The 60,948-nt window shown below is 36.1% G+C and overlaps 3 protein-coding genes and 4 long non-coding RNA genes across 7 annotated transcripts; 5 read left to right on the top strand and 2 right to left on the bottom strand.

Moving 5' to 3' along the window:
- Nucleotides 1-1,545: 1,545 nt before the first annotated feature.
- On the bottom strand, nt 1,546-6,659 carry LOC114536742 (putative phytanoyl-CoA dioxygenase). Its single transcript, XM_028558090.1, has 3 exons — nt 6,258-6,659; nt 3,822-4,296; nt 1,546-2,662 (listed from the first exon to the last, which is right to left on the bottom strand). Exons 1-3 carry the CDS (start codon nt 6,419-6,421, stop codon nt 2,120-2,122), a joined length of 1,182 nt encoding a protein of 393 aa, XP_028413891.1. The 5' UTR covers nt 6,422-6,659; the 3' UTR covers nt 1,546-2,119.
- A 5,503-nt stretch (nt 6,660-12,162) lies between these two features.
- On the top strand, nt 12,163-16,002 carry LOC114536740 (carbonic anhydrase-like). The gene is made up of 7 exons (XM_028558089.1): nt 12,163-12,223; nt 13,000-13,038; nt 13,572-13,891; nt 14,137-14,229; nt 14,784-14,847; nt 14,966-15,123; nt 15,705-16,002. Exons 1-7 carry the CDS (start codon nt 12,166-12,168, stop codon nt 15,831-15,833), a joined length of 861 nt encoding a protein of 286 aa, XP_028413890.1. The 5' UTR covers nt 12,163-12,165; the 3' UTR covers nt 15,834-16,002.
- A 543-nt stretch (nt 16,003-16,545) lies between these two features.
- Nucleotides 16,546-19,240, bottom strand: LOC114536739. Its single transcript, XM_028558088.1, has 2 exons — nt 19,095-19,240; nt 16,546-18,803 (listed from the first exon to the last, which is right to left on the bottom strand). Exon 2 carries the CDS (start codon nt 18,773-18,775, stop codon nt 17,264-17,266), a length of 1,512 nt encoding a protein of 503 aa, XP_028413889.1. The 5' UTR covers nt 18,776-18,803; nt 19,095-19,240; the 3' UTR covers nt 16,546-17,263.
- Nucleotides 19,241-23,187: 3,947 nt separating this feature from the next.
- On the top strand, nt 23,188-26,676 carry LOC114536741. The gene is made up of 5 exons (XR_003688477.1): nt 23,188-23,343; nt 23,653-23,700; nt 24,740-24,774; nt 25,908-25,944; nt 26,624-26,676. It is a non-coding gene; the product is annotated as an uncharacterized LOC114536741 (long non-coding RNA).
- Nucleotides 26,677-28,242: 1,566 nt separating this feature from the next.
- On the top strand, nt 28,243-38,872 carry LOC114536749. The gene is made up of 5 exons (XR_003688478.1): nt 28,243-28,368; nt 29,014-29,076; nt 29,473-29,510; nt 38,366-38,402; nt 38,800-38,872. It is a non-coding gene; the product is annotated as an uncharacterized LOC114536749 (long non-coding RNA).
- Nucleotides 38,873-40,104: 1,232 nt separating this feature from the next.
- Nucleotides 40,105-43,421, top strand: LOC114536776. Its single transcript, XR_003688479.1, has 5 exons — nt 40,105-40,228; nt 40,579-40,665; nt 42,078-42,106; nt 42,480-42,507; nt 43,335-43,421. It is a non-coding gene; the product is annotated as an uncharacterized LOC114536776 (long non-coding RNA).
- An 11,051-nt stretch (nt 43,422-54,472) lies between these two features.
- LOC114536778 lies at nt 54,473-57,652 on the top strand. Its single transcript, XR_003688481.1, has 5 exons — nt 54,473-54,594; nt 55,127-55,183; nt 56,496-56,524; nt 56,888-56,915; nt 57,461-57,652. It is a non-coding gene; the product is annotated as an uncharacterized LOC114536778 (long non-coding RNA).
- Nucleotides 57,653-60,948: the final 3,296 nt, after the last annotated feature.

The raw sequence follows: 60,948 nt of genomic DNA, 5'->3' as shown, positions 1-60,948 counted from the left end.
AGTTTCTCTGAACTAATAACAAAACTTACTGATCAGGATCTTGAGAATACAGTCAAATAGCTCCCCAAACAAATTACAGGTTCATACAAAAGACAAAAGCAATGTTTATAGGATCTTTTTATAATTTGAAACACAAAGTTGGGAATGATCAAGTAATGATTAATGATAAACTTGTTACTCGCTACTCCTCTTTTCGTTGTTTGGGAGTAGAACTAGACGGAAAGATGAGCTGGAATGAGTATATAGATGCAACATTTAGAAAACTTGCCTCCGGCATTGGAATTATTAATAGAATAAAACAATTTGTACCGTACGAAACTTTACAAAATTTGTATAATTCTCTCGTGCTCCCATATTTTGATTATTGCTCTCCTTTATGGGATAATTGTGGAAGCTTACTCATTGAAAAATTGCAAAAACTACAAAACAGGGCGGCAAGAATTATGACAAGGGCCAACTACGATGTTAGATGAACAGATTTGCTCCATACTATGTCGTGGAAGAATCTGAATGATACTCACATAAAAAGAACAGGACGCCTGTCCTGCGTGCCGCGCACGTGCCAGTCTTCAATATATAGCTTCTGAACATAAACAATACACACGTAAAAACGCACAAGTTGTAACAAATCTGCAAACGAGTTGCTGCAAGTCTGCAAACAAGTTGTCAACAAGTTGTGTTCGCGCTTATTGCTACAATTTGTTGTAACAAGTTTGGTACAAGCTGGTAACAACATGTAGCAAGTCCGTTGACTTTACAGGCTTGTTACAAGATTGTTCTGACAAGTCTAATACAGATTTGATATAACAATGTTGCTACAAACTTAGCAAGTCAAGATTGTAGCAATATTGTTGTATCATGTTTGTACCAGACCACAGACCAGACTTGTTTGAACAGGTTTCTAACAAGTCTTTTGATTCAACAAGTTTGTTACAACTTGTTAACAGGTCTTCCGATACTTGTCGACAGCTTGGGACAAGCAGTGCGAACACAACTTGTTGACAACTTGTTTGCAGACTTGTTACAAAATGTGATATTTTTACGCGTGTACTGTTCATACTCATTTAGATGCCTTACGGAACCTAAATGTTGTTTGATCGCGACATTCAGAAGCACATCGTACTTTAAAAAGTATAGAAGTTCAATTGTTTAAATGTAAATAAACCGCATGATACACTCGCTATGTCTTACACTTTGGAACTCGTGCTTATATTAAATCTTCAATCCTGTGCATATTAACTGCGACTTAATTGTCAACGTGCCTGTAAACGACCACATTTTGGTAAACGGCGAAATAGCAGCGATATTATTAAAATAGGACGAGAATCTCTATGTATTAAATATATTAATTCTTACTCCAATTAAATCTAAACCTAATCAAACAGCTTCAAAAGAACGGTTTATTTTTCCTACAATGTTCTTGAGGTCTTGGGTAGTACTTCGAAGGGGAAATAGGGTATAGTTTTTTGAGGTCTAGAATTTCCGTGAAAGCCATACATATACATACATACATACGTTCGTACATACTTTAGTACCATATATATATAAATTTACTTTCGTTTACGATATAATATATTGTTATTGATTGTAGTTTACGATTTTACAATAAAAACCTTACTAACACTAATGTCTTCGTGCGTAAAAAGCCCCCATGTTCTCGTGCATAAACCCAGCAGCTAGCTTCGGTGCGTGTAATTAGGTGTAGGCTAACACTGGAACGTTTCACGATAAATACAGGCAAGTTGTTTTTCAACTTTTTCAATTTCTTTTTCAGCCTTTCATGATGAGTCAATATTTTCACTCGCGAAGCCCGAACGTCAAAATCTGCCTCTATTGGGGTCAAGTGAATCCCCTACGGTCGAATTCTCACAATTGAAAATCAGGCGAAAAATTTCGTTCGATCGAATAATTAGCCTAATGGAAAACTACAATTAGTCTATTCCAGGAGTCTAGTGTTTATTAATATATGGGTCTTACCACGAGTCATGATCTATTAGTTATCTCAGTTTCAAAAAGAGCAACCCCCCCTTTTGTGAATTCATTTCTACAGCACTGGAAAAATATTTCAGTTTTGGCAACTCAAACGTTGCTAATCGTACATAATATTGAAGATACGATTTCAAAGCGCTGGTCGGTCATGCGGCTTAAATCCACTTTCAGATTCGACCCCATCTTTTAAAACAAGTTTATTACCCCTATAATCCTTGAGACCAACTAATTTTTCTCCAACATCGCCCAGATCAAATTTCGGTAACATTGGAAAATCAGGATCATCAGGAAACAAGCCAAGGTGATGTGGCCAATGCGTTGTCATTTGCTGATTTCTGAACGCTTTAACTCGAGCCTGCAGAGTATTCTGGTCAGACCAAGCACGTGGTGTCATACAAATATACAATGTATACCGCCATCTTGGGTTCTGGCGGGGAACGTTGGCAGGAACATTGCAATGAAGTAGTCTGCTATCAAATACAACGAAGCTGCCTTTTGGTGCGGGGATTCGAGTCGGAACTAAACCTTTGTTGTGTTCCACCCATTCTAGGTCGTCCTTCGATATAATATTAAAATCCATTTCAGAATTGTATTCATTGTTACGCTGGAACAGTTCTTGATGTAAACTGTGGCTTCCTGGATAACAAGCAAATCCAGCGTCTTGAGTGGAAGCCTACAGAATTATGGACAAAGAAACGTTTAAGTAATTAAGTTTGTAAGTACACCACGTAAGTATATATTACTGCAAATTAAAGCTTTCGGTCCGTTAACCCGAGCCTTCATCTGTGCAATTACCATTCACACGTCACTTAAATATCACGTTAGTCGTGATTTGTTAGCTCGCGCCATTAATTACTTACTTACTTATCGATTGTCACTATGTAAACGTACAAGAATATTATTAAAGAAACGTTTATGCACAGATTAAAAAGACGTAATGGAGCGATGCTGTTGGCTCCTCGACTAACACAAATAATACTCTGACCATACTTAACGGAGATTAGTCAAAAAATCATGACAATTTCAAAGTAAAAAGACAAATTCCGAAAAGACAAAACATCTCGAGAGTCAATAATTATATGATTCAAACAAGGCAATTTCAATTTTATTCCAAATTCATGATCTCCAGAGAGAATAAAAAAAGGAGTATCACTACCTCAAAATCGCAGTACCTCAAAATAATTCGCGTCGAGTGTATTCCAAAGCGAGTTTATGAACAGCTCGTAACAAAGAAAACCGTCTGGAATTTTACTAATCTCCGCCATGACTGTAGATTACTAGCGAACACACTGCCACTTTTGGGCTCATGCAACGTTAACGTTTCCAGCGGGGTCTGGGGCTTAGCTTGTATTTAAATGGTAGCAATATGGTTATTATATATGTTTTAATATTGATATAGTTCTCATAATTTACTCGCTCCAGTTGAACTCATTAAGCTTTGAGACATTTAAATCGCCATTAAAATCACTTAGCCTTATAGGAAAGCAAACTTATCGTCTATTTTGACTGTAGAGTACCAGCAATTACAGTGCAACTCTTGACACTCTTGGGTTTCATGCAACGTTTATACATTCCAATGGGGTTTGGGGCTTAGCTCGTAATTAAATGGTGGCAATATGGTAATTATATCTCATGATTCTCATGATTCACTAACTCCTATACAGCATATAGGCTTTAATCACTTAGGAAAGCAAACTACAAATATTTTCAAGTGAGTTGAATGAGAGCAATTTTCATATGAGTTGAATGAGAGCAATGAGTTGAGCCTGATCATTTTTACGACAGACTATGGTTAAGAAAATATCAGCAGCATGCTAAGGGTTTTTACGCACCTCTTCCAAGTTAAGAACACCTTGAACGCAATGAAAGCCTTTCTTCTTCGGACTTTGATCAGTGTGGAACCAGCTTTGTGTGTACTCTAAATCTTCAACCATCTCAGCCGGTCGCAAGATGCACATTGCGTCAAAACTAGTCAACAGTTCTCCTGTTCCCCAGATCTCCTTGAATACCCCGATCACATTTGGGTTTGTCCGGGCCTTCCATATGAACGGCGCATGTCCGATACGATATCTTTGAATGATACCGTTGAAATTACTTGGCCACCGCTCATTTGTCCACGTTTTTGGGTCTCCGCGGTTGATACCAGTTCCCAGCTTGAAAAGCCACTCCCAGGCTTGCTCAATGATGTGATCACATTCCTGAGAGGAAAGAACATTTGGTACAACAGCGTAACCATGGGTATTAAGTTGATGAATCCAAGATGGGGAATTTGCCGTGACGTTCAATTCATTTCTCGGTTTCGTTTTCCTATGAACAAAAAAGTTTTTATTGGTCGATATGTGCAGGGCCGAAACATGAACGATAAATGGGCGGTGTTTATCCATGTATTCAGTCCTTCCCGACGGATTTCTTTCGTAGGTGCAATCGCTTACAAAAGAAACCCGTCGCCTCCTCCCAATTATCGTTATAGTTTAGGTCCCATCGATTTGGTCTCCGAAAACTTGCTAAAAAATTTTTCTTCCCTTTGTCAACAAACGTATGATTATGTGATTATGAAACGTATGACTGAAATTCCATCACCGTAACAAACTCAAAACGCCATATTACTGATAATAGGGTTAAGCCAAAAACCGGCAATAACTAACGTAAATTGTTAAATTCATTAAACATTATTTTAGAAACAGCTTATACTCTAATATATTCGACCTGATTGATCAGCTTGGTGGGGTGAGAACATCACTAATCATATAGTTCATAAATCAATTTTATTATTCTAATATTCAATGAAAAAAAAATTGGAATTGGCACGCTTCGCTGTACGTCAATCAGTTGCATTGATAACGCATGGCAGCCAATGTTTTAAATTCCGTATACATATTATTAAATTCAAACGAATGGAATATACATGTATTTTACTGGAATTTATTCCTTATGGGGGTCATATTCATGAATTTGTTTATACCCGATATGTCTCAGCGGTTGACAAAAGAAATCCATCGGGGAGAACTGAGTTTGAAAAACGCAACTCCAATTATTTTATCTTGTTACATTCACTATACAGGCGCCTTAGCTTAAAATTTATCAAACTGCCCTGTGAATATACCATCTTACAGCCAGTTAGTGAGAATGGTGCAAAATGGCTACATAAAACTAGGAATATATTGTAAGATAAAAGGAAACCTGAGGCTTTAAAGGAACGTATAACCGCTTATTTCTGTGATTTTTTTCTGTGATCGTGAAGTTATATTGTACTCCTCTTTCACTCAATCAAATTCTTGAGGTGTCAAAACGCACGTTCTGAGCTAATAATGGTCTGATTTCAACACAGGATACTTCTTCGGGGGCAACTCTGCATGTGTATGGAAGACCGTTTGTTTATAGGTCATCGTGGTCGGGCATGTTGCTGTGCATGAACGACGAAGCAGAGACGGGGAGAGCTAGATCTCACTTCCCGGCCCCCCATTTTTTTGTTGAACAAAGCAAAAAAGTATCTGATAAAGAGTGTGAATTTGACATCCAGTTCTAGTTCTGCCCCACCTGCTTTTCCAAAAAGCCCTTCGAAGCAAATGTGAATCTTTCTGATGAGAAAATAGCATGAATAATTCAACTGAACGAAAACCTGCATATATGTGCGGCGCTTTCCTTTCATTACTGTTATCTTGGAGTGTTTTAGGACATCTGCATTCAGATTTAATGTTATTTACATCTGATGAGCAGGAAAAACGCAGTCTCACGGCTATATTTTCAACGAAATTCAAAATACGACCGGTTTGAAAGTGCCCTAAGTGCTGTTGAATGTTCGCTTCACGGGCTCAGCCTCTGGGCTTTATTCAAGCTATATCTAGACCATGAAGGTCCTTATAATAAATCAGGTAGTGGGATACGAAGCTGAACACTTTCACCTCACCCCAATGGCCCAATCAACATCATGCGCACGTCCATGGCCCTATATATAATATAACCATGTAACGGTGGCAATGCGAATTTGCAATTATACCTTTAATAGCCACAGCATGCCAAGCACAAGGACCTACAGAGCAGCCCTGCAGTTGTATTTCCTAACGTTTTCTCCTGAGGATTTGATGAGAATTAATTCGATCAAACGAAGTTAGTCGAAGGAACTTAGCCTTAGCCTTAGGAGTTAGGTCGCAATGTGCAGAGCTGTTTTGCTGCATATCTGAAGCAGTCAATGAAACATTTCGACTATTCGATAAACATGAAATGCATAAGACAATGTTAACACGTAATAAGGTAGCAATAATATTTACCAAGACACGTCATTATTTCCCAGAGAATATTCGCCTCCAGATTTTACTTTGGCAGACGACGAGGTTGAGGCAGCTGTCCTTATCATCATAAAGGCTTTTACTCCTATAGTTGTGCCTCTGTCTCTGACGTTGCTAAACATTTTGTGAGCAAGAGTGGCCGCCATTTAGTTGTCAACTGCTAGATATCTTTGAGTCAAATGATAAGCAGTTTGAAATTGAATCGTTTTAAATAGCAAATCAAATGACAAATCGGATTTTACATAAATTACATCTTGTCACGTTTTGTTCGACTAAGTCATATGATGTGCACAGTGTAAGTAAAAATGTTATATTTATTCTTTTCACAATCCATTATAGTTGCTACAACAGTAAAACTTCTCTCAACTCGACTGTACAACATATATTTACACGTTTGTTTCTGTAAAGAGCATCAAATTTGCATATGACATTGCATAAGGGTCAGTGGAAACCCTGCTCTTGAACGTGTCAAATGCGTGCCCCGCACGTGCAACGTAAATGCCATTTGCATGATCAGAGATCAATTGCCTTGTAGAATATGCTTTAGTATTGGAAAATCCGGAGATTATTTTCACCGGTAATTTGGTGGTAAGCGTGTCTTATGCGTGCTCCGCATGTGCGATACGCGTGGGTATTGCGTGATCAGATTTTAGTTCGTTCGAATTTTCGGACTATTTCGTAATGTAAAAAATTAGGTAAATAATACTTACTGGTTTTCAACTCTATAGTGAAATGTCGTTTATGCATATAATTTATTTATAAACAGAATATAAATGAGTGTGATATATACTTGGTTTTGTAAAACTTCAGTATTACTCGCTTGTTTGAAGTAGTCATTGTCATCATTGGCTTCATTGCTGATTTGTGTGCAATGAATATGTTCTCTCTCACCGTCCGCTCATCGCGAAATTCTCGTTAGCCATTGTGACTTATGAAGTTTACGATTATTTGAAAATACTAATTATTTTGATAGATATTGTATATATTTATTCAGCTCTCTGACTTTTAAAATGTTCACTGCACATGCCTTTTATTAACTACGTAATTTGACCTGCTCCGATAGCACTGAATCAGGTATACCGTGTAAACGAGATCCCTGAAATTATATTGTATGTATACAATGTATTCAAAATATACATTCTTTTCCGATCAAACTGACAAAACTGAGCATCCAAACTAACTTGTTTACAAGAACACACAAGCAATATTAATCCAGTGTACGTGGAAGTATATTTCGCCAACATCGACGTTTTAAGTAATAGATTCAGCACAGCTTGCTAAAATTTGATTCTAGATCTCCCGATTAGTGGAACTAGGAGGGTGTGCAGGAGGATGCAACAACACAACGGCGTCAGCGAGACAGCAAGTCAGCATCTCTTATTCCCACTCGACAAAACATGGAACCAAAACAATCATTTCACTGATTTTGTTATGCCGATGAATGAAGTCTTATTAATGGGAGTGCCAATCATGTGATGTAAAATATCTGCATGTTGCTATGTATGGGCTATATTTCTTGAAATTCGCCCTTGCAAAAATAATTTGAATATCATTCGGTGTAAATTCCATATGCTAATCTATATTCATGCAAGCACTTTCGTCTGCAAATCTACTCCATTACTCCTTAAATTTACTTGCACCGACTGAAACAAAACAGAGGTTTGTAGTTTTTCACGATAACTACAGGCAAAAACACAACTTCCAGTCTTCTATAAGAGTGAGAAGACAGATTGCAAAAAACCTAAAGTATTTAGATTACACGATAAGTTGTATGCAATTATCATTCTGACGAATGCAAAAGAGGGCCTATATGCCGCAATCTTCATTCGTATTAAGTTCAGGGTGAAATTTAAGTCACGTTTGTACGTGTGTGCATAAGTTCACATACCCTAGGGTAAGAATTGTATACGGCAAATTGCATAGTGTAAATGTTCCTAAAGAAAAAGAGGATGAAAACCTGTAGTAGCTATAGGTTGCAACACACTGTAACCCCCCACACACACCTCTTTTGGTGTTAAGCGTCTATCTCCGTTACCGTTACTAAGAAGCTCTCGAGTTTACTTGCCGCTAGGAAAACTATCAAACTAGCACTTACTGTCGCTGGGTAACGCGGTTAGCAAATTACTGGTCTCAATATAAAATATAAACAAGAACAGTGCCAGTAAAAGACGTATACTTATGTCTGGGCATGAAGTGTTCGTACATAGATTTGCGCGTTGAATACGAACGCGAGCAATGGATATTCAGCAGAAATATTGGCTCATATTATAGCCATTATGTATCCCCACAACGAAGTAGATAAAAGTATTTCAACATATTGTAAACTTCTATTGCCATGTAGTTTTTCTCTGCGTAGGATCGGGAAGTTTCGAGCTGTTTGGATCTACGCAAACCTGCTTAACATCTAAAGGTATGCTTTAAACTTCCTAAAATGCGTTCATAAAACCGATTCACGTCGGCAGTGACGTGTGGCAATGTATCCGTGTAGCAATGGGAGGGATGGTACAGAGTTTTAAGCATTATTATTTCTTCATTTTACATCAGCAAATTAATTAGTGTCTTTTTCTGGTAAATCGATCGGCAAATAAGGCATGCATGTATAAGGGTGTTGGGAATGCATTCCTTTATAATTAATTCTGGAAAGATGCAGACATTAGCTGACACTAATTTTAAATGAAATCAGCTCAGTCAAAATTTCAAGGGTATATATCATATTATATTATATGCTTAATGCTTTTGCGGGAAGATCTTTGCGTCTCAATATTTAGTCATTTGCATCGAAAATGCAACATATTCGTGTAAGAGCAGTGCATGGTTTTAATGCAGTATAGTTCAAAAATAAATTAAAACAAACTTACACCTAAATTCACGTGCAGGCATTGCAAAACATAAATCAGTTGCGGATCCATGGTAAGGCTGAATAATTACTACAGCTCTAAATCACATTAGTTTATTTTTTTAAATCAAGCCTCCACCTTAAACATGATCAACCACTGACATCAATCAAAAACGTACGTCCGTTTTGATGGTTGTGTCGTGCGCATGCCTGCGTTTTCTGATTTGAATTTAATTTGCACTGAAATTGCGAACTGTCCAATGAACTGGTATGTGTTACAGAATGTGCAACCTATAGATATACTACAGGTTTTCATCCTCTTTTTCTTTAGGCACATTTATACTGTGCAATTCGCCGTATACAATTCTTACCCTAGGGTATGTGAACTTATGCACACACGTACAAACATGACTTAAATTTCACCCTGAACTTGATACGAATGAAGATTGCGGCATAGGCCATTTTTTGCATTCGTTGGAATGATAATTGCATACCTCTTAGCCGTGTGGATAACCATTTTGGTAAAAACTTGCTATGTCTTGCAATTACATGAATATTGTTGGCGTGCAATGCAGTTATAGTAGAAGTTGATTCAATATTAAAAAGGGTTTTTCAATGTATCATTCAGACAAATCAGTTCTAAAGCCCGCCGCACACGAGAGCTATCGACCTCGTTAGTCCCAGTTAGCTCGGCCCGAAAACTATCGGCACACGTGAGAAACTTGTCTCTCGAGGCGAATTCCTCACGAAAAACTATCCGCACTCGAGAGTATATAACTTGCTCAGCTAACAACCACGCGTGGTCTTTGTGCTCAGCTAATAGGACGATTTAGCATGAGGACGTGAACGTCAAAGACGACGTTGAAATGGCGAATAAATGGCGTGATGCGCCAAAATCATGGACATGCCACGCCATTTACTCGCCATTTTCACGTCGTCTTTGACGTTCACGTCTTCATGCTAAATCTCCCTAATAGCTCACATGTCCGGCGGGCTTAACAATGCAGGCAAATGCGTTTAGTCGATGATCGGAAAACGTTCAGAGGGTGATTATACTTATATTGCCTGTTTCAAACGCTATGCCTCTCATGTGCCGCGAACCGGTGCAATAACACATCATTAGTCATATTGTTATACCCTCACCTCATGCATAGTTGCACCCATACGCCGGCCAGATCTCCAAAACGGCACACTTGGAAGGGGATACAGTAAAAAATTTTGTTTCAAGATACTCATCCCTCTACACATATTTAAAATTACATCAGCTTCTGACTTTGGAGCAATTGTAAAATGTGTATTACGGACTCGTCAGTTTGTAGCTGCTGCATGCTGTTCTTGTATTGATTATAGCTATAAAAAAGACAATAAAGTAAAGTTAAGTAAAGCGCTTATTTATAATTAGTTAAAGTTGGTTGCGCTTTTTGTTTTGTTATATTTTCATGGAATTCGTGCAGACTGAAGGCTCCCACTTGGCTAAAGGCTCTCGCTTAAGGCTGTTTTCCACTCATCGCATAAACTAATTCGCAAATTCTCGGCCAGTAATTTCGTCCAATAACAATGACAGTGGACAGTTTATTTTAATTAGATGCAAACACTCGCAGCGAGCTTGCAAGTTGATTTTGCGATGAGTGAAAAAGACTTTAGGTGAGATTAGATGAGATTAATTAGAATAGTTCATAATCATCTTTCACCAATCCTGCAACTTTCCTCGTGATATTTCATTAAGGCTATGTCGTTTTCCAGCGTCGTTTTCCTCGTCCACACGAGCGTCGTTTTCCAGCGTCTTCAAAATCGTTTTTATCTGATTTATCGCTTTGACGCCTTGTCCACACGATCCCAGAAAAAATGCTCAATGAGTTGAATTAGCTTCAACTTCTGTAGTTTGAAATTCTCAAATAATGAATTGACACAAGACAAATCACCTTAGGGCCGGTTGTTATAAAAAGGGAGTTAACTTTTCACTATAGTTAGTGGCAGAATTGACCAATCAGAATAATGGATTTTATAGTTATAACTACGATTTAACTACTTAAAATGTAGTTAAAAGTTTTATAGCTACAACAGGCCCCTGTTTGTTAAAGAAGGCTTTATTATATTCGTGGCATCATAAAATTCTAGTTTCTGCAACATGCAATCTAATATGCAGTAATTGTAGTGCATTACTTATTCTAAGATATATTGTTCAAAAATAGTCATCTTGCATGAGTCTATAAATATTGAGTTGTATCATAACTTTGCTGTTGCTAAAATGTCTCCGAGAGTTAGGACTTCATTGTGAAATATTGAATCTTCCAGTAGGATGACCTTGTCGACCGCTTTGTACAACTAAATTTATAAGCCAGTATCTATACAAACATGAATCCTCATATAGTTACCATTGCATGTGGTTGCGCACAATACAACAACATGGCAACTATAGAGACAAGATCTTTCGCCGGTAGTGGGCGAATGCTGACTTCGGGGCATCCCCAATTTTTGATGGACTTATATTTAAAGGTTGACTCAGCAGTTCAACTGTAAGTGCTTAGGTGGTGAGGCAGCAGGCGAGTCGAGTATTTGGTCACATCTATAGCTTAATTTCATCGGAGATATCTCGTAGAACTTGTATTTCATTGTCAAGATGTGGTTTCCACAATGTTTACCGCAAAATACTGTTTCAATATTTACAATCAATATAGCCTAGTTTGGAATGAGTATATTATGAGAAAACGAATTTACTATTTTAGCTACGTTTGGAATTATATGACACTCAAGATTCGTTAAAATTAATATAGGACGTGATTGTAATTGTTAGCATGTTTCAAAATATTTACTTCAGTGTTTCAGATACATTTTTGAAATGCATATTCAATCAAAGACTACAATTTTTATTATTGCATGCAATAAGTAGGCTTCAATTTTTATTTCTGCAGATTCACTGTGTATGAGATCATTGAGATATATATAACTTTGATAATCCCTGCTTCGTAGTTTTGATATGTTTTGATATTATCGCAGTGTGGTCATTATCAAGGATAAGAATTTATGATATTTTCCTATTTATCAATGTAGGCAATGAGGAGCCCTTTACTCTTCAGCTATTTCTTGGCTGTCAGTTTGACCACTTTCACCGGTGAGTATTTTACATTTTGTACGGTAAAACATCAACGCTGCGACAGGCACGGCCACCATGGATGAACGCTCCACATGCAGCGCTAGCAGGGTGCCCCCTCAGTGGTAGATCTAGGGGTGTGCAGAATAAATTACTACAACTTAAAATCCGAATCGCATTGGTAGATTTTAATGTAAAAAAATATTTTTAAATCTATAACCAATAGCGTTGTTATTAAGGCGTTTTGAATTTAAAATTAAGCTGTGTAATTTATTCTACAAAACCCCCAGATCTGCCACTGGGGTGCCCTCGAACCCACCATTAATACTGCATAGTACAGAACAGGGTCCTTCGAGGTACAGAACGCTTTATTGGGAGAAGTGTGTATTCATATATTCGTGTTTGAATAAACGCGTAAACGCAGTAAAAAGAAATCGGACGTGTATAAAACGAATAATATTATATAAATTTATTATATACACAAGCGCAGGATATGAGCTAATGTGCACTCTGATTGGCTCGCTACTAGACAGATATTAGCTCGCATCGAACAACAGCAACCGACCCACGATCGAACCACAGCCTAAGCGTAGCCTAACGGCAACCGCAGTGTTTGGCAAAAATTCAATCACAAAACATCATGGTACTGTTGACTGTAGCCTAAGAGCTTTCCTCGTTGAGAGCTACTTCAAAAAAACAAAATTTGCTAATTGCCTCTTTTTTTGGACACCCACCCAGCCCTTGCATTTAATCCTGCAATCAGTTTCATTATACTGTCATTATTATTTTAATTTTAGAAAGCGCCAAAATTGACTGGAGTTTCCATGGAAAAAATGGTGAGTCTTGACCCCAATTTGACAACTCAAACATCGGTTCACTATTTCTGCACATTTATTTACACCTATATCCATCTTTTTTTAAAATATACTACATAATGATCTTTTGATTATTATATTTTATGAAGCTGATTCCATCTATATTCCCGTTACTGTTCATAAAGCTGATTCCCATGCATCGGGAGGTGGCATGCGGAATTTTGTCACTATATCGACGATTGCTTCAGGATTATACTTACACGACTATACCGTCATAGGCTATGCGTTACACTGGACAGGAGGAACTTGGGACCATGTTCGGGTTCGTCTAGTTTCCTCGTGTAAACACGTAGAACCGGTCAAACTTTCTTCTCTTTCGAGCACGGTTCCAAATTCATCCGGTGCCGTGTGAACGCCTTAAGGTGGCATTGAAAGACTGAAGACGCGTGTGTAAATAAAATTTTCAGCTGATTATTTGCATGATACTGCTTCCTCTTTCTCGATGGCACTCCTGATTCAATTTAAATTAAAATATTTTTCTATTTTTCTTTAAGGTCCTTCTCATTGGTCGAGATCCTTCCCTCTATGCAGCAACAAGCGTCAATCCCCCATCAACATCCCCCTCTACAAGAAAGACTTTAGACCTTCCCTCAGATCCTCTTTGAAGTTTTCCCATTACACATGCCCATGTCGCGGAGACTTCACAATGCAAAATGATGGCAAGACTTTCAAGATTGATCTAAGAAATGCATTGGCTTCGTTAACCTTGAACCGTGCGAGACGTTATTTGTTAGATCATCTGCACTTTCACTGGGGAAGTAGCAATGAGATTGGTTCTGAACACCAGTTTGAAGGAAGAAGCTTTCCCGCTGAGGTAAGGCAAGACCGCGAAAAAGTATAAATCCTTTCATTAATCAAGCAAATGATTTTGGAAACAATTCATATCCTGAAGCATGTCTAATACCTCGTATATTTCGTCAATTTGTCTGCTGTAAATTATATGAACGCTCATCCTTTATTTATAATTCACTCTCGTATAAATATAAGCTACACTTGACGCGTTTTTATCATTTTATCTTTGGTAATAATGTTTCATACTAGTACTTTGTGTTCCTACAGCTTCACTTTGTACACTATAACATAAAGTTTCAAAATTTATCTGTCGCTATTGATCAACCTAAAGCTCTCGCTGTTCTTGGAGTTATGATCGAGGTTTGTAATTTTTTTTAATTTACCTTGTTTACGACATTGATAAGTATAAACTAATTATTCAATATGGGTTGTCTTTCCAAAACCCTTGTTTGTTCTGTTTCTCCTCAATTGTTCGCTGGAATAAAACTGAGCAAAACTAGAGGGTTTCGCTCAAATATATATTGCCCGTGCCTCTAAAAGCTATATTTTAGCCTAACCAAGCATAACATGGCAATTAATTTATTCCTTAACTTCCACTTCGCGTTTCATTATTGGGGTTGTGAATAGAAGAAATGTCAACATATGATAATTATACGCGTTAACCTAAAGTATGACTGACTAACTGTAAACCCGACTAGAGGTACTAGGTTGGATATGATAAATCCTTATAATAAACAAGCACTCATCTTTTAATACTGCATATATTGGCCCAGCTGTTAAAGGGCTTTTAATTTTCCAAAGTCTTTTTTAGACGTAATGTCAAATTAAGGCATGCTATCATTACCCCTCGATTTGCTATACGCAATAAATAAAGGAAACTGCATTCATCTTTTTTGCCTTTTACCTTGGTTTAGGTTGGACGACGGAATCCAGTATTTGACAACTTTTTAAAGTACATTCACAGAGTAAAGAATATAGGTAAAAAGAATAACGTAAACTGAACCAAACCAATGATTATTCACCTCTAGTTTATCAGTTAAAAATGCATGCCCGCATTCATTCTTTCCGTATATCAAACTTCTTCCCTATACTATAGGTACAAAATTTAGGTTTCCGTCATTCGACGTAAAAAACCTGCTACCAAAGGACACTGAGAGGTTCTACCGTTATGAAGGTTCACTAACAACACCGCCATGTTTTGATAACGTTACCTGGACAGTTCTGTACACTCCTATTGAAATATCACAACAACAGGTAATACAATCATACTATTTGTACATTTTATACATATTTCTAGTTTATTCCGGTCACTTCCCGATTGTGCGAAACGCGTTTAATGATTCTCGTTATTTACACTTTAAAATTAAATAGCTCAGTTTGGGGTTTTTTCGCCAGATGTAAAATGCCAAAAAGATATAATATCCCTCGCGGTGGTATCATCTATTCTGACGAGGTTCTGACGAAAGGTCGAAGCGTCGAGAAGTTTTTAAGGCAGTTTTTAAACCACATTTGAAGTTGATCAGAAAAATAAATGAAAAATATGAAAGTATACGCTGTCTGCTACTCCAAATTTTGGGCTCCATGCATGCACAGGATCAGCGATCAAAATTCATTCATATAGTTGGTACGTGGTACGCAGGGTTCTTATTAATCAACCCATCCAGTTGTTATTTACTAAGATAACACCCAGCATTTCTCCGCATGTGAAGTCTACAAATTTCGAAGCTCTATATTTTATATAACTGTAACAAAATTTATTTTATTTATTTATTTATTTATTTTATTTATTATTTTTTATTTAATTTTTTATCTATTTATATTTTGATAACGTTTAGCTCAAGAGATTCCGAGCACTGAAAGATGGTCAGGGGAAGGCTTTAGTGAACAACTTCCGCCCAGTTCAGGATCTGCATGGGCGTAGTGTATCTAGTAGTTTTCGATTATGTAAAATACACGCGCACTAAAACTTAGTCTGGACAAGGCCTATACTGTAAGGAAAAGGTTTATGTGGCCGCTTTGTTATAGAATACCACAGGAAAGGCCCGTAATACAACTTGTGTCGTAACCGCGTAAATATCAGGTTTAGGGTATGCTCTTATACTGTACATACTATTTATAGTATGAGTGACCTCCCTCAATCGGATTCAAAATCAGATCAAGCCAACACAGAAAGGTGTAGTACAACTTGTAGTAGAAAGGAGTAACTCTATATCTTAATTTGATACGATATTTAGCAATTTGTTGACAAATTTATATATAAGACTATATTAAGTCTATCATAATTTGCTGATATAAAGTACCTCAAACATGAATAATGTAAAGCTAGATTACGCATTATACTATTTCTGGCACATAGTATCACAGACATAATTTTTTGACAATATATATTTGACTAAAATTTACTATAATGTCTACTATAATTTGCTGATTTAATGTAACTCAACTTATTACCCATAACAATAACAAAAAATAACATATAGTGACTGCTTGGGCTGCCTGTGGTATGAATTCGTCAAAATTTCTTAAGTTAAATGTACGCGAGCAGAAGGGCAGTATTTCCGGGAAATTATTGCTATATTACTATTGCAACAACGTGATGAAAAGCTTCGCTTGTTCGCTGTATCGCAGCGACAAATTTTCAAGACTCCTGCTCCCCAAGAAACAATTAAATATTGAAACATCCCTGGGAGGTAAGAATTTTGAATTGACCGATATACAAATTTGCATGCTTTAGTGAAGGAATAATTGTATATTCCAAGTGCATTATGACTTATGTAAACAGTGAAATAGTGCTTTGATCTTATGGCATTGTGATTTTAACTTAGGTTTTATGGCATTGTGATTTTAACTTAGGGAATTAAACACCCCATTCTAACTACTCCCCTGTCATTATAAAAAATAAACAAAAGTTCAAAATCAAGCTGGAATATGTCAGGGAAGGGGGAGGAGGCAGGCAATTGTGGTCACTCTCAGTCTGGTGAAGTAAAGGCTTCAGATAAAATGTGTTTCTTAATTGAGAAGTACCGGTACCCCTCAGCAATTATGGTCAGTTGTACAGGCCTAATGTCTGAATAATCAATCTAAGCTTTAAATGTCCTGTAATGTTGTTTTTGTGTAACAAATACCCTGTGAAATTCATCATATGATATAGGGAAATTAGTACCTTCCTCAGCCAAAACTAGATAGGATATGGGCCACCTGAATTTAAGGCCTTTATTTTTTTACTCTACTAATATAAGGCAGAGGGATAGCAAATTGCATGTGAAGTGAAGGCCTTTGTTAATGGACTGAAAGTCTCCAGTAATAAAAGTACATTTGGTATGCATATACGCACTAATAATAACATGCTGTTGATCACTATGCAGAATTTTAAGAATATAATTCAAATAATTTTTCAGGGAAGCTGGCTTAGAATATTCTTGACGATCCTCATTAGAATTGGTAAAAAAATAAGAGCAATAAATAAAAATGAAACTATAGAAAGAAAACCCATGCTACAATTCTGATAAATGATACAATAACTCTCAAGGGTAGGAATGTCTTCCTGCACTCTACTTGTATCTAACCTCCAAATCCATGGCTTGTGTGGTTCATGGGACCTACCACTAAGATGGGCTTGCCTCCAAGATGAACCAAAAGTTTTAGCGAGATACTGCTCAGGATTACTATGTGTTTTGTAATTCAGTCCATTGATAGTAATGTTTGTTGGCACAGTCCTACCCCCTTCATAAGCGTACATGTCAACATAACCTATTGAATTCCATTCAGGTTTACTGATAGGTATAAAACCTCTCATTTGATCCAGTACTTTTTGGCTAAATAGGTCATTATTCAACAGGTTAGGGATATGGGTTTTCAAAGGAAAAAGGGGCATTATTCTTCTAAGTTGATATATAAGAGGGGTAGCATAGCGTTTCTTTTGCATCACTTTTTGTAGCCTGTAAAAACCCAGAGAATCCGTATAGTCTGTAGGAGTTAGATCAATATCAACGTCTCTTGTCCATGGAATAATGTTTTTAGATCTCACAGCACCTAACAAGGTGCCACGACAAAGACGGTAGTCTATCCCAACTTCATTAAGCCCATTAACTCCATCAATTAAGTATTGATTTAGAGCAACATCACAACAGAATAGTGAAAGTTGCCTTGAAATGGGATTTTCAATTTCTTTCTGTGGCTTATTTGGGCAATAATATTCCCTTCTTGTACACATGGTCCAAGTAATAGAGTCCTTGCGAATAACCCTTAGTATGTTGTGATGGTATCCCAAAAGTCCATAGTCCAGATAAATCTCTTTTGTTTCCATGGCTCCTCTATCAGCAACTAATTGCTCATCAATAAAAGTACAATTCAATGAGGTAGCAAATTTGAGTGTGCCTTTAGATCTGAGAAAGAAGTCAACTAATGTAGCTTCCCCATGGGATGGTCTAAAACCAAGTTTATCAAACACATTTCGTCGAATCAGGAATGGTGCTTCCACAATATTGCATTTAAAGAACGATATATTTTGTGTAGCCATTTGCCTTGTTTGTATTTGACCCCCTTCGTTTATAACCATACTCCAGTGTTTGGTCAAAAACCCACATGATTCAATGGTGTTGTTTATAGAGTTTACAGAATGGCCAGCACAAGTAGCCCCATCAAAATCACTCCAAGATTCAAGAATATCTTCAAGATGGTTGACACTATAACAGGACTTTCTTCCACACGAGCTACAAGCGGTTTTTCTCGGTAAAACAAGAATGTATTTTTCTTTACCACGTGCTTGACTTTTTCGTTGGTGAATTCCTACAATTTCCACATTGGAATATAGATCTTTGTCCGCAAGATTCCTCTCCAAATGGCAATTGATTTGACACGAAAACGACTGAATCCCTTCTGTAATCGTAAAACCACACGGGTCCATAAACTCATTGAATAGAATTAGAAGTGTACTAAGAAGAGATGTCAAAATTAGAAAGAACTGCGAACATTTGCCTCGCTTTAAACAACATAAGCGAGACGCCATTTATATTTAAGGTTGTTTGTCTATGCTGCTATAGCCTTAATAGCAGTTTAATACTCATGATAGTAATCTCCATATATTGGGCCGATATATTAACTGTGCGGAATGAAAGCAGCTATTGAGCCAATTATCTCATCGTAGTGACTGAACTCAAGGACATCGCCTTGAATATCAAAGAAAAGATTAATCTAAAAACGCTGTTTATTTCACCACATCTTACATGATTTCATCCCAAATGTAGTAAACGGGCAGTAATGTTTGGTATGGCACTCGGAAGCTTCCACATTTGGCATATCCTTTTCGATATTACATTAACAGAAAATTGCGACACGACGAGTGTCCTATGTAAACTAATTTGCATTTTACCCATAAAGGCCATAAAGGCCATAATAGCCTTCACACATAATGGCCTCCAAGTAAAAGAACAAACTTAAAATCGCCTTCGCTATTGATCTTGCCCACTGTTTGCCGACCTTTTAATAAAGCTTTGATGATCGAAATACTTCAGTATCTTTACATTTTTTCGCATGGTTGAACTGCCCATAGTTATCATCCCACTGTATAACTATCAACTGCCTGGTGATAGCGGAAAAAATCCGGACCCTACAGGAAAATTTATATCAAGAATACGAAACAGAAAATATAGTAGATGTGCATAATTAGTAAGAAACGTTCTCTCGTTGAAACTTGCAATTATTTTTATTTATTACAAGCTTGCGGCTATCAACCCTTGTCAATGCGCTATTTGCTTGTAAATATTCTGCTTTATAGTTGGCACATCATATGTATGTAGTTTCATATTTCATTGTTGGCGTCTTTTCACATTTGCATTCTACCCGTTGAAGGCTATATAGACTGATATTGATAGCCGAAAGCTAGTAATAAATTAATATTTCAACCATGGAGAGAACGTTAACAATATCTTAATTGAACAAAATTTATTGGTATATTACACGTCAATTCATCAACTATCCGAATAGCGGTTTTTATCTATTCGTTGGGAGAACACGACCAAAATATATTTTTAGATTTTGCGAATTGCAGAAATATAACCAAGGTAAAAAATTCGATTGCTAGAGAACGTTTCTAAACTGCTGAGGCCGGTTGTTCGAAAGGCGTTTAGCTTAAGCGGTAGATAAGTTAAAGCTGGAAAGCAAAATTATCTATTTATTGAACAACTGAGTTGAAATATTTCGATGTAAATAGTTTAATTTTCAGATAAACGCCTTTGGGACAACCGGCCTCTGCTGCCTCTGTCGATCGAGAGAGGTCGGCAAATATTGGTCGAATCCCGACAAAGCATGTGCTTGTTTGGTTTCACAAAGACTTTTTTTTAAACTTCAAAATATCTTACGCTTCGTTGAATCCCGGGTAACCGGGCTCATGTAATCACACCGACACCATCAGTTTAAGTTGTTTTACGGTATCTCTGTTCCCATAACTTTTTCATTGGGCAGATCATATTAAACTGGTCATGCTATCATACTTTTGATGGTTAAACTCCCTCTGACATGGCTAGTTTTTATGTCATGATGTCACCTACACATGTTCCTAGTCTGCATGCCGGGGGGAATTTGGGATATTCTGTCATTGCTGTCGTAAAGACTGACAAGAACCACACTCAGACTAGAACCGCACTCAAACTACAGGGTGTCCCAAAAAAAAACGAAAAGTATTGAAATCACCCATAACAATGCAATTGTTAGAGTTTGAATGCCTAAGCACTCTGTTGGGACCCACAGGTGTATAAATGTTTACTATACTCATTTTTATGCATGCATATGATGCAGTAAAATTTGCTTGTTCGCAAAAATTATATTTATTAACAATATTTACAAATATGGATAACATTATTTAAATGTGCATCTCAAGGACCTTGACCTTCGACATGTCCCCTTTCTCTAGCAACACAAAGCATTTAGCATTTTAAAAGTTGCATTAAATCCCCACGGGCTGAAATTCGTGAACACGGCATTCAAATTTTAACAATGAATGACAAATAATTATACAGTGGGGATATTCATATAAATTATTCAGTTCTGCCCGACGGATTTGGAATTTCTTTTATAAGCGCAATACCTATGAATCGTCGGGGCCGTATGGGGAATAGCCCAGTAATATATATTAGATTAGAACCACAACAGTAACTTCTTCTTTCTTATAGAAATGTATTAAAACTGTGTCTCCGGCTCGTGCTGTTGCCACACTGACTTCAACTAATGACTAATCTCTTATCACCGTTTCCGAGTGTCAACTGTCCAATAATCAAGCAATGTTCATATTGTTTCAAAATGTTTCCTTGTTTAGCTGTGAAACGCCCGTGCATAATTGTTTGTATATAACATGTTTGATATCTAAATAAAGATTATGGACAACATTTCTAGTCTGAACGGTAAATTTGATTGTTCTGTACCGGAACTTCAATTTTTATGACTAGAATATCTATTTACATTTTGAATCTTATCGTAGTCAAAGGTAGGCAGACTGTGCTCGACCTTTTTTTTCAACGACAATGCGGCTTTTCTGATACTCGGCAGGTAATATAAACGATCTTCTATTAGTTGTATATGTAGTCCCACGCCGAAGTTCGTGTTAATAAGAAGACCGGTAAATTAATAAAATTATATGCATAATTGAGATGAGATATTCAGTGTCGTATTCTCGCCTGTCAGCCTTTCTTCAGTGAAGCACTCCTAATCAAACATAACAAACCTTTCTATTACATCTACGCTTTCTGTCTTTCTTTTTCTTTAATCAATACTCTAACTAACATGGCTGTAAATATAGCATATATATTTTATTACTAACATTGTCTAGTTTTTCCTTGCTTAGATTAACACACCTTCTGCCCACACTGGATTAACAGGCGCGCTTCCTCTCTGTGTTGCATATAGCATTGTAAAGTATTGCATTTCATTCTGTCTGAAGATGACTTTGAAATAAAGTCGAAAATTTCAGGCAGCTGCGTAATGTGTTGCGCTCATCGATTATCTTCTGCCCCAGCTCCTCGATATTCGCAGGTGGTCTGGAAAACACTTTATCCTTCAGATAACCCCACATAAAAAAATCGCAGGGTTTAAGGTGAGTTAGGGGGCCACGTACTCCACATTATGACCCAAACCCACGACACGATTCGCACCAAACGTTTCGTTTAGACGATCGATATCTGACCTCCAAAAGGCGATGTGAAGGAGCGCCGTCTTGCGCCCACCACAGGCCCCGAAACGTTCCCTCCCAATACTGGTTGTTGAAATGGTTTGCCAGTTGTGGAACGGCAAAGTCATTCAGCATACAAAGATAGGCGCAGCCGTCTACATTTGCATAAAAAAATAGGTCCCAATTAAATTAAACCCTCACCGCAAACTCCTGCTCAGTTCACTCGATCTGTCAAAGTTAAACGCCAAAAGGATTTCCTTTCGGTGCATACTCACGTACATTGTGCGTGTTTACTTGCCCGTTCATTTCAAATCCCGCTTCGTCTCCAAAAAAGAATCGCTGCAAAAAGTTTTCGTTTTGGCTGCACTCCGAACAGCGCAGGCGACGTGGCCAGTCGTTTTCCGTCAGCTCGTGTCGTGCATGCATGCGGTAAGGATGCCAGCGCAAGTCCAGTCTTGTTATCCTGTTGAATGTTGTTTGCGAAACTGCGATGGGATTCTGACGATAACTCACATGTGGGTTTTGCTCTAGCAGCTCTGTTACTCCGTCAATATTTTCCTCACTTCTTTCTGTTCTTCTTCTGCCTGAATTGCCCTCGTTTCTCTAAGGCTTGTTCCCGTGTTTTGATATTTTCTCACGTTATCCAAATTGTGTTTCGTGCCGGAGGATTCCGTTCGGCAAATTTTATTCTGAATGCGTTTTGCACTTCTCTTACATTTTGTGTCAGGATAAAATTTGTTACAACAAATACTCGTTATTCTGTTATCAGTTGCACCATTTTGTATTTGATGAAGTGACATGACTGATTAAAAAAACTCGTAGAGTTTCAGGCAAATTTCTACAGTTTTATTAATTCTCGATTAGAATGCATTTTAACTCCCAAAGGAAACAAACTTTATGTTTTAGGTTAATTAATAGTTCCACTTATTTAGATATGCTTCATGTACCCATGAGATATTTTAGGCAACTTCTATCACAAATTTGAATTTCAAAGGTCAAAGGTGTCAGTTTTTTTACTCACCCTGTATTGGAGTAATGTGAAACCTTCAAATACCAACTGGGCAAACTACAGTCGCATGGACACCAAGGTCACATCATTCCACCAATCAGCACGTTTCAAGAGTTGCTGACGAGAGACTTTTTTGGTATTAAAAGTATAGCATTTCAACTTATCATCATTCGTAGGTGCAAAGGTTGTACTGGTCAGAATTTAGACCAGACACCAAAATATGGCTTCGTTTTGGCTTACAACTGGTCTATTGTTGATTCTTTTAACCACCCTAACTACGGCTGATGTTCAGAAAACGTTTGTTGTAAGTATAGCTTGCGAGATTGTGATGTTGTCTGTATAAATATAACGATATTCGCTTCAGAATTAAAAAGGTGAAATGCGCAACCAAGTAATATTGCCCTGAATGATATGATCATGGAGTTATCAACTGCATGCAATGACTTGCATGATAATATATTTGCAACCGATATATATAAATATATATCTGGTATAACGTTATATCTCGTTAAATCTGGTATAACGTGTACATAAATCGAAAAAAGTGTATTAACGTGTAGATAAATCGGTCCAGCAAAGCTTGCAAAATAGCTAAGATAATTCTTTTATATAGTCCTGACAAAAAAGCGGTGATGCCAGCCTCTGACAGGAACTGCAACAGGTACATATATTTCTTTTTAATGCATGAAGAACTATATACATGCATTGGCCGCGTAGCCAGGTTAAGAGCGCCATCACTCAACTGCAGTTTATATATACAGGGTGAGTAAAAAAAAACTAACACCTTTGAAATTCAAATTAGCTGCAATGTGTCTGTAATCGGCTGTAATGTGACAGAAGTTGCCTAAAATATCTCGTGGGTATACGAAGCATATCAAAAAAGTGAACCCATCTAAGCTCTGTAATAAAAACGAACGTTGAATTAGTTCAATTGGTTTAAAGACTTTCGAATTAATTAACCACGTCTTGTTGATTGTACACAATGGGAATTGTCAAATTCCAGCCATAAGTTCCCTCCTAATTTGAATTTCAAAGGTGTCAGTTTTTTTTACTCACCCTGCATATTGAAAAGCCCACTTCAATTGACCGTGCTCACTGAGTGTGGCACAGAAATCACGTGCTCTCTGATCCATAAGGGAGTCAAGTCCAGCTCAATCGAACGTCTCTGTGTAAAACAATGAAAGTTGTACTCTCAGTCGAGAGGATATACAGTATCTGCGGTTGTCACGAGGTTCCAATTCAGTCTTGTCAAACGTTAAATGTAGGTTCGTGTGTAAAGGCAAATAGTATTGGTGGCAAAGGCGTAACTGAGAGGAAAATGTGCTGTAAATTTTTGTTTAATTTCTGGTCTTAATTGAGCAGTAAACAATGCATGCATGCAACAACACTATACGAATCGCGAACCACTGAGCATGGGAGCTATAGCACAACAGAAGTAGAAACCAATCAATCCTTTGTAGTGGAATACGTTTGTTTACCAAGCCGATTTTTAGTCCTCTTTTGCTCAATGGGAATAAGAAATGTAGGGGATTTGAAAAACACAACGATTTGCATTCAACTACCGAAACCAAATTTTAATTGCCCACGGGTTCATAGCTCACAATATCGCTAGATATTAAGGCTATAGATAGTACATAGACGTCCGAGACTATATTCCACGATGTGATTTAGAAAAATGCTTTACATGTTGACTTATTTAGGCTGGAGCAGTGGTCAAAGATGACGCTGAGAAAACGTATCCTTTTCATTAAAAGTCTTTGCTATAAATCTATTCATTATTTCATTAAATTGTATTCACGAAACATAATACGAAACTGTTAATATTAGGGGTAACTCAATAGGGGTCAGTGGTTGACATTGACTGAACTTTGCGCAAATTCGAAAGCCTGACTATATAGCAAAGGTCTGTTCACCGAAATATTTTGTCGGATCTAATTCACTTCTAACGTATGGAATGTGGTCTGTCATTGATAAAGCAGTATGTAGTCAGACAGAACCTCGAGCAGAATGAATATCATACTCTATATTCTGCTCCAATCTTAGTTTTTGCGCTGCCTTTGTCATTTTAACTTCGGTCGGAGGACAACTTTGATGCAATGGACTATTGAACTAAATGCTGAGGTAGAAATATTTGTCGGTTCTAAGATATACAGCTGGAAAGAGCATCCCAAAATTCGTAAAATCTAGTCAAAAGCGCACTACACATCGCACCGGGGGAGAGTTACATCATATCAATGAGTAGGCTACTTGATTCGGATTGCGTAAATTTAGCATGTTTCAAACCTCATTTAGATTTATGATCACATGCATGTAAGATCACAGTATGGTATAAGCCGTCAATAATTTTGAGATAGGATTACTCTTTGATTTAGTGATAAGAAAATATATCCCCAGGCGGTCTATATAGTTAATTAAGCGTATACATGTAGCTTTGAAGCAGTTTAAAAATTTAAAGTAATACATACAGCAACAATATAAAACCAGTTTTTATCCATGCAGAAATGAGTATGGGGTGTGTAGGTATAGGACGAGAGTCAAATTTCCAATGCAGCAAAAATCAGGCGATTCCCCATTTGCAACCATGGCAACGGTGGCGATTGCCACATTCGTACAAACGACCATTAGCAATTTGAAATTTTGAACTTTGGCAGCATAAAATCTGACAGTTGCATGTATAAGAAAGAATTTTTAATTTACTTGACCTGTAGTATGTAAGTACTGAATAATTTAAACAAGCTATGATCAAGTTTGCTTTAAGTTTACTGCGGCAAATTTAGCGCAAATCTAAGTTTTCATAAGCTCAGTAAATCTGATACCATGCATATCCCTCTATCAGCTTATAAAAAAACCTTTAACAATCTTGTTAAGTTCCGAGCTAAAGGTAAAATGGAAAAGAGATGCAGAGGTGAGTATATATAGAGAGATTTATGATTATATTTCTATTAAAGAAATCAAAACTGAATATACCAGCTTTTTAATGAAATATATAATAACACTTGAAATCTGCATAACAGTCGACTAGTCTCGGGCTTTTAGCTTAAACGATGGGTAAGCCAAAATTTTAAAATACTTTAAATTATACACCTTGTGAATAACTGAATCAACCTCTTATGCAATAAATTAATTTCAGCTATGCTGTTAAATAAATAGATTATTTTGAACCAATGCATCCGCCTGTTTCAGCTAAACGCCGTTTGCACAACTGGCGCCATATGCTCAACGCTGAGTCGTGCTCAGACTACAACTATTGGGTTTTTAAAGTCAGTGTACCTGAAAAGCGATGCTAATTAATGGATATGTACCCACGAAAAATTTTATTTAGCCGGATATAAACGTAAAAAAAATAATTGCTTTTCGTTGCGCGACCGTCGACCATACCGCCACTTTGTCGACCGTGTTAATGTGCTCCAGTTCACATATTGAGTTCATTAAATTATAGCCGTCGCGTGCATAGTGGTGCGGTATAAATGTCAAGAGGAAAACCCTGCAGTGTATCCGCTGTCCTAAACGGTCCAGGTTCAACCGTTCATATACCTGTTATATAATTCCCGATAATGTAGCATCAAATTTGCTTTTATATATAGAGGCGAGATGATATTATTGAACGGTTCGTTGCGATGAGAAAGAAGAGTTAAGAAAAACCGCGGTGAAGAGTGCAGAAGACATGGGGAATATTTTTAAATAATATCGTGATAAATTAATTTACATATGCATGTACTTAAAAGATCAGCAATACAAGAGATAAGGCCATTGATTTAAAAAAATTGGTAAAAATCTTAGATTGCGCATTTATATACTTCTTGTTTAATCATCACACGAGTGAACTTTGATCTTTCTCATCGAAATTGCTTAAAATGATTTTTTCTAGGTTCTAGCAGTTTCCTTAAAAAGTAAAAGTATAGCGTAGCAATTTTCTGCATTAAAACACCAGGTTGCCTTATCTCTTATAATGTTTTAAACTAAGGTTATTTTGATCGAAGGGAATTTTCTTGGGTATGAATTTTGATAGATTCAGCATTTTAATGACGGTGTTCTTAGTGATTATGACAGCATTTGGTTAAAACTTTGTGAAGCCATTTGCTGGAAGCTCTGTTCACACAAAGACATTTGAAATAAAATGAATATGATTTGCATTATTCACTGTTTCTCGACTGGCAAAAGTGTCCACAATACATTCAGTCATTCACCCTTTTCTAAGTCGATGAGATTCACCCTTTCCTTAGTCGATGACTTATACTAACAAGATAATGGGCCCGATACATCGATATTATAATAAGCCTGAATTGAATTTGCATTTCTATTCAAATATCAACCTTTAGAAAGGCTCAAATTCGAAAGAAAATATATAATATTGCATGAACCTATTCCAAAGAGAGCGAGAAGCCTGTTACGAGTTACGCGAAAACGAGGCAATTAAAATTTCAAAATCATCTGTATATTTCAAAATTTTGACCGGAATAACTTCGCTCTTGTGTAGCTTGTAACAGGTCCAGCATGAAAGTGTGAGAATAAACACAAATAACTTTAAAATGCAGCAAAGAAAATCTGGCAAGCCTCGTTTTCTCGTAACTCGAAACAGACCTCCTGCTCTTTTTCGAATAGGTCTATGCAATTGAATTAAATTTGTAACAGTCGATACAGATTTTGCCGGATTTTCATAAACTTTTCACTAACTCTTTAACAAAGTCGGCTCTCGTATTGCTTAATTTAAATTCATCGCCGTCTTGCACGGAACCTCCTCTCCCTGCTTTCATACTGAATTTTTGAGCTTTTAAACCATGCAATTTACCGATTGGTAGAGTTTATCTGTTCTATAATCTGTTAAATTATCTGTTTATTTATAAAAGTGAAGAGTTTCGAAGAATTAAGCCACTTAATTGAAACTCGATATTTGAATTGAAACAAGAAAGGCTTTGTGGCCATGTGGCATGTGTCAAATTTCAGCTGTAATTGAAATACTGCATCTAGACAAATGCATTCGCCCATCTGCCCCATCATGTGAACATTTTGTCATTTTTAACATTTTCTCTACCGCTTTCTTTCCTCACGTAATGTATATATTCACTGGCTCACTTTTGCGTATTTATGCTGTTGTGTGATATTATTCTGCCAGTCGTGACGTCAATTAAGAATTCTTGGAAAACAAAGACATTATTTAGTAATAAGGGGCGATACTATTTCAAGGAGCGTCATTCTAAAGTAGTACTCCGCAAATTGCACAAGCTGTAAGTATAACATCAAGCACCAAAGCATGGCTTCGTTTCGCCTGAACGCAGTTTTATTGTTGTTGATCTTCACCTATCTTACTTTGACACATGCCAATACTAATGTAAGTGACAATTATATGCTTTCTCTGAACAAAGATTATTTGATAAATCCGGAAAGGTCGTTTGACGCGATGATACATTAATAATTGAATGCAAAATATCCAACTCTTCGCTTGTTGTTATATGTTATTTGAAGCCAACGCCAACGACTGTATTTTTAAGGCTGGTTTTCTATAGACGGCTAATTTTTACCAAATGGCCGCAGAATACAACCGATTATTGTCTTGATTTTAATTGCGCAGACATGTACAGCTAGCGCACACTCATAAATAATTGTCGAAATGACTATATCACAGCTGCTTTCTATACTGCCGCGTTTTTTGACACGCGTATACGCACGTAAAAGTTTAAAATAATCTAAATCACGGATACTTACGACATGAACAATTGAATACATACATTGGGTTGGCAATTCTGTATGTATGTATGTATGTATAACGTGCGTCTGAACCCGCAAGATTTGTATAATAAATAATGCGTGGCTATCAACTTGTATGTCCGTTTGTTTGGCCCATTTCGTCTGCTTGATCCAAGACGGTTTACCTGAGAATGTATATTTCCGGACGGCAACACGACAGGTTCCGTCTTTAAAATGACTAGGAAACTAAACCATATGATAGTCGCGATGTTGATTTTTTTATGTATAGTGAAAAGGCCTGAAAGGTGGCTCTCTGCAAAGCCCGTGCCGCACACGATTGAACAAACGGCAGGTATTTATGAAAAACATTTGTCCGAACTCGTCACGAGTTTATAAACCTAGTCAATATTTTAAATAATTATTTATCTTCGTTCGCTTATCGGATATGCCCGGGTAAAAACGAGGTGAAGAAATGCCAATAAATATAATTGGAAAAAACTCACTTAAAATTTGACAGAGCGTCTGTCTACGTGTGATGTGGAAAGAACTGGGGCGAGTACAATTTTGAAGAAGATTTGAAAAAAAATTGTTGTTTAGTTCGTTACAGTCAATAATTTCTCCGTCATCTCAGATCAGCCATACCGTTTAATTGTTTAAACTTGCTAGGTTGTTGTTATTGTCTGCGAGATAAGTGATAACAGCTGACAACCATGATTCACTAAAATGCTTTGCTTTTTTAACTTTTTAGGCCAGAGCAGTTTTCAACGATGTTGTTGATGAATCGCGGTATCCTTTATGAAACCCTATAATTAAATTATACAGATCAGACGGATCAACTAATATTGCACCAGTCAACATCTAATTATGTCAAAGGACCACTTGCGTAATGGGCCAACTTATGATCTAGCGATACTTTTTTTATTACGGGCGAAAGCGTGCAACTAATTTAGTTACACACTTCCAGGCATAATACAGCAGTATACAAAATTTACCATCTTCGGTACTTTACAATATGTTGCTGCCAAACTTGGCAGTTTTACTAAGTTTTGAGTATAAATAGTATGCTCTTTTCGGAAATTCCCTTCTTGTCGCCTAAATCAAAAGTTGGTCTACTATGCATGGCCATTAGTATGCCTTCCTCCTGGGGTTCACAGTGCAAAAGTATTTTTGACGTAATAATGATCATCGAAAAGTGTATTAAGTGGCAATTAAGTGGATAAAATTAATGGCATAAGTTGATTCACAGAAGTCATCGTTGAACTGAGCTAAAAAACACAGCATAAATATGATTTGATTTTCAAACTAGTAAGTCTTCTGCCACCGTTTTGGCAAACGGTATATTAACAAAATATAAACAGTCTATACAGTCTGTCCTTTATCCGGAATCAAATGACGTGGTTCGAATGAATTCATTTCTGTTAAGAGCGTCTATATACAATCATTTCCAAAAGTAGTTGGGACAGTACTTACTATTTTGAACTATAAAATCTACTATATGCATGATCAGTGCCTTTTTTAAGAAATTTTCACTGGGGGGGGCAATGCAGGAAAAAGGCGAAACGAAAAATGAGCCGACGAGGTTTGGCGAACGCGCGAGACAGAGGGAAACCTATGTTTAAATGCAAACAATAATTTTAACTCTTTGCAGTTATACAGGGTGTATAAAAAAAAAGTAGACAATTTTGAAATGTTAAGAAAACTATAAATTTATCAAAATATCTCATAGATTTATGCTAGTATGGGTACTTTACCATCTTCAGGTCATTCTAACACTAAAAACAAACAGAAAAATTAACCTCGAAAAATGGAAGAGCAGTTTGTGGAAGCATCATTTTGAATGGCTTGTGCAAACATGAATGAGAGGTTTAAAATCCAATTTGAATTCAAGGGCTGAACGTTTGGGTATTTGTTTACAAAGAATCGAAATTTCAGAAATTTTGATGAAAATTAAGTCAGCCGCGCAACTGCGTAAACGTGGGCTTTTTTCCGTTTAACTCGCAGCTTGAGTAACTTTTTTCATGCACGAATGATTTCATGCATGAATGATTGCTCGGGTGATTAAACTAACAATGGTGTTGTGAAAAAAGTTACTCAAGCTGCGAGTTAAACGGAAAAAAGCCCACGTTTACGCAGTTGCGCGGCTGACTTAATTTTCATCAAAATTTCTGAAATTTCGATTCTTTGTAAACAAATACCCAAACGTTCAGCCCTTGAATTCAAATTGGATTTTAAACCTCTCATTCATGTTTGCACAAGCCATTCAAAATGACGCTTCCACAAACTGCTCTTCCATTTTTCGAGGTTAATTTTTCTGTTTGTTTTTAGTGTTAGAATGACCTGAAGATACCAAAGTACCCATACTAGCACAAATCAATGAGATATTTTGATAAATTTATAGTTTTCTAAACATTTCAAAATTGTCTACTTTTTTTTGATACACCCTGTAGTTGTACAGCATTTAGGAAAAAAATTTGGCCACAAAATCTCTTTGTTTATATGTTTCAAGACATGGCCTTGCATTGCGTCGGTCTTTTTTGCTGCATGAAAAAGGATACAACGGCTGGCCTTGGGTCATATAAAGCAGTAGGGACACCGTTCCAGGCTATAATCATTGTATCATTTAATGTTTTCTTTGTGACGAGGTTTAGAAAGCTAGCATACTATTCAATTAATTCTATGAAATCTATCGCTACTGTGAAATATTTGTCGAAGAACATTATGCATTACATGCAAGATGGTTGTGGAAAAAAGCCGTATGGAAGGGCATAATCTCTTTATCATGCAAGTAAATAAACAGGCAATTCTCAGAGCAATCATGAGCAATACGGTGTCGTAAACGGGGGCAGAAATTTAGTTACTGGGGGGGCAAATGCATTCTCTGGGGGGGCAATTGCCCCCCCAGATATATAGTTAAAAAAGGCACTGTGCATGATGATTCATTATTGACATACATCCCCCTATAAAAAATCTTTGACAATTTTGTCCAGTCAGGAACTAAAGGTTGAAAGAAAAAGAGACGTAGGGGTGAGTAGGATTATGTTTCCTCGACATATATATGCTTCTTCATATGCAAGTAAATTAGGTTGATTGTGTGAACATTACATTAGATACACTGTTAATTCAAAAGAGTAATTTTGACTCCTTCAAAGGAGTCGTTTTCTTGACCCCAGGACGACTCCTTGAAGAGAGTCATTTTGACTCATTTTGGGTTGACACCTGTAAAGAGTCATTTTAACCCTTTAACTAGAGTCAAATTAACTCCTCAAAAGTGTCGTTTTAAAAGAGTCATTTTGATTTTTGACTCTACTTTGGCATCAATTTTACTCTTATTTGGAGTCATTTCGACTCCTTTTTGTCATCGATTTTACTCTTATTTGGGGTCATTACGACTATTCTGTGGCATCAATATTACTCTTATTTGGAGTCATTCGACTCTTCTTTAGCATCGATTTTACTCTTATTTGGGGTCATTACGGCTATTCTGTGGCATCAATATTACTCTTATTTGGAGTCATTCGACTCTTCTTTTAGCATCAATATTACTCTTTTTTGGAGTCATTCGACTCTTCTTTAGCATCGATTTTACTCTCATTTGGAGTCATTTGAGTCATTCTCCTTTTTGGCATCGATTTTTCTCTTATTTGGAGTCATTTCAACTCTTCCTTGGCATCAATGTACTCTTATTTCGGGTCATTTGAGATCTTCTTTAGCATCGTTTTTGCTCTTATTTGGAGTCATTTCCACTCCTTTTTGACATCGATTTTACTCTTATTTGAGGTCATTACGACTATTCTGTTGCATCAATTTTACTATAGTACTGTACACCAATATTAGTTTCATGAAGCTTGCATATAATACAAAAGCAGAGTTTGAGTAAACGATGTTTAATAATGTATATGCAGTGAGTATTACAGCATACCATACATGCATCCCGCAAATATGTTGCTTTGAAGAGAAATTATATATAATAACTATATATAAGCATGCAGGCTTTAAAATATCGGCCAACAGGCCATCTGTCAAATGTCCGGTGTCTTTAAAAAATGGGTTGGATATACATTTTTAAAATTAAAATATGGTAAATGGCCATATGTTAGCAGCAATTAATTAAGTAATGGTTTAAAATCGAAGTTTCAAACGATTAAAACAGTAGAAAACTTCAGAGACAAAGAAAAAGCCTCAAATGTTATTTTATTCTGTAATTACAGTCGAAGGCTAAACGTTTTATACTTCATAGACATAGTGTGTATTTTTTATATCAAAATTCAAATTACACTTTCAAAAACACTTTTTGAAGTTATAGCAAAGGTGTAATAGCCTTTCACAGGTTTATCCGTTTGCATAAAAAGCTGAAAATTAAACAAATAAACGGCATACAAAGCTGAAAATTATACAAATACAGCTCATCCTTACTGCGAAGCAAATACGAAAGAAACAAAGTAAACACGCACCCTTTGAAAACAACAATAAGCTTGCAGATTATGAATTATTTCTCTTACACGGCTTTCGGTCTTGATTGTATCCCTGTTCATCTTTGGTATCTGTCATGCTTCACATATCTTGTTTCTTCCCGTTTTACTTTGCACAAAGTTTATGAAACGCTTTTACAAAAAGGTTTACGAAATGACAGTTAAATTGCTGACGTTCTCGTTGAAATTCAAACTTTCTGTCTTAGCCAATCAGAACGTTTGTTGATTATTTGTCATTTTTGATATCAGCATATACTTATCAATGAGTCAGAACTATTAAAATGGATTTATGTATAATATATTTTTATGTGTGCATATCCTGTTCCAGCTGACATTTTCCAGAAATATAAAACCTATATACATGCAGTGTAATATATTTTTTTATATTTATTTTATTTTATAAATTTGCCATGTTAAAAAGTTAGAATGAACTACACATAAACTACAAATGAACTACACACATGCAATGGTTGGAATCACCACACAGAGATATGTCTCCAATAACGGGGTTCCACAACTAACTTACAAATAGACAGTTATAAGACTTTCTCGATACATGAAGAAACGATAACAACTAATATCAAGTGTGTTTGTGTCAAAATAATTGAGTATTTTTTTAATGTGTTGACTGGTTATTTGTTTCAAATACAAAGGATTTGGAATACATATAACATGCCTAATGACTTCAATTTAATATTTTAAACATGCAAGTTATTTGTTTTGTATATAAGTGGCTGTTATAAAAGCCAGAATGACTCTAAGAAAGAGTTCCACCACTCCTACAAAGAATCATATGGCTCCAAGAACGAGTCACATGACTCCATGTGAACTCTACTTAAGAGTCTATTGACTCTTGCGAGAGTCTTGTGACCCTTCAAAAGAACTAAACGAGTCCTCCGAATTGTCATTTTAACCCAATGTCGGAGTTAAAACGACTATTAGAGTCGAAACGACACATTAGAGGAGTAAAAATGACATTTTGAATAAAGGTGTTGAAATGACTCGCCCTGGCCAAAACGACTCTTTTGAATTTACAGTGTAGAAGAGCTTTTCTGAACATTTATATGAAAAATGAGAAAGGGCGACTGGGTGCTCGTGAAACTCGCATGTTCTCAAACTTGCGAATTATACATCCTCGAGATAATTTGCTTCCAATCAAAATTTAGTAGTTACTGCAATGATGACCGATCATAAAATATTGTCCTGCATGCATGGATATGGTAGCATCATTATTATTCGAACCGTTACCAGAAATCCTTAAAACTTTAATTAAAAGTGGGTGACCAGTCTGCTATCTCCCAGGCTATACACTCGGAAATAATTATACTATTAATGTACTTGTCTAGAGTCAAGATGAAATTATTGAACGGTTCGTTGCAATGAAGAAATAGAAGCCACCTCAACAAGAGACTGTAGAAGTGAAATAATTTGAAAGAAAATCGTAGAAGCGTATATGATTACCGAATTATAATTCTCGAAATTTTCGAGAGATAATGCAATTGATTTACAAAAATTAGATCGTGATGTTAGATCGTGCATGCTTTTCAATGTTATCTGAATGTTCATACCTACATACGAGTAATGTCATCAATTAAGCAGTTGTAAGTAGCAATTGCAATTTAGCTTTTCTGGACAAAAGCTTAGCTTTTTTGCCTTGTCTCTTCAAATGTGAAAAATGTCAACATTTTTCCGCAAGCTTTCATCAGTTTCCTTATTTATGGTATAAATAGCGAAGCATATTTCTGAACAAAAAACGAAATTGCCTTGTCCCATGAAATGTTTCCGACTCTAAAATTATCGTAATTATTCTGTAGGCATATAATCCTGATATGTAGCATTTTAATGACGTGTGTTCTTAGTGATTATGACAGCATTTGGTCAAATCTTTGTGCAACCATTTGCTGGAAGGTTTTGTTCACACAAAGACATTTGAATTAAAATGATTTGATTCTCAGTAGTCATTATTTCCTGATTTCGTGAAGAGGGTCAGAGTTGCCACAGTACAACCAGGGTCATACCAAAGGAGTCGTTAGGTGGTTTCGTCTCCTCCGAATATGTCTCTGCCATGTTGCATTGTTTCGAAAATAATTTATATTCGTATATAGTTGGTTTTTTAAATCTTTTATTCTTGAAGGGGCCCTAAAGACTTCAGGTTTGAAGTTAAAGTTAATGGAGACTTCAACCCCCGAAACATACACGGAATGTGCAGTGATCTGTAGAAAATCCATCCTCCAAAGAATAGCAATTATAACAAAGCTTTATATTAGGATTAAGATAAAATTAATGTTGAATAGAAAATATTGCTATATAATAATTTCGAAGGTCACAGGGCAGCCTCCGTTTCTCCTCTGGTTTCTTCCCCTTTAAATTCGACCCTCGACCTACCAGGGTCGTTAAAATAAGTTTTCAAAAGTTAAATTTTCAATTAATTATTTCAGTGGCAGAAAGATTTCAACCATTTCGTTTTAGACCTATCCACAAGTTTGTTTATATTTGTTTATAAAACGCATAAATTTTGACTACTTCTGTTTAGAAGGGTGCATTTTTACCATGAAGTATTAATCAGCCGAAACATGCAAAAATAGGCAATATTCAACTTCGCGGGCTTTGCGTTGTTATGAAAAGAACCGAAGCGCAATGAAGTCACTTCTTTTTTTGGAGATTTGGAGATTTTATTGCTAATTACTGGCAGGATTGACGCATGTTTTTCCTGCTGTGTTGGACATTATTTTATATTGACCTATTGAACTTCGAATTCTGTGACACAATTTTTGCAAATTTCAGCCTGATGTTGCGCGGCTGTTTATTCCCCTACCACAGTGTCAAAATTAGTTGTACTTAAATTTACGGTTTCCTTTTGTCCTCAGAGGAGTGCTTTTGCTTATGCCTGAAAGAAATTAAAAAAAGATTTCGTGAGCGAATCTTTACATAAACACAGTACATTTTTTACATAATTCCGCATTTGTTTCATACGTAAACGATCACTTTAAGTAACATGATACTAACGTACACTATCCTCCTTATATATGCTAGCTGGTTTTTTTTAAATTACCTCAATACTGTATTTTCATACACACAATCTGTTGTGCTTGGCTGCTGTCTCGTCATGTGATGACTGCATGATGACGTAGGTTGTTACTTATACGATATATATTTCAAGAGATCATTATTCAACATTAGTACACCATAGTGACTATACGTTGCGATTTTGGAACCAAATTACCAGAACATGGCGTCGTTTTGCGTGAAGACAGTTTTACTTTTGATGTTCTTTACCTACCTAACTTCTACAAATGCACAAATCGTAAGTGACACATCAGGTTTTCTCAGAAGGTTATTTGTGGAATGTAGAAAGAACGTGTGGCAAGGCGATATCGGCTACGAAGTGGAATGTTCCAAATTTTCGCTTATTTACATATCGCTTGCTAACTCCATAATGGCTAGATAGTACATTTTCAAGTCGGGTCTTTAAAACTGGCTAAATTTCACCAAATAGCGACAGTAGTTAATTAATAAGGTTTTCAAACATTCCGTGCATGCACATTCAAATTTGATAATAGGATTTTCAAGACGACCATGAACTTTAAGCTTTTTGCGTTGTAGTGTAGCTATATACATATATAAGGTACATTTGAAGTCTAAAAGTTGTTGTGTGTAGTGTAGTGATACGTGACTGCTAATTAGCCAAATCTCGTCTTTGTTTAAATGAGGACGTTTACTTGGAAACATATTAATTATTTCACTGAAAGGAGGTCATTGCCAACTCTTGGCAGGTTGTCTGTTTAAAATAGAATCTTAACCGTACGATAGTCGATGTCAATTTTTCTTTATAGTGAGGACCTAAGAGTCCACATGGCACTGGTTTAAGTATTTGGTGCCTCGCAAAATCAAAGAAACGGCAGGTAAGATCTATTTTCTCATATATATATGTACCACCTTATTTATTTCATGTCTTTTAATGGTTGTGTCTGATCACGTCGCTTTAAAAATGTTCATCAGTTTTAATGACAATTTCCATTATAGTTTTTCCATTGCGCTGTTGCATTAAAATCATGCACTACATTCAATCACACACTAGCTCGTTCTTATGAATGCATTTGATCACTAAACCGCGAATAATATAGGATGGGATATTCTTTCCGTCACACACTGTGTACGAAATCACTCACTATATAACTTATATGTTTTGAAGCTTTTTGGTGTTATATAAAACAAATATAGTTATAATGTTTTCATTCAGCCAATGTCGATACGAGAAAGATACAATGCCCCATTCACAATGAAACATAATACTTTAAAACTGATACACAGATGTGCCATACATGCGTGTTTAATTGATGTTATTTTGACGTGCACGTAAATGCGAAGCAAAGAATTGCCAATAAAATTATTTGAAAAGAAAACTGATTTACAATTTGTGAATGTGATGGAAAACAGCGCTAGCCTTTATAAAAATGCATGCAGTTCAAATGCGCTAGCCGTTAGTTCAGTTAATTTAATCATGATAATTTTTTTTTTATACCAACTTGTATAGGTCAGGGCAGTTTCTGGCGTTGATGAATTGTATCCTTATAAAAGTTAATGAATTAAACCCTATAAAGATACCATAAAACGTGTTCGTAACGTAGTGATATTACCATTTAGTCTCAGTTTACCAAGTATTATAAAAATGTTAGCCGTCAAAGCTAGGAATTGAAAAAATAAAAATATAAATTTTGAAAGAAAAAGTTGCTTATTATAAAAAAGGAAAAGCATGCAGATAAAACAGCTCATGTCTAAATTGTATCGCCCTTTATCGCACCAAGTAATTAAAGACGTATTTGAAAAAAGAAACGTAAATAAGATCGGATGTCCGGCTACAGCATTCATTTCTTAAGCTACTCTGTTTTGAGGACGGGTAAGGGTAAAACGCGGAAGCGGAATGCCGGAACCGGAATGACGGAAGCGGAAAAAGGGGTAAAACGCGGGAGCGGAAGAAAGGGTAAAACACGGAAAAGAGGGTAAAACGCGGAAAAGAGGGTAAAACGTGGAAAAAAGGGTAAAACGCGGAAAAAAGGGTAAAACGCGGAAAAGAGGGTAAAACGCGAAAAAAAGAGTAAAACGCGGAAAAGAGGGTGAAAATTATTGTATTTCGGTGTAAGCCTATAAAAAATCTTTGACAATTTTGTCCAGTCAGGAACTAAAGGTTGAAAGAAAGAGAGACGTAGGGGTGAGTAGGATTATGTTTCCTCGACATATATATGCTTCTTCATATGTTGCAAGTAAATTAGGTTGATTGTGTGAACATTACATTAGATAGAAGAGCTTTTCTGAACATTTATAGGAAAAATGAGAAAGGACGAGTGGGTGCTCGTGAAACTCGCATGTTCTCAAACTTGCGAATTATACATCCTCGAGATAATTTGCTTCCAATCAAAATTTAGTAGTTACTGCAATGATGACCGATCATAAAATATTGTCCTGCATGCATGGCCATGGGTAGCATCATTATTATTCGAACCGTTATCAGAAATCCTTAAAACTTTAATTAAAAGTGGTTGACCAGTCTCCTATCTCCCAGACTATACACTCTCGGAAATAATTATAGTATTAATGTACTTGTCTAGAGTCAAGATGAAATTATTGAACGGTTCGTTGCAATGAAGAAATAGAAGCCACCTCAACAAGAGACTGTAGAAGTGAAATAATTTGAAAGAAAATCGTAGAAGCGTATATGAGTACCGAATTATAATTCTCAAAATTTTCGAGAGATAATGCAATTGATTTACAAAAATTAGATCGTGATGTTAGATCGTGCATGCTTTTCAATGTTATCGAATGTTCAAACCTACATACGAGTAATGTCATCAATTAAGCAGTTGTAAGTAGCAATTCCAATTTAACGTTTCTGCACAAAAGCTTAGCTTTTTTGCCTTGTATCTTCAAATGTGAAAAATGTCAACATTTTCCCGCAAGCTTTCATCAGTTTCCTCATTTATAGTATAAAAGCGAAGCATATTTCTGAACAAAAACGAAATTGCCTTGTCTCATGAAATGTTTCCGACTCTAAAATTATCGTAATTATTCTGTAGGCATATAATCCCGATATGTTAAGCATTTTAATGACATGTGTTCTTAGTGATTATGACAGCATTTGGTCAAATCTTTGTGCAACCATTTGCTGGAAGGTTTTGTTCACACAAAGACATTTGAATTAAAATGATTTGATTCTCAGTAATTATTGTTTCCTGATTTCGTGAATATAGGGTCACAGACTCACAGTACTAGTTGCCACACTACAACCAGAGTCATACCAAAGGATTCGTTAGGTGGTTTCCTCTCCTCCGAATATGCCTCTGTCATGTTGCAATGTTTCGAAAATAATATGATATCAAGTCGTGAACAAACTGTTTGCATTTTAACTTCTTTAGATTTTAAACTTTTTTGAGCGGTATATTTATCTCATGCATTATTGGTTCACTATGATTTTAGACGAATATTAGCCGAAAATGCGAAATTAGGCAATTTTCAACTTTGTGCGCATTGTTGTTATGAGAAGAACCGAAGCGCGATGAAGTCACTTCATTTTTTGGAAATTTTGAGCCGCCTTTCATTGCCTAATACACAGGGCCGTAGCTAGACCGCTTAATTGGGGGGGGGCGGGGAGTATATTCATATATTCATGTTCATATACCGTAGGAACAATAGCGTACAAACGAAATCAGTCGAGCATAGGAGGAATATATGAATATACACCCCCCCCCAATTAAGCTTCTAGCTACGGCCTTGATTGCACACAGGTTGGACTGTATTTTCATACACATAATCTGTTGTGCTTGGCTGCTGTCTCGTCATGTGTTGACTAATGACGTAGGCTGTTGCTTATAAATTACGATATACTAAGAGATAATCATTCAACATTAGTACACTATAGTGACTATATACCTTGCACAAGCTGTGATCTTGGAACCAAATTACCAAAATATGGTGTCGTTTTGCGTAAAGTCTGTTTTACTATTGATGTTCTTTTCCTACCTAACTTCTACAAACGGCCAAGTAAGTGACACATCATAATTATTTACTCGTAGAAAGTTATTTGCAGAATGTAGAAAGGTCGTGTGGCAAAACGATATCGATTACGCAGTTGAATGTTCCAAATTTTCTTATTTACATGTACTTTGCTAACTCTATATATAACGACTATAGATAGTACATTTTTAATGCGGGTTTCTCAAACCGACTAAATTTCACCAAATAGGGACAGTGGTTAATTAATACAATTTTCAAACATTGCCCGCACATTGGAAACATGAATTATAAAGAAGGTCAATGCCAACTCTTGCCAGGTTATCTGTTTAAAATAGAAACTTAACCGTACGATAGTTGAAGTCGATTTTTCTTTATAGTGAGGACCACCAGCCACTAAGGGCACTACTAAGGGTGGTGGCGGTGGTTTAAGTATTTCGTGCCTCGCAACATTGAAGAAACGGCAGGTATGATCTATTTTCTCATATGTATACAGCGCATGAGAAATAACCTAACATTGCGGTCGCGTCGCTTTAAAAATTTCCATCGTTTTTTTAATGGCAGTTTCCATTGCTCGGTCTAAGCGTAAAAAGCGTTTTGGCATTGCGCTGTTGCATTAAAATCAGCACATTCAATCGTGCACTCGTTCATAGGCATTTGATCACTAATCCGTGAATAATATAGGATGAGATGTTTACGAATTGTCACGGTATGGTGTTACATATGAAAAATAATTAATGTTTTCATTATTCATGCAATAAGAATATTTACAAAAATTTTTACCTCCCGAGAAAGATAGAATGTTCCATTCGCAATGAAACATAATACTTTAAAATTTCTGATACCAAGATGTTTCAGATGTGCCCATACGTGCATATGCATGTTTAATTTATGTTATTTTGACGCGCACGTAAATGCGAACGAAATAATTGCCAATAAAATTATTTAAAAAGAAAACTCATTTACAATTGTGCATCTGACGTCTCGTCTAAAGCATGCTACATTGACGTATGCGTAAATAAAACACGGAATCTTTATCACATAAATCTTTATGAAACAAAGCAAGCACATTCTATTGTCGAAATGACTGCACCACTGCCAGGATCATGTTATATACTGATTTGAGTGATTTCAATACCTCAAAGTCATCTCATGCTTCGTTTTTCAGGCCTGTTACAGTCGCATGAGCCGAATTTTGAAGTGACACGAATGTCATGGAAAACAGGGCTGGCAGTTTATAAAAATGTGGTTTAAATGCGCTACCTTAGTTTGGCTAATTTAACCATGTAGCATCAACTGTGGAATAACAACTGCCTAAAATAGACAAGACACTTCTCGACGTTTCGACCAGCATGCATGAGGGCCTTCGTCAGGAGAGTTAGTGTGAAAATAAATAGGGGAGAATACATGTTTTGTATGAGGACAAAACACGTGATAAAAATGGGCCAATAGAAAAAAAAATCAATACAAATTGGAATACTTAATTGCGCTGCCAAAGAGATGCCTGCAATGAGGGAAGCCTGATCAGTAACGAAAATATATTAAACCATGCAGCTTTGATGTAAATAAAGAAATTGAAGTCATATTACTCGCATGAATTGAAAGAGAGTCTTTCATTTATGCCGGAGGGATGAAGAGTGCCAAGACTGTAGATGAGTCGCATTTCTTGTCGTTTACGGCTATCGTTAGTACCGGAAATGGGACAGAGGGCACTAATTCTCATGCCTTGTACACAATGATTACCAGAGGTAAAGTGTCTGGCAACAGACACTATCGTTATACCACAGTTGATGCTAAGTTGTTTGAAGACGCTCCCTCGCCGCTCGCTTGTTATAATTTAACCATAATAAAAATTTTTTGATTATACCAACTTGTCTAGGTCAGGGCAGTTTCTGGTGTTGATGAATTGTATCCTTTATGAAAGTTAATGAATTAAACCCTATAAAGATACCCTATAACGTATTAGTGACGTACCGGTATTAACATTTAGTCTTACTGTCTTAGTTTACCAATAAAAGTGTTAGCCGTCAAAGCTAGGAATTGAAAAAATTAATAAAAAATTTTGAAAGAAAAAGTTGCTTATTACAAAAGGAAAAGCAGATTAAACAGCTGATGTCTAAATGGTATCGCCCTTTATCGCACAAAAAAACTAAAGAAGTATTTAAAAAAAAGTATTTAAAAAAAAGAAACGTAAATAAGTTTATGTCCGGCCACAGCATCCGTTTCTTAGGCTACTCTGTTTGTGGACTAATTACGAAAAATCTTTAACAATCTTGTTCAGCCAAGAACGAAGAAGGGGAGAAACCGAGGTTAGTAAAACTATTTTACCATTTAATACGTTATCTACATGCACCGGGCGTTTTTAAGAGAGTGCTTTTAACCCTGCGAGCTTGTTGGGAGTAATTAATATTGTGTGAGTGGTAAAAATCTTAAGATGCATCGCCATTTTGAACAATTTTAGTTTTATTACATGGGGAAAAAACGAGCACGGACGATGCTGACATTTCCACTATATTTTTGCGTTTATGAACTATTAAAAATAAACCCTTTTTTATTAGTGTCGTCAATTTTTTTTCTTCGGTCGAACATTTTATTTGAGCACCAATATCATAATTGACCATAACAAAAAAGATGGCGGATGTACATTTTACCAGAATCCATTGCGGTCGGAAATTGTTAAAAAAAGCGAACTGACGTCTTTTAAAGGACAGGCATAAAACAGGAAGTTATTTTCTTCGCTGTGTTAAAATTTCACGTCATTAGGAGTTTTTCTTGCTATCTTTTTTCAGTCAATCATTCTTAATGCCCACAATGCATTCTGGTAAAATGTACATGCCGCTATCTTTTTCCTTACGGTCAATTGATGATGACGCATCACAAAAATACTCCTCGAACATGTGCCTTTTATTCAACTAATTACTACAACTTGGAACTTTAAAAGTCCCCGGAAATCATATCGAACTGTTGCAAAGATTAGCTTTAACGTAAGCTTGCAGTACGTTACAGCCTCAAACAACTAAAAGTTGATTGGATACACTTGGAAACAGGACCTATTTCAGTCTTTTATCGCAGATTGCGCGGATCCGAAGTACTCCGTAAACCGTAATAATATAGTATTTAATGTGTTTCTGTATAGAGTGAAGATGAAATTATTGAACGGTTGGTTGACGCTGGAATGAATAATTAGCAGTTAGCACGTGGATAAAAGACTGTAGAAAACAAGTAAAATAACATAGGAAGAATAGAAAGAAATTAGAAAGAATATCGTTGCATGTAATGGAGGGTATGTGAAGCAATATTTTCAAGAGATAAGGCAATTGATTTATACAAAATAAAGTCAGATCAATCATGCATATACATGATGTTTCATCAAATTTATGATGAAAAATAATCAAAAATAAATTTCTAGTGTTATCGTACACATTTCAAAATTTCCGCAATGTCAAATTTTTTCCGCAAGCTTTCATCAGTTTTCTAATCTATATCAGTATAAATAGCGAAGCATTTTTTTGGGCAAGAAACGAAATTGCCTTGTCTCACGAAAGGTTTCCGACTCTAAAATTATCGTAATTCTGTAGGCATATAAATTCTGTAATTCTGTGGGCATATGATCTTTATACGTTAAGCATTTTAATGACAATGTTCTTAGTGATTATGACAGCGATTTGGTCAAATCTTTGTGAAACCATTTGCTGGAAGCTTTGTTCACACAAAAGGCATTTTAATTAAAATTTTAATTTTGGTTTCAACGTTGTTCCAGAATTTCGTAAGCAGTTCCACATACAATTAACCAGGGCCATTCCATACCGGATTTGTTTTTCAAGGGCGGTTTTCCCTGATTAAGTTCATCCCGTGATGCATTGTTAGAAATTGTCGATTTCAAATATTCGGATGCAAATCTATCTTTTAGAAATTTTGGCTCCACATCCGTGGTAGTTTATAGGCATGGCCCAAAGGTACCCAACATACGCCCAAAGAATCTGCCATACCTTGGGTAAAAAAGTTCATTGCTTTCTTTGAATGAGAAATCCCGAGCAAGTAATAATATTCCAGTTGCGATTCCAGTAAACACATTACATAGAATTTCCAATGAAATTTATACCAGAGATGTATAAGATATTACTCTGAGCGCCAAATTATGAAAATCTGGCGGGAAATTTCAATCTCAACCTTTGCCGGAAACAAAGCATGCGTACATTACCTTTAAACAGATGAGAAAGTATACGTTAGCTATAGCTAGAACAACCACATCAAATTAGTCGTTAAGGGGCTTCGTTTCCTCCGGCGAATATGTATCTGCCATGTTGCATTGTTTCGAAAATAATTTATATTCGGATAAAGGTTGGTTTTTTAAATCTTTCATTCGGGAATTTACATAATTACATTCTTAAAAGTCTAGCTCTAAAGACTTTGGGTTTGAAGTTGAAGTTAATGGAGACTTCAAACCCACAAGCATACACGGAATGTGCATGATCACGAGAAGAGCCGTCTTCCCATGCAAGAATCGTAATTATAAGAAAGCTTTATTACTCGTGCTCTAGTAGAGCATGAGTCTAGGTTTCGTCGTGTGTAAGTCGCGTTTTGGACCTCGGTGACCCAGAATGCATTATTGCGCACTTGACCCAATAATGTATGACGAAATGTAATTATCCGACAATACAAGCCACATTTTACAAACCATACGAAGGATGCAAAATATATATGCACATAAGACATTACTACGATACAACATTTACATGCATATTGATTGGTGCGATGTATATTACGAGATATAATTATCCTACAATTAATACAAGCCACATTTTACACACAATACGAAGGATGCAAAATGTTTTCGCAGTTTTAGACGTACAGATGCTTACAAATTATACTTATTAATACCTAAATGTTTGAAGCGTCGACTGACATTAGGAACGATACGAATCAATACTATTACAACTAGTTTTTTGAAACCTCTCGTCGGAACTAAAAAACTGCAGTCAATATAGAATTATTGACACAGTAATATGTCACGCCGTGCGGATTGTTAGGTTACATATAATCGGTATTTGTGAATTGTGACAATAATGTAAATGTATTATTTTACTTCGTTCCACACAATTAGAAATTCTGTAGTACACGCTCATTATTCTGATCATTATGTTGTTGTCACCTCGATACAATATAATTGCAAAGGTGACACCGTGACAGGGCTGCCTCCGTTTTCCCCCTGGATTCTTTAGCCTGAAAAATTCGACCGTCGATCCTGGTGATGCCTGGGTCGTTAAAATAAAATTAATTACCAAAATTCACATTTTCAATTAATTATTTCAGTGGCAGAAAGATTTTAACCATTATGCATATGCATTACACAGGTTGGACGCAAGTGCAGACGTTTTTTCTTGGGGCGTTGGACACTATTCATTGACCTATTGAATTTCTCTGACGCATTTCAGTTTGCAAGTTTCAGCATGTTGCGGCTGTTTATTACCGTATACCACATGCAGCTGTGTTTAAATTTACTTCAGTTAACATCGATGCCTTAGCGAGCGGTTTCCTTTTGTCCTCAGCGAGCCGAACGGTTTCCTTTTGTCATGTTATAGCATTTAAAAAAAAATACCTCAATACTGCAGTATAAATACATGTATTTTCGTGCACATAATCTGTTGTGCTTAAATGTTGGATCGCGTGACGTGATGACTTGATGACGTGGGCTGTTGCTTATAAAATGAGATCATCATTCAACATTAGTACACTATAGTGACTATACGCTGCATAATTACGTTGTGATTTTGGAACTAAATTACCAAAATATGGTGTCGTTTTGCGTGAAGACAGTTTTACTTTTGATTCTCTTTACCTACCTAACTTCAACAAATGGCCAAGTAAGTGATACATCATGTTTACTCGTATAGAAGGTCTACGAATACTCAAATTTATGCAGAATGTAGAAAGGTCGTGTGGCAAGACGATATCGGGTACGCAATGTTCGAAATTTCACTTATTGTACATGTTATAATTCGCTAACTCTATAACGACTATAGATAGTACATTTTCAAGGTGGGTTTCTCAAACAGGCTAAATTTCACCAAACAGAGACAGTAGTTATTAGTTTATTAATATGGGTTTCAAACATTGCGCGCACAATTAGATTTTCAAGACGACCATCCACTTTAATTAGAGTTTGGCGTTGTAATTAATGGAGCTATGCCTATATACAAGGTACATCTCAAGTATAAAATTTGTTGTGTGTAGTGTAGTCATACGTGACTGCCAACTAGTCAAATCTCGTCTTTGTTTAAAACAAGAATGTTTCTTGGGAACATATGAATTATTTCACTGAAAGGAGGTCACTGCCAACCCATGCCTGGTTGTCTGTTTAAAATTAGTCGATGTCGATTTTTCTTTATAAGCGTGGTGACTGCCGTGGTTTAAGTATTTCGTGCCTCGCAAGATTGAAGAAACGGCAGGTATGTTGTCATACAGGGTGTACCAAAAAATGTCCCAAATGTAAAATTTCCGTTTATCAGGAAATGTTGCAGAATTTGGGAAATTTTTGTGTTCGTAGGGATAGTTAAGACTTATCTGGTATACCTATATAGGGCACGCTTTGTTAAGATTTATCTGGTATACCTAGGGCAAGTGTTTTTTCATCAACAAAATTTTGTTACGGGGGGGGGGTCATATCCACTGATATTGAGAGGGCTTGCTCGCGAAAATATGAAACTGAAAATGACATACTTATTGAGCTGACTAAAAGTAGGAAAGGTTTTTGATAAACTGTCAAAGTTTCTAAGCATGGTAAACACTGAACGGCGAACCATTTGTCTGTCCTGCCTCAAATTCTCCATTTCGTTCGAAATTTTTCCTTCCAAATCGCCTAGATTTGCCGGTGGTGTGGACAAATGGTTCGAAATGGTAAATGTAGCGATAGAAACTATCGTGATGACAGAAACTAACACATACATAATCGTCGGCATAGAGTGCTGAATGTTTGCGCAGAACGGTAAAACCCAGAATGAACTTGACAAACGAAGTGATATAATGAGAATTTGTAATTGAATCGAATCATAGTATTTGTACAAATCTTTTTAAAGAGTTATATTATAAAATAAATAGAAAACTTTTTTTGTGTTTCTATACAGTCATAGAAACGCTATATAAACACTATAACTGTATGTATAAAACACGGAAAATATTTCTTTTTCTTAATAAAATAATATTTACCTTCCAAGAAAGATAGAATGTTCCATTCGCTATGAAAATAATACTTTAAAATTTCTGATACACAGATGTTTCAGATGTGCCCATACGTGCATATGCATGTTTAATTGTGCTATTTTGACGCGCACGTAAATGCGAACGAAATAATTGCCAATAAATTTATTCAGTGAAAACTCATTTCCAATTTGTGCATCTGTCGTCTCGTCTAAAGCATGCATTAATGACGCACGTGTAAATAAAACACGGAATCTTTATCACATAAATCTTTATGAAACAAAGCAACACATTCTATTGTGGAAATGACTGTACCACTGCCAGGTTAAAGTGACGCGAATGTGATGGAAAACAGCCTTTATAACAGTTTAAATGCGCTTAGTTTAGCTCATTTAACCATGATGAAAAATCTTTGCTTATTCCAACTTGTCTAGGTCAGGGCAGTTTCTGGTGTTGATGAATTGTATCCTTTATGAAAGTTAATGATACCCTGTGACGTCTAAGTGACGTACCGCGGTATTACCATTCAGTCTCTTTACCAAGTATTATAAAAATGTTAGCCGTCAAAGCTAGGAATTGAAAAAATTAATAAAAAATTTTGAAAGAAAAAGTTGCTTATTACAAAAGGAAAAGCAGATTAAACAGCTGATGTCTAAATGGTATCGCCCTTTATCGCACAAAGTAACTAAAGAAGTATTTAAAAAAAAGAAACGTAAATAAGTTTATGTCCGGCCACAGCATTAATTTCTTAGGCTACTCTGTTTGTGGACTAATTACGGAAAATCTTTAACAATCTTGTTCAGCCAAGAACGAAGAAGGCGAGAAACAGAGGTTAGTAGAAATATTTTACCATTTAATACGTTATGTACATGCACAGGGTGTTTTAAAGAGAGTCCTTATATAACCCTGCGAGTTGTTGGGAGTAATTTAGCCTATAATTGTTCAGTTGTGTATAAAGAAATTTAAGATGGTTCAGCTATTTTTGAACAATTTTAGTTTAATAATGTGGGGAAAAAACGAGCACGGACGATGACATACGCATATATCAGTTTCGCATTTATATGAACTGATTAAAAATAAACAATTTTTATCAGTGCTGTCAATATATTTTCTTCGTTGCAACATTTTCTTTGAGCGCCATCGTATCATAATTGATGAAAACGTATCGCAAAAACACTTCGCCAACATGTGCCTTTTATTCAACCGATTACTATAACTTGGAACTTTGAAAGTCCTCGGAAATCATAATTTTATGGAACTATAGCAAAGATTAGTTTTAACGTGCGCTTGCAGTACGTTACAGCCTCAAACAACTAAGAAGTTGATTGGATACATTTGGAAACAGGGCCTCTTTCAGTCTTCTATCGCAGATTGCGCGGATCCGAAGTGTAGTAGTTACGTCATCGTGTAACTTGATAGAGACATACATATACACTGGCGGTCAAAAAGAACTGCTCAAATGTTGCTATTGTCGTTTTTAACAGGAATCGTGACAATCAATCTTTTATTATACACTAGCGGTCAAAAAGAACTGTTTAGACACAAATTCATAAAGAAGAAGCGGATATAGGAGAGAGCTTTATAGGCATTTTGGATAATTCTTTTATTCCAAGCAATATTTCAGTAATGTAATGCAACCTGCCACACTTCCAAGATAGTCAAACAATGGTTTCAGGAAGAGGGAGTGACAGAAATGGATTGGCCTGCACAGTCAAAATACCTTAACCCTATTGAAAATCTGTGGGACAATGTCAAGAGGATAGTACAAGAAAGGAATTAATTCAGGAAGCGTTCATGATTTATGGGCTGCTGTAAAGACTGTCCATAGGATGAATTTCTTTTTAACGCTCAAGATTACCACCTTAACAAAAAGTATGCCACGTCGGTGTAAGGCCGTCATCAATTATAAGGCTAAAGGAGGGTCAACAAAATATTAATTAAGAATTAAAAAACGAGTCGCGTGCCTTTATGGTGTAATAATGCACGATGGGGGAATGTTGGGAGAATACGAGAGAAGCTTGTAAAACACGAGGCGTAGCCGAGTGTTTTACAAGCTTCTCGAGTATTCTTCCAACATTTCCCCGAGTGCATTATTACACCATAAAAGCACGCGACGAGCTTTTTTAATTCTTTTATAATATAAGAAGAAATTATAGGGCAACAACAAAATTTATTTATTTGATCAATAATGAAATTCTCCTTACATGTTATTTAAGATGTTGCTTAGCAACAAAAGCTTCAAAAGCCAGAAGCGTGCATTATGGCCTCACAATGCACGCGCGGTAGCCAATCAAATTGCTCGTTATATCATACTTATATTATAATATTTCATATAGCTTAGCATGTAATCTAGTCTATATTTACTCGTATATATGGTTAGAGGGACAATTACGTTCATTTGAGAGCATTTTCACTTGTTTTGAGCAGTTCTTTTTTACCGCTAGCTCGGTAATATAGTGAGAGCATTGATATATATAGAAAAGGAGCACATAACACATAGACTGGGATTTTGTTAATTTCGTATTATTGATTATTACTAAATAAAAGAATATTATACGAAGTACTCCATAAACCGTAATAATTATAGTATTTAATGTGCTTCTCATTATAGAGTGAAGATGAAATTATTGAACGGTTGGTTGGCGCCGGAATGAATAATTTGCAGTTAGCACGTCAATAAAAGACCGTAGAAGACAAGTAAAATAATATATGGGAAGAATAGAAAGAAATTAGAAAGAATATCAATGCATGTAATGGAGGGTATGTGAAGCAATATTTTCAGGAGATAAGGCAATCGATGCATGACGTTTCATCAAATTTATGATGAAAAGCAACCAAGAATAAATTTACAATGTCAAAATTTTTCCGCAAGCTTTCATCAGTTTTCTCATCCATATCAGTATAAATAGCGAAGCATTTTTCTGGGCAGGAAACGAAATTGCCTTGTCTCATGAAATGTTTCCGACTCTAAAATTATCGTAATTTTGTAGGCATATAAATTCTGTAACTCTGTAGGCATGAAATCTTTATACGTTAAGCATTTTAATAACAATGTTCTTAGTGATTATGGCATCGATTTGGTCAAATCTCTGTAATTATAAAACCATTTGCTGGAAGCTTTGTTCACACAAAGGCATTTGAATTAAAATTTTAATTTTGGTTTCATCGTTGTTCCACAATTTCGTGGTCCACAGTACAACCATGGCCATTCCATAGTGGATTTGTTTTTGAAGGGCAGTCTCCCCCGATTTAGTTCATCGCGTGATGCATTGTTAGAAATTGTCGATTTTAAAAATTCGGATGCAAATCCATCATTTAGAAATTTTGGCTCCACATCCGTGGACCGTGGTAGTTTAGGTATGGCCCAAAGGTACCCAATTTACGCCCAAAGAATCTGCCATACCTTGAGTAAAAAAGTTCATTGCTTTCTTTGGATGAGAAATCCCGAGCAAGTAATAATATTCAAGTTGCGATTCCATGCAGTAAACGCATTACATAGAATTTCTAATGAAATTTATACCAGAGATATATAAGATATTACTCTGAGCGCCAAATTATGAAATCCTGGCGGGAAATTTCAATATCAATCTTTGCCGGAAACAAAATATGCGTATACATTACCTTTAAACCGATGAGAAAGTATACGTTAGCTATAGACATAATAATTGAAGCCAATTATACATAAAGCACTGAAACAGGAGAATGCAGTTTATTTCGGAATAATTTCCATTTTTTATGCCTTTTTGCAAAGGCATAACCAACTGTAAAAGTCTATTACACCTTCGCTTTAACTTCAAAAAGTGTTTTTGAAAGTGTAATTTGAATTTTGATATGACAAAATAATGTCACTACATACTAAAAGTAGTAAAACTTTTAGCCCTCGACTGCAATCACAGAATAAAATAACATTTGAGGTTTTCTGTTTGTCTCTGAAGATTTTGTACTTTTTAATCGTTTGAAGATTTTAAACCATTAATAATTAATTGCTGCCATGGCCGCATAATGCAGTAAATATTGTATACTACCAAAGACAAAGTTTAGACTAGCTTTATATGATTACTTTTGTACCCGCGAATGATATAGAAATATTAGCTATACCTATAATATATACTCCATAAAATTTAATATTGCCAGATATGATAAAATATGACACACCTATATTGAGTTTTGTGTCATTTCATATTATAAGTTTAGGTCAGATAAGCACAGGAAATTGTGTACTTGGTTTAAAAAAGCGAGGGGTTGCTGCATGCATATAATTATTTTTAGTTAACAATCATACCACAAGCTCGAGTCGTATGAGCTGATAGCCGATGAGTTGCGTAGCACCGAGCCGGCTAAATCACTATCAGCCATATACCACGAGAGCGAGTTTTATAATATAGCCGAATTCCATTTGTTGAGCGACAAAAGTATACCAGAATTCTGTCAATTTCTTCTTTATTTACCTCAGCTAACTGGTCAGCCATTTTGCTTTTTCTACGGCTTTGCTACCCGCCGTATAGCCATATAGGAGCTGATATACGGTGGTTAGCTCGATCAAACAGATTTCGGAATAGCTCATAATATACAGTGAGTAGCTATAATATTAATTCAAATTATGTTTTAAAGAAATCAAAACTGAATATACCAGCTTTGTAAAGAAATATATAATAACAATTGAAATCTTCATCACAGTTAGTACTGTTTCCAAAAATTCAGTTGTTCGAAAAGCTTTTAGATTAAACAGTGAGTGGTTCGTGAGGTACTCAGGAAACAATTATAGATTAATTAAATAAGGTACATTAGTTATGTTAGAGTCTAGGTAATTGTCGAGAGTCGAGAGTCGAGAGTAAAATGTCAAGAGTCGATTTCGCGCACAAAATGATGTTTCTATTTATGTGTTAGGTTTACTTTTACTTATATTCATAGCACGTTACCTATGCCAAGAGACTATGGTGACACTGTTTTTTTATCAATTGACGCTTTATGTTTCAACTTCCGACATGGATGCGTCAAGTGACAGAACTCGACGCACACCTTGCGCTTTTTGTCTCGTTTATGAAACGATCGATTCTGTCTTTAAAAGTGTTGCATAAATATAAAAAAATGTTGAAACGGTTATATTCCGATATTTTGAGCGGTAACTCGGGAAACTCGGGCGAGGAAAATGAATACCAAATGAGTCCGAAGACGTGGCTCTGGCGAAAGCCCTAGAAGCGAGCAACGTAACGTAAATGAAATATACTGCGACTTGTTCATCAAACAAACACGCCCTTTTCACACTAGTTTCTTTTATAGACTTTTACTTTTAGACTTTTACCTGCTGTGATTGACCTTTATCTGAAGGGTCAGATAAAGGAAGGCAAGATCTATATAACACTTACAAACATCGCTGTCTGTGGCGTATTCAATGCAGGCATTTTATTTCGTGGAGGTCTACATGCGTGTGTGTCAGAAATGCTAAAACGCTCAGAAATATGAGTATATAATCTTTAACAGAATCGATCGCGCTTGATAAACGAGACAAAAAGCGCAAGGTGTGCGTCGAGTTCTGTCACTTGACGCATCCAGGTCGGAAGGTGAATAGTCTCTTAGCATAGGTAACGTGCAGTGAATATAAGTAAAAGTAAACTTAATACAAAAATAAAAACATCATTTTGTGCGCGAAATCGACTCTCGACATTTTACTCTCGACTCTCGACCTTTTACTCTCGACTCTCGACCTTTTACTCTCGACTCTCGACTCTCGACAATTACCTAGACTCGTTATGTTATATTAGTTCTGTTTATATTAGTTTGTGACAATGACATGTGTCAGTTGACACGAAAAGTAGATTGCATGTTAAAGTTAAAGCCAATTAGGAACTCCTATCAAAAGGATCTAAAAGTAAAGCTAACCTGTATTGTCGACACCTGTATTGCTAACCTGTATTGTATTGCTAACCAGATAAATATTGAATGTAGCCCTGAGGACACGCCAAAGAAATAAGTAGCAACGATTAATTTCTTAACTCATTTACATTATTACTTTACTTATAATTCTTAATATTGTATATATATAGATCGAATGGTATCAGTATCAGTGTTAATAAACAATCACAGGTCAAAACTCTACTACATTCATCGAAATAAAGCGCATAACTTCAACGGACCAGTGGGTAAGAGCTGATATACTTTTATACATTTTCTGAATAACTGAACCAACATCTTGTGCGTTAAATATGTATATACTTCCAATGAAAATTGGAAACTGAATATATTTACACCGAAATGTTTCAGCTCCGGGATCCGTTGTTAAATAAATAAATTATATTTTTCATTTTGAACCCATCCGCCCGTTTAAGATAAACGCTTTTCGCACAGCTGGTCTCAGGTGCTCAACGGAAAGATTTTATGAAGTCGATATATTTGAAAAGCGATGCTACTGAACTAATGGATATGTACATACAAAGAATTTAATTTAGGATACAAATTAATCTAAAAAATTATTGCTTTTCTTGGCGCGACAGTAAACAATATTGTCGAATACCGCCGATCAATTTATTCATCAATTGGAGTTTCCCCTTCAATTCGGGTCAAAATTAGCTTCAAAGTTCAAAGAAGGCGATAGCACATTTTATCCATTTAAGAATCGTAATTATATATAAGAAAGCTTTATATTAAGATTAAGATCAAATGTTGAATGGAAAATATTGCTATATAATTGCAAAGGTGACAGGGCTGCCAGACGTTTTTTCCTGCGACGTTGGACATTATTTCTTGACCTATTGAACTTCTCTGACGCATTTCAGTTGGCAAGTTTCAGCATGTTGTGGCTGTTTTTTACCCTATACCACATGCAGCTGTGTCAAAATTTACTTCAGTTAACATCGATGCTTTAGCGAGCGGTTTCCTTTTGTCTTCAGCGAGCGGTTTCCTTATGCCCAGTTACAGCATTTTAAAAAAAACTCAGTAATGTATTTTCGTACACATAATCTGTTGTGCTTAAATGATGGATCGCGTGACGTGATGACTTGATGACGTAGGCTCTTGCTTATAAATTACAATATATATATTTCAAGAGATCATCATTCAACATTAGTACACTATATTGACTATACGTTGCATAATTACGCTGTGATTTTGGAACCAATTACTAAAATATGGTGTCGTTTTGCGTGAAGACAGTTTTACTTTTGATGCTCTTTACCTACCTAACTTTTACAAATGCATAAGACGTAAGTGAGACATCAGGTTTACTCGTAGAAGGTTATTTGCAGAATGTAGAAAGGTCGTGTGGTAAGACGATATCGTGTACGCAGTGGAATGTTCCAAATTTTCGCTTATTTATATGTTATAATTTGTTAAGTCTATAACGGCTACATAGTACATTTTCAAGGTGGGTTTCTCAAACAGGCTAAATTTCACCAAACAGGGAGAGTATTTATTAGTTATAATTAATATGGGTTTCAAACATTGCACGCACATTCACATTTGATAATTAGATTTCAAGACGACCATCCAATTTAATGGCCTTTAATTAGGGTTTGGCGTTGTTATGCATGGAGCTATGCCTATACAAGGTACATCTGAAGTATAAACATTGTTTTGTGTAGTGTAGTGATACGTGACTGCCAAGTGCCAACTAGTCAAATCTCGTCTTATATGAATTATTTCACTGAAAGAAGGTCATCGCCAAACCATGCCAGGTTGTCTGTTTAAAATAGAACCTTAACCGCACAATAGTCGATCTCGATATTTCTTTATAAGGGTGGTGGCAGCCGTGGTTTAAGTATCTCGTACCTCGCAAGATTAAAGAAACGGCAGGTATGATGTATATATACAGGGTGTACCAAAAAATGTCCAAAATGTAAAATTTCCGTTTATCAAGAAATGTTGCAGAATTTGGGAAATGTTTGTGTTCGTAGAGATTGACTTATCTGGTATACCTAGGGCAAGTTTGCTTTTTCATTAACAAAATTATGTTACAAGAAAAATAATGCGTATACTAGGATCAATGCGCGACGAATGCAAACGAATATTTCACTGCGCGCAATGGATTAAATGCATCATTGATTTTAGCGTGACGGATCTCATGCAAGGGTTGGGAAATCAATAAATTAAAGCGAGAAACTGAACACAAAGATTAAACGATTTATTAACAAGATTTTTTATTCGTGATGTTAATCCTCAACATGTCCACCATTTCGTTATAAGAAAACTGCGGCTCGTCTGAGCATGACGAACCATTTGTCTGTCCTGGCTCAAAATCAAATTTTCCATTTCTATCGAAAATTTTTCTTGTTGTGTGGTCAAATATATATATATATGCAAAAACGTTGTATAGATGTACCTTGTATAGGCATAGCTCCATTTGCAAAAACGTTGGCCGCAGATAGATAATTAGATACATACTCAAAATCTAATTAGAATTGCATATGTTGTGTAATATGATAATATCAAAAACCCGTGTTGGCCATGTAGCTCAGTTGGCAGAGCATCGGACTAGTATAACGAAGGCCGTGGGTTCAAATCCTGCCGTGGTCAAGTACATTTTTTTGCTTGCCATGGCAGGCTGCCATTCGGTGACATATCCTACTAAAATCCTTCCCGAGTACCATCTACAAAATAAATGCGAAGCAAAGAATTGCGAAATGATATAAATGTAGTGATAGAAACTATCGTGATGAGAGAAACTAACGCATATTAAATCGTCCGCCGGGATAGAGTGCTCAATGCTTGCGCAGAGCGATATAACCCAGGATGAACTTGACAAACGAAGTAATCAGTGTAATCAGTATTTGTAATTGAATCGATTATAACATTTGTACAAAATCTTTTTATTGAGTTATATAAATAAATAGAAAACATTTTTTCCTGGGTTTCTATTCAGTCATAGAAATACTTGTGAGAGTTTTGAAGAACTCGAAAGAAGTGGAAAAACTCGCCATACGGGCTCGTTTTCCCATTGATTATTTCTCAGTATTTTAAAGTGACGCGCGGGAATGTGATGGGAAACAGCCTTTGTAGAAACGCAGTTTATATGCGCTTAGTTTTGCTAATTTTGCCGGTTTAAGTGCGCTTAGTTTAGCTCAGTAATATAAAATATCTTTGCTTATATACCACTGAACTTGTCTAGGTCAGGGCAGTTTCTGGTGTTGATGAATTGTATCCTTTATGAAAGTTAATGAATTAAACCCTAGATACCCTATAACGTATTAGTGACCTACCGCCGTACCGCGGTATTACGATTTAGTCTCTTTACCAAGTATTATAAAAATGTTAACCGTCAGAGCTAGGATTTGAAAAAATTAATATAAATTTTGAAAGAAACAGTTGCTTATAACAAAACAAAAAGCTGGTAAAACATCTGATGTCTAAATGGCATAAACCGCCCTTTATCACATCATGCAAGTAAGGATGAAGTTAAAAAAAGCGTAAATAAGTTTGCGTCCGTCCACAGCTTTTTTTTATATATAGGCTATTGCGTTTGTGGAATAAATACGGAAAATCTTTAACAATCTTGTCCAGTCAAGAACGAAGAAGGAGAGAAACAGAGGTTAGCAAAAAGATTTTACCATTGAATTTGTTATCTACATGCACAGGGTGTATGAAAGCTTCTAACCCTGCGAGCTGTTGGGAGTAACTTTGAACCATTTTATAGTTTTTTATATAGGGAAAAAACGAACACGAACGATGTTGACATTTCCACTACATTTTCGCGTTTATGAACTATTAAAAATAAAACCCTTTTTATCATGCAGTATTGTCAATTTGTCTTGCTCGGTCCAACATTTTCTTTGAGCACCAATCATATCATCATTGATAATAACGTATCGTAGAAACACTTCGCCAACATGTGCCTTAAGTTTATTCAACTGATTAACTTGGAACTTCTCGAAAAGTCCTCGGAAATCATATCGCACTGTAGCAAAGATTACTTTTAACGTGTGCTCGCAGTATGTTACAACCTCAAACAAATAAAAAGTTTATTGGATACACTTGGAAACAGGTCCTCGGTCAGTCTTCTATCGCATGCAGATTGCGCGGATCCGAAGTACTCCGTAAACCGTAATAATTATAGTATTTAATGTGCTTCTATAGAGTGAAGATGAAATTGTTGAACGGTTGGTTGACGCTGGAATGAATAATTAGCAGTTAGCACGTGGATAAAAGCAAGGGCGTAAATCCATGTTGGAAAGCGGGGGGGGGACGCCTCAGTTTCTCTTGAAACAATTAACATTAGTTATTTGCATAAGGTTACAAAAAGCCAGCTCAAAGTCGGTCCGCGGTCAATAAAATAGCAGCCAATTACTTCATTTATCAACTGTTTCAGTATATGGAATTGTCGAATGTTAATAGTTTGGACTTTCGAGTTCACATAATAATTTTGTGAAGACCATTTCTTGATTTTTTTATTTAATATACCTTAGATAAAATACTATGGTATAAAAAAGTGGCGGGGACAATTAAATATTCATCCTCTCCTACTCCAAAAGTGTGTGGGGGGGTGTCCCCCCGTTTCCCCAGGATTTATGCCCTTGGATAAAAGACTATAGAAGACAAGTAAAATAATATGGGAAGAATACAAAGAAATTAGAAAGAATATCGTTGCATGTAGTGGATGGTATTTGAAGCAATGTTTTCAAGAGATAAGGCAATTGATTTACATAAAATAAAGTTAGATCAATCACGAATATACATGACGTTTCGTCAAATTTATGATGGAAAATAATGAAGAATAAATTTGTAATATTATCTTATGTTTACACTTTTCAAAATATCCGCAATGTCAAAATTTTTCCGCAAGCTTTGATCAATTTTCTACTCTATATCAGTATAAATAGCGAAGCATTTTTCTGGGCAAGAAACGAAATTGCCTTGTCTCATGAAATGTTTCCGACTCTAAAATTATCTTAACTCTATAGGCATAAAAATTCTGTAATTCTGTGGGCATATAATCTTTATACGTTAAGCATTTTAATGACAATGTTCTTAGTGATTATGACAGCGATTTGGTCAAATCTCTGTGAAACAATTTGCTGCATGGAAGCTGTGTTCAAACAAAGGCATTTGAATTAAAATTTTAATTTTGGCTTTATCGTTGTTTCACAATTTCGTAAGCAGGTCCAGAGTTTAGGTATGGCTCAAAGGTATCCAACCTACGCCCAAAGAATCTGCCATACCTTGAGTACATAAAAAAGTTCCTTTCTTTGAATGAGAAATCCCGAGCATGTGATAATATTCCAGTTACGATACCTGTGAACACATTATACATATAGAATTTCTAATGAAATTTATACTAAATATATATAAGATATTACTCTGAACGCCAAATTATGAAAATCTGGCGGAAATTTCAATATCAATCTTTAAAACAAAACATGCGCACATTACCTTTAACAGACGCGAAAATATATGTTAGCTATAGACATTCATTGACAGCCAATGATACTTAAAGCACTGAAACAGGGGGAACTAGGTTAATTTGGTTAATTTTTCTTTAGCAAGGGTGAGTTTATTAGCCAGAATATTTTTGTAAAATTCTCATAATAAAAGTTCAAACCAAAGAAGTTGAGAAAACCCTCGAAATACTACACCGCTACACGCACAAAAGTCACTCTATCCCCAACATTTTGAGCCGTAGGAAGCGTCCGAACACTTTTAATTTGATGTTTCAAAGCTACAAATACAGGCTTACAGGCAGTGTTGACACATATGCCGACGTTGTTCTGCGGTGTTGCACTTTATTCACTGACCTTTTGAACTTCTTTCACGCAATTTATGCAGGATTCAGGATGTTGCGGCCGTTTATTTCCTACCAGAAGGTCAAACTTTATTCCAGTTTACGTCATCGCCTGGGCGAACGGTTCCTTTTCTGTCCTCAGAATGTGGTCATTTGTTTACGCTTGATAAAAATTAGAGAAGACTTTGCGAGAACTTCATTTAAATGACATACGCAGTGAAACTTAATGCTGTAAAATTTCGTATACAAACACAAATGTGCCCATGATCTGAAATTCCTAATTCAGTATTTTTCACATAATTCCACAGTCATTTATTTTATATGTAAGCGATTTTGTCCTTTTATAATTAAATTATGCAAATACTGTATGCTCATAGGCATGGTGGAAAGTACGGAGTCGGAGTACGGAGTCGGAGTACGGAGTCGAATTAGAGTACGGAGTTGAATTAGACTCCGTATTTTCCACCGTGCCGGGGGGATCGGTGGAAAACACGGAGTCTGTGATAAAAGTAATTGTAAACGCTTGACATTCGATTCTAACTTGACTCCGTATTTTCCACCATGCCGGGGGGATCGGTGGAAAACACGGAGTCTGTGTTAAAAGTAATTGTAAACGCCAGATATTCGCAAATATATTTTAGGGTTGTTAATTACATCGACCGATCGCTCTGATTCGATTAAATAAAAGTAAATTAAATAATATAAGATACAACAAACATCTGTGCGACAAAACTTTAGTAAAACGCGGAAAAGCGCTGACCGTTTGCGGTTTGGGTATAAGAAAATATCTTACTTTTTTTAAATACTTTATTCAATCATTAATAGGGTAATAATCTCAATGTTTAAAATACTGTAATAAGATTCTAACTAGAGTCAGAAAACGCAGTGTCTCTTCTTGTTTGGCTTATTTCTTTGAGGAACTTAAAAAATGTCTGAATTATCAACAATTCCTCTATTTTAACATAATAGTTCCCATAACTTTTAACATAACAATACCAATTTTATATTAGAAAATAGCATTCGTTTTAATTGATATAAAGTAGTAATGTAGTAATCTCAAATTAAACTATGAGTTAAACCACAAACTATAAGTTCATTTCAATAAAGTGGTGGTGAATTGGAAGAAGGTGAGGCTCAATTTGTTGCGGAACTATGCATATTCTTCTTACAAATCTAGGCTCCTTTCGTTGAATACATCCTCTACAACAATGGAAGTAAACGTTTGAAAGTTTGTGACATATTCTCCCTTGAAACATCCATTCCCTGGCCATCTTTGATACAATTACCAAATGGGAAATAAAAAGCAAATTCCGAATAAAATCCCAGGACATCTTGAGAGTCAAAATATGAATGCTGCGCAAATGCTGATTTGACACGCGCGCGCTCTCTTTGTGTTTTATATGACAAAATATTGATATAATTACGAAGAAAATCAGAAATTTATGTAATGTTATTTAATATGTAATTAACAACCCTAAAATATATTTGCGAATATCTGGCGTTTACAATTACTTCTATCACAGACTCCGTGTTTTCCATCGATCCCCCCGGCACGGTGGAAAATACGGAGTCAAGTTAGAATCGAATGTCAAGCGTTTACAATTACTTTTATCACAGACTCCGTGTTTTCCACCGATCCCCCCGGCACGGTGGAAAATACGGAGTCTAATTCAGACTCCGTACTCCGACTCCGTACTCCGACTCCGTACTCCGCGCTCCGTACTTTCCACCATGCCATGCTCATATTATATAATCTGTTTTGCTTACTCATCATGTGATGACGTAAGCTGTTGTTTGCAAGGTATTATTATTACGATATATATTTCAAGAGATCACCATTCAACAT

Source organism: Dendronephthya gigantea, unplaced genomic scaffold (genome assembly GCF_004324835.1).
Source record: "Dendronephthya gigantea isolate DGI-Jeju-01 unplaced genomic scaffold, DenGig_1.0 000144F, whole genome shotgun sequence".
NCBI classification, from domain to species: Eukaryota; Metazoa; Cnidaria; class Anthozoa; order Malacalcyonacea; family Nephtheidae; genus Dendronephthya; species Dendronephthya gigantea.
This window is presented reverse-complemented; position numbering and strand designations above follow the sequence as displayed.

Excerpts from the sequence above, each read along its gene's own strand:
- LOC114536740 (XM_028558089.1), top strand. The coding sequence starts at position 12,166 with ATGAGGAGCCCTTTACTCTTCAGCTATTTCTTGGCTGTCAGTTTGACC. Across the intron at positions 12,224-12,999 it reads CAGTTTGACCACTTTCACCG|AAAGCGCCAAAATTGACTGG; the intron begins GTGAGTATTTTA and ends TTTTAATTTTAG. Across the intron at positions 14,848-14,965 it reads TCACAGAGTAAAGAATATAG|GTACAAAATTTAGGTTTCCG; the intron begins GTAAAAAGAATA and ends CCTATACTATAG.
- LOC114536739 (XM_028558088.1), bottom strand. The coding sequence starts at position 18,775 with ATGGACCCGTGTGGTTTTACGATTACAGAAGGGATTCAGTCGTTTTCG.
- LOC114536742 (XM_028558090.1), bottom strand. The coding sequence starts at position 6,421 with ATGGCGGCCACTCTTGCTCACAAAATGTTTAGCAACGTCAGAGACAGA. Across the intron at positions 4,297-6,257 it reads GGAAATAATGACGTGTCTTG|GAAAACGAAACCGAGAAATG; the intron begins GTAAATATTATT and ends TTTTGTTCATAG. Across the intron at positions 2,663-3,821 it reads GTGTTCTTAACTTGGAAGAG|GCTTCCACTCAAGACGCTGG; the intron begins GTGCGTAAAAAC and ends ATAATTCTGTAG.